This window comes from Ambystoma mexicanum, chromosome 3p (genome assembly GCF_040938575.1).
Source record: "Ambystoma mexicanum isolate Mex_15411 chromosome 3p, UKY_AmexF1_1, whole genome shotgun sequence".
In the NCBI taxonomy this organism is placed as follows: Eukaryota; Metazoa; Chordata; class Amphibia; order Caudata; family Ambystomatidae; genus Ambystoma; species Ambystoma mexicanum.
This window is the reverse complement of record NC_090925.1, coordinates 233,224,013-233,296,101: the sequence shown is the minus strand read 5'-3', so window position 1 is coordinate 233,296,101 and position 72,089 is coordinate 233,224,013.

The window sequence follows — 72,089 nt, the reverse complement described above, 5'->3', positions numbered from 1 at the left end:
GGACACCCAATGTACGGACATTGTTTTGCGCATGCGTGTTGATGTTCTACGGACAGTGTTCAGGTCCTGAACTAATTAAAAGTGCGTCACATGTAAAACGAACAGTAACGGACAGCCGTTTGTTCTTAGCACAGTTTAATTTATTTGCTAACAATACGGACAAACATAATGTTTCAAGCACACCTTCATTTTTGTTTATTTACGAACAATTCAGGACACCACGAGTGTTCTTAGAACAGTTTCTGCTTGCTAGCGAACACTATGAACAGGCATAGTCTTCTTAAGGACACCTCCATTTTCGTTTATTTACTAACATTTTCGGACACTACGAGTGTTCTTAGAACATTTTCAACTTGCATGAGAACATTACGGACAGATGTAGTGTCCTCAGGACAGTTACATTTTCGTTTCTTTACGAACATTTCCGAACAACCACGCTGTCTGTGGACACCTAAATTGGTTTCATCACAAAGAACTGAAAGTAATTACAACAGAATATAAGAAAAGTAACTTTATTTCATATATATATACAATCATGACAGGTGGGGCAGAAACGGAAACAAAAACAGGAGAATTAGGGATTTCTAGATAACTGGGATCAGGTGAAGAAGGGAAGGAAAGCTCATCGAAACGCTTTGGTCCATAGACAGGGTTTGGGGTTAACTGAGTGGGATAGGGTGAGGGGGGACAAGCGCAGGTTGGACAATGGTGTGCTGTTGGTGGTTTCACATGATTTTCCACAAAGTTTTTCAAATCCATAAAGTTTTGCATAAGGTCGTCCATTTTTTGATGAATCTGTTGTAGAGTGATATCCTCTGATTGTTGTTGTGAGATGCTTGGAATTTTTGTATGGTCTGTAATAAAGAAAATGTATATGTTAAATGTATACAAAATAATATTTATTAATTGGTTTATATAGTAAAGTGTGTACCATTAGGTGGACTATCTTCTAACATTTCCTCTTGTGGGAAATGCTCCTCTAGCCAGTCGAGAGTACTACACATTTCTGTGAGAAAACAAAAAAGTAATATGTTTTTTTTTTCTAATATAGAAAGTTTATAAATATATGAGTAAAAAGAAGTGCACTTACTATGTCTGTGAGATATGTAATCAGTAATCTATACGTCTGGTCTTGCTGTTGATTGTGGAGCGTCTGTGAGGTAATTATGGTGGAAGCCACTTTATCTTCTTTAGGTATATTCCATTTTAAAACATATTGTATTTAAATGAATGGTTAGTGTGTTACATATATGGGTTACATTTTTTAAGTATTACTACATATACTTTGTATGTGTGCTGTTTTGTGAATGTGTTAAATGTTCCTATGTTATGATATAACTTTTACACATACCCCCCCAGAGTTTTTAGGTGGTGGTACTGTTGTCCGAACATGTCTGCGGACCGTCAAATTCAGTAGAAAGGGTTCAGTATGTTCCATATTATATGTACATAAAGTCAAAGTTATTATTCTTAAGTTGTGCTACTAAAAAACTATGAAATTCAGTAAAAAAACGTTGTTAAAGGGACGTTATGGTTCAAAGTAAAACCGAAAACCCCCTGAAATTCGGCAGTTATGGTAAGATAAGGAACAATTACTTGCACCAACTTGCACTGCTAACACTAAAACCCAGGACATCAAAGATGACATCACACATGTCATTGATGACATCACTGACTAATGTTCTATCTGCTGGCTTGTTGCAAATTTTTGGAGCAGTTAGATACCTGTTGGCGTATTCTAACTGTCTATTTTTTGTTATAATTTAGTGGTATTGATTTATCTGTTTGGTTGTTGCAAAATCTTGGGGCAGTTAGATACCTGTTGGCGTATTCTAACTGTTTATTTCTTGTTATAATGTAGTGGTATTCATTTATCTGTTTGGTTGTTATAGAATCTTGGGGCAGTTAGATACCTGTTGGCGTATTCTAACAGTTTATAGTTTTTTAATTGAAATTTTGTTAATGTTTAAGTACAGATAAGTTATAAAATTTTGGTTTTAAGAAGATTAAATAAGCGTTTGTAATATTTGCTGGTAATCTCTGCTTTAGAGTAATGGTACTATCATTACATTCGAACCATCCACATTTCTTTTTAATATATGCAGTGTAGTGACCTGCATTGGTTGTGGCTCCTGCGTGGTAGATTATACCTATTGTTGGGAAGGTTTTCTTACCAAGTGATACTTGACCATGTGTGAATCCAGTCAGCTTGCAGTTGTTTTTGGTACCATCTGCACTGTAACATAGAAGCATTAGTATTACATATTTACTATGTGTTTGTATTAGTAAGGTGGAGTGATTATCTGAATTGCAGATAGTACATAATCTACCATGGTTTGCATTTTGTACAAGTTGCTGAAATGGAACAGATTCACAATTAGGTATGGATACATACACAAAGCGCTCATTAGGGATTTGTTCCTGTGTCACATTGTTGCAGAGAGTGCATGTATGTTTCACATGTATGAAATCTGGAAGATTTAATTTGTAGGTAAGTTTTTGTTTTCCAGCACTTGTAGTAAGTGCATTAGAAATTCTTGTGGAACTTCTTGTGAGTTTATAGTGAATTTACCATTCCAGCACAGTAGTTGTCTTATTCCATGAACACTATACGTGTTGTCAGGATTGTTTGTTGCGTTTCTATGAAGTACTAACATTTGCAAACACAAATGGTCTGTACTGTGTAAGTAAATGTTGTCAACAATTGGTGGTAATTGAAATAGAATATTCATTGCTAGCAGGCCCCCACCCATGTGCAACTCATGTTCCCCACCACCCCCACCCCCCAGCAGTGCAGGGTCACCCTCCACCAGGCCCCCACCCATGTCTCCCACCACCCCCACCCCCCAGCCACCAGGGGCAGCCTCCACCAGGCCCCCACCCATGTCTCCCACCACCCCCACCCACCAGCAGTGCAGGGGCACCCTCTACCAGGCCCCCACCCATGTCTCCCACCACCCCCACCCCCCAGAAGTGCAGGGGCACCCTCCACCAGGCCCCCACCCATGTCTCACACCACCCCCATCCCCCAGCACTGTGTGGCACCTGCCAGCAGGCCCCCACCCATGTGAAACTCATGTTCCCCACCACCCCCACCCCCCAGCACTGTGGGGCACCTGCCAGCAGGCCCCCACCCATGTCCAACTCATGTCTCCCACCACCCCCACCCCCCAGCCACCAGGGGCAGCCTCCACCAGGCCCCCACCCATGTCTCCCACCAACCCCACCCCCCAGCAGTGCAGGGTCACCCTCCACCAGGCCCCCACCCATGTCTACCATCCCCCCACACCCCCCAGCACTGTGGGGCACCTGCCAGCAGGCCCCCACCCATGTGCAACTCATGTTCCCCCCCCACCCCCCAGCACTGTGGGGCACCTGCCAGCAGGGCCCCACCCATGTCCAACTCATGTCATCACCCCCCCACCCCCCCGCACTGTGGGGCACCTGCCAGCAGGCCCCCACCCATGTGCAACTCATGTTCCCCACCCACCCACCCCCCAGCACTGTGGGGCACCTGCCAGCAGGCCCCCACCCATGTCCAACTCATGTCATCACCCCCCCACCCCCCAGCACTGTGGGGCACCTGCCAGCAGGCCCCCACCCATGTCCAACTCATGTTCCCCACCACCCCCACCCCCCAGCACTGTGGGGCACCTGCCAGCAGGCCCCCACCCATGTCCAACTCATGTCTCCCACCACCCCCACCCCCCAGCAGTACGGGTCCCCCTCCACCAGGCCCCCACCCATGTCTCCCACCACCCCCACCCCCCAGCCACCACGGGCAGCCTCCACCAGGCCCCCACCCATGTCTCTCACCACCCCCACCCCACAGCAGTGCAGGGGCACCCTCCACCAGGCCCCCACCCATGTCTCCCACCACCCCCACCCCCCAGCAGTGCAGGGGCACCCTCCACCAGGCCCCCACCCATGTCTCACACCACCCCCACCCCCCAGTACTGTGGGGCACCTGCCAGCAGGCCCCCACCCATGTGCAACTCATGTTCCCCACCACCCCCACCCCCCAGCACTGTGGGGCACCTGCCAGCAGGCCCCCACCCATGTCCAACTCATGTCTCCCACCACCCCCACCCCCCAGCCACCAGGGGCAGCCTCCACCAGGCCCCCACCCATGTCTCCCACCACCCCCACCCCCCAGCAGTGCAGGGTCACCCTCCACCAGGCCCCCACCCATGTCTCCCACCCCCCCACCCCCCAGCACTGTGGGGCACCTGCCAGCAGGCCCCCACCTATGTGCAACTCATGTTCCCCACCCCCCCAACCCCCAGCACTGTGGGGCACCTGCCAGCAGGCCCCCACCCATGTCCAACTCATGTCATCACCCCCCCACCCCCCAGCACTGTGGGGCACCTGCCAGCAGGCCCCCACCCATGTGCAACTCATGTTCCCCACCCCCCCACCCCCAGCACTGTGGGGCACCTGCCAGCAGGCCCCCACCCATGTCCAACTCATGTCTCCCACCCCCCCACCCCCCAGCCACCAGGGGCAGCCTCCACCAGGCCCCCACCCATGTCTCCCACCACCCCCACCCCCCAGCAGTGCAGGGTCACCCTCTACCAGGCCCCCACCCATGTCTCCCACCCCCCCGCCCCCCAGCACTGTGGGGCACCTGCCAGCAGGCCCCCACCCATGTGCAACTCATGTTCCCCACCCCCCCACCCCCCAGCACTGTGGGGCACCTGCCAGCAGGCCCCCACCCATGTCCAACTCATGTCATCACCCCCCCCACCCCCCAGCACTGTGGGGCACCTGCCAGCAGGCCCCCTCCCATGTCCAACTCATGTTCCCCACCCCCCCCCCCACCTCCCAGCACTGTGGGGCACCTGCCAGCAGGCCCCCACCCATGTCCAACTCATGTCTCCCACCACCCCCACCACCCAGCCAACAGGGGCAGCCTCCACCAGGCCCCCACCCATGTCTCCCACAACCCCCACCCCCCAGCAGTGCAGGGTCACCCTCCACCAGGCCCCCACCCATGTCTCCCACCCCCCCACCCCCAAGCACTGTGGGGCACCTGCCAGCAGGCCCCCACCCATGTGCAACTCATGTTCCCCACCCCCCCACCCCCCAGCACTGTGGGGCACCTGCCAGCAGGCCCCCACCCATGTCCAACTCATGTCACCACCCCCCCACCCCCCAGCACTGTGGGGCACCTGCCAGCAGGCCCCCACCCATGTCCAACTCATGTTCCCCAGCCAACATGTCATCACAATCTAGATCCCTGGTCCCTATGGTCAGCCTCCAAATGCGAAACACCCACCCGAGTATTGCATCCACCCACTCATAATTGGCAATTACATGACAGAACACCAATTGCAAGTTCCGAAACAAACACATTTCCCTCACATACACCCAATGGGTGTCAGTGAATCTCAAAACCCATATCATGAAATGCATGAAACCAATGAGATGATACTACACATTGAAGTATGATAAAAAAATATGTATAAAAACAAACATAAATAGAATCAAAAATAAAGAAACATAAATGTGAATGTACAAAAATTAAAAGAAGCATGTCCGTGAATCATATCCCAAAGTAATGGTGTCCAAAGTCACTGCCCACAAAACAAAATCCAATGGGAAATAAAAAAGAAAGCCATTGCTCCATGGTTAAAATGTGAAAGAAAAATACAACCCAACAGTGAACTATGTACATGGGAACAAGCCAGGGTCCATTATCCCAACAAAAGAAAGGAAGCCTATCTAACTACACTAACTAATAAAATAAACTATATACAAAAATGTGGCCAATGTCCGAAAGGTCCAAATTAAATCAAAAATAAAATGAAACCTAACACTACCTACATAACTATGTACAAGGGCAGCGGGCTAGTTTGACGGCTCACTTGTGGATGTCCCGGGCCAGGGCATCATCGAACTCCTGCTCAATGTCCCGGAGGCGGTCCTCCTCCATTGCCCCGAGGGTCCGCAGGGCCGTCGACGTGTCCACCTCCAAACCCCTGCGGATTGCCTCGAGGCACTCTGCCCGCCTCAGGGCCCTCCGCATGGAGTTCTCCGCCCTGACCATTGTGAGCCGTGCCTCTTCCGCCCGCTGCTGCTCCGCATCTATGGCGTGGCCCAACCGCTGCCACACGGAAGACACTCTCTGTCCTGGGTCCTCCTGCCCTCCGGCCGATGCCTGCCCCTCCGATGTTGAAGGCCCCGAGCCTTCATGGCTCCCACCACGTTGCTGCTGCTGCTGTGCCTCTGCCCGTGCACTGCCTCCTGCTGCCTGCACATCCTCCGCCGGCTGGGGTGCAGTCGTTGATGTGGCCACCCCTGCTGGACGTCCGACTCCCGACTGTGGCAGGGATGCCTCCTCCACCAGCCTGGCCGCACCGTCAGAGGCAGCTCCACAGGGCACCCAGGTGACTGATGGGTGGGAAGATGGCACGGAGGACGACTGGCGCATAGGGGGTCCAGTTGAGGAGGGGGTTGTAGCAAGCCCCATCATACGGAGGAATCCGGCCTGGGTGACCTGTCCCAGCAGGCTGACGTGGTCAACGAGCCATTCGAGATGACGTGCAGTCTCCTCATGAAAAGACTGCAGGTCACCTCGCATGGCCCGTTGACGCAACGCCACACCACGCAGAACAGGTTCAACCCGGACCCGGATAGCCACGTCCGCAGGCAGAGGAAGGCCAGTTGACGTGAGCTCATCCCCTGCCTGAAAACGGGTCTGGACGTAGGCATCCCTGCTGGTGCAAGATGATGCAGGGACAGGATCAGGGACAGGATTGCACACAGGCACCTCCGCGGCGGTCTGTGCTGCCTCCTGTCCCTGGTCCTGCACTGCACCACTAGCACCAGTGGGATCCCCACCTCCAGACCCCGTCTCTGTTGCTTGCACAGCCTCCTCCTCCACCAAACCCCCCACCAACCTGGATGACTCCGTGGCATCTTCCCCTGTTGGGCCCTGTGGGGTCCCAGCTGCCCCTTCTGCTGCCGAGCAGTCCAACTCCACCCTCCGCCTCTTGGACCTCCCCCCGGCAGCTGCGGCCTGGGACGCGGCACCGGACTCCTCACTCCCCGACGAGATAACAACATGGGAGGGGAGCCGGGCCTTGCGTCTCCGGCTGGCGGTGGGATCCCCGCCGCTGTGCTCCACAGCACCTTCTCCGCACTCTTCATCAGTTGACGCTGCAGACAGGGAGAAATAAAACACAGGCATCAGGGCACTGTACAATGGACACATACACACATGACAGTTGTAACTGAGTGGCATTGGCAAACCTCAGACATGTCATCACAATCCCCAACACAAATGTCATTTCAACTCGCACACATGAGCCATACCACAAATGCCAGCACCATCCATACACATACAACAGCATGAGCAGGCAAAGGTGAGCCAGACATCACATGCAACACAGGAAGTGCACCACACATGTACACACACCACCACACTTGCATGCATGTGTACACCTCTGCCAAGTGTCGCAGTGTTCAGACGGGCATCCATGTCACATCTGCCGATCAGGCTTCCACATGCCGCTGTCACATGCATCCATGTTGCATCACTGTTGCACCCTTGTCAAATACACACACATGCACATGTACACAGTGCTGATACATGCAGATGAAAACAACATACATGCGTGACATCATGGACATGTCTACTTACATACACATTCATCCAAACATGTGTGCCCACACAACTGCATTTGGCATGCAAGCCTACACACACAAGCACCATCCATGTCTCACACATTCCAGCCCTCGCATGTGTTAGCCCCATGGCCCTGTACACCCCCACTCATACTCGACCCCATACAAACAGATGTGCAACCTGCACACTACTGAAAAATCACCACATGCACTGCTCACAATCAGGATGCATGTACACTTACCGCTCGACTCCAGACGGGTCTGCCTCTCAAGGACCTGGACGTGGAGCGCTGGGAATATGCGTTCCAGGACCCTCATCTGTTCTTGTGACAAGTGGCCCCGGCGCCCCTTGGCATCCGCTGCCTTCAAGAGGCGCCGGGCCTTGTTCAGGGTCCTGGACCTGAAGTCCTCCCAGCGCTTCTTGACATGTTGTAAGTCGCGGACTGCCACCCCCTCCGCGTTGATGGCAGTCACGATGTCAGTCCAGATCCGAGTCCGTCCTTCCTTGTCAGCGCGGGAACTTCCGAAGAGGGCATCATACTGCCACAGGACTTGCTCCACCAGGACATTAACTTCGGTGGCACTGAAGCTGGTGCCCCTCTGCCTCTCTGGCCGGGGGTTGTCAGTGGTCTCAGATGGTGTTTGCCCCGACATGACAACCCCAGAGGCAGGAGTGGGTGGGCAACTGGGTCCTGGGGCTGGGCTGTGGAGCGATGGAATCCCAGTCGGGAGTCTTCGGTTCCAGCAGGGGTGGTCACAGCAACAGCACCCCTGGCTGATGTGCAGGCAGCAAATGGCAGGGCACGTGGGCAGCAGGCAGTCAGGCAGCAGCAGATGGCAGGTGGGAGCGTGCTCGGGGCTCTGGGGGGCAGTAGTTCGGCCTTCTGGGCAGGAGCGTGGTCTTCCGTGTGCTTACGCGTGGCCAGCTTGATACGGAATGATTTGGCACGTGAAAAATCTGCACGTCAGCGTGTAATTCGAGGAAAGGCCCCTCAAGCATACGCATTTTCATTGGACAGAAGGCCCCTCAAGCGCAAGCGCCCCTGTGACGTGACGCGTACAGGCGTGCATGGGCATTTCAGCGCGCGTGAAAAACTGCACGTCCGCGTGTAATACGAGGAAAGGGCCCATGCGCGTAAGTGACATGGCGCGCGCGTGCGTTTCCCTCAGCACGGGTTAAAGGTGAGCGGGCCCAGCAGTTTGCTGAACGTGCCTTTCGTGGAGACCGACATGTGTTGCTGCTTCCTGTTGTTTCGTGCGCCATCACAACTTCACAGCTATCAAGGACGTATCTCTTCTTTTGGCGGGGGTATTGGCTACGCGTGTTTTTCTGCATCGCGCTAGTCAGACGGTGAGTCGCACACGCTCTTTTTCCCACTGCGGGTGCCCCTGTGTATCGCACCCATTTTCGATGTCATAGTAGCCTGCGTGTCCCACGCGTACGCGTTATTCGTGTTACTGGGTGCCATCGCGTACTGCGGGAGGTTGAATCCACGCACGTAGGCTGCAGGGTTGCATGCACGGTTTTACTGCAGTTTTGGGGTGCCTGAGCGTTGCGTGACCCATCACCACATCACCGGGGTCACATACAGCCTTGCAGGTGCAGGGGGGCTGTTAACATCTTGCTTCCCACCCCCTTCACCCCAATTGCCCAGGTCAATTGTGGTGTACACCTCCCATTGGCACCACTCCATCTGTGCCAGCACTACTACATCTGTGCCATGGTTGGGAGGGCACCAAAGGTGAGGGGCGCCTCAGCTGGGCGTCCTCCTCGTGGCGGGCGCAGTCGGGGACGTGGCCGTGGTGACCAGGGAGTAGGGGGACTCCAGGGTGTCCAGGGCAGCCACAGAGGGGAAGAGGCAGGGGTGCGCCACTTGAGCACAATGTTGTGCCATGTGTCGGTGCAGCCATGCCACCACCCCCTGTGGTTCCGGGGGATGCAGCTCCTGCATCTGGCACTGGCACCCGTACGACCCGGCAGTCGTTCCATCGACTGCCACGGGACCAAGGGTAGTGGTAGCTGCAGGTGCAGCTGTGGACACCACCACCCAGGCTCAGGGTCTGCCAGCGCAGGCTGCGTTGGCACTTGAAGAGCCCTTGGTAGATCTCCAACAGGCCAGGGGGGAAACCATAGGGGCACGCTGGGCTGCTCAGACCAAGACACGTGTCCCTGGGGCAGTCATGTCATCTGCTGCCCCGAACAGCCGGGTGTTGGCAAGTGCAGGGGCAGATGCACCCAACAGCACCCCGGTTGTGAGTCTGCCAACCAGGACCGTTGCGGTCAATGACCCTGCCACAGCTGATGTTGCTGCACAGGGTCCATTAGTGGGCACCCAGCTGCCACTGACACAAGTCAGGCCTTTGGTCATCCCTCCACCTGCCACTCCCTTGGCTCAATCCACCGAACCCACTGGCCATACAGGTCAGGGCGGCATTAGCCAGCCAGGGTCTGCGCCACAGTCCAAGAGGAGGAAGGTTGCACATGCAGCACAGGCTGGGACCCCACACACAGCCACAACCTCCTGCACGTCGAGGAAGAAGCCTTTCTGTAAGCAGGAACTGGACTTCCTCGTGGACTACGTGCGGGGCCACAGTCGTGACATGCTAGTGGGTGCCAATAGTCAGACTATGGCTGCCCAGCGTGACACCCACTGGAAGCATGTTGCGGAACATGTCAGTTCATTCGGCCATGAGGTGCGCATGGCGCAGGAGTGCAAAAAGCGTTGGAATGACATCAAGCGCAGCACTAAGGCTAAGCGTGCCTCTAATTACAACTTGACTCTGGTGACTGGCGGTGGGCCTGCACCAGAGGAGGAAGAGCTCACTCCGCATGAGGCTCTCGTTGCAGAGTTCATACCACCTGAATTGGTCGAAGGAGTGGGAGAGATGCTGGACTTTGATGCCCAGTCCAGTGAGTGTTGATGCGTGTTTGTTGAGGACGTGTGTGTTTCACTTGTGGGATGTGTTGTGCATGATTGCTGCTACATGTGACGTGTACATGGTTCTGATGTGTAAGTAATGCAATGCTTCCGTCATGCATGTCTCCTCTGCCTGCATGCGGGACTCCATGTGGGCATGCTCCCTTGCCCCTCCTCAGCCACTCTGCACCCCAGTTCCACCTTTGCACTGGTCTGCTTCAATCTTGCCAATGTGTAGTTTCTTGTTCATGTGTCCTGTGTAGATGCTAACTTCCAGTGTAGAAACTGCCAGACATATGCCGTGTGGTACAGCCTTAGTACTCGATGCAGGGTATCTCACTTGTACTGTGCATGGGTCAGATGTCCCGCAGGGACATGAGTGCCCATTCATGCTCCATGTGCATTGAACGCATGCCCCTATGTTACCTTGACTGGATGATCCCTGTAATATGAGTCCTTGGTTACATACATTGCCTGCCATCTCATCAGCCTTCCTATGTCAACTGTGGCTCAGTCCTGCGTTGCACACATGTTTAGGCTCTGACAATCTGTGTGGCTCACAGGCCTCAGCCTGTTCAATGGCCAATGACTCTGTCCAACTCTTGTTGTGTCTTCTTCACACGTGGGCGGCCTCCGGAGCTTTCATCATGTGTCCTGCCTACTGTCCCAGCATCATTTGCAGTGTTGTAATTTGAATCACATTAAGCTGTTGATGCCAGTCAACACTGCCTGTCAATACACAGGTGTATGGTCAGCCTTTTGATACCATGCTAGGCATCCCTGCTTTGGTACTGGGGTGGAGGGGTGCTTGGCTTCTAGATATGGTACACATTGAATGCACAATGCACGTGATGTGTGAATTTGACATTGCACTGCTTCACATTTCCTGGCACACACCATGGAGTGCTTGTACATGTAGGTAGTGAGTGGCGTACACATTTTCTGCACTGCATAGACCCACTTCCATGGAAACTGCCACCTTTCAACAGGTCTGATCACAGAAGCTTTTCAAAGTAGACCCAGCATGCATGCCAGGTCATATGTTGTGTGTCACATGTCTGCCGGATGCCTTTGCTGTCGGTGTGTGTGTGTGTCGTGTGCTTCTGACATGTGTAGTGACCTTTTTTCTCTCTATTTTTCAGGTGATGACGCAATGGAGGCGGAGGATGGTGTTGTCATGCCAGACACAGGGTTGGTAACACCACATCAACCCGGCACTAGTGGGGGTCGTGGGGTGGTAGGCCACGAAAACCCCCAAGTGCTGCAGTCCATCTTGTCTCTGGCTGCCTATGAGTCCAGCCTTGATGACGACTCTGACGTCCATGTTGAGTTGGATGAGCATCAAGTCCATGTGTCATGGGTGAGTGATTCTGATGTGGACACTCCTCTGTCTGCGACACCTGCACTGAGGGATCAGACAGTCTTGGTTCCTCCGCCCGTGGTGGATCGGGACGCAGGGTCACCCTCCACACCAGTCACTGATGTGCCTGGGACATCACGTCGACGGGGGCATGTAGTCGTGCAGCCGCAGGCGCTGCCAACACAGCGAGGACCCCCGGTCCTTGGGTCCCGCAGGGGTCAAGCCCGGCAACGCGGTCGCCGCGCGCAACCGCTGTATACTGAGTGGGAGCAAGACATGACTGCCAATTACGAACGGCAGGGGGCAGCAATGGAGAACATCGCTGAGAGCATGGAGCGTGTGGCCCGATCTGTGCTCCCCCCTGCTAGGCAGGTGCTTCTCCAGCAGCAGGCGGCACGGTCCACGGCCCGCTCGCTCAGGCTGGGCATGGCGGCCTCAGACAGGGCACGCCAGGCTGAAATGTCGTCTCTGCGTCAAGCAATTGCTGCTCACGCAGAGGCGCACATGGATGCCCTGAGGGAGGAGTATGCTTCCCTCAGATCCACTCTGGGTGTCCTTATGATGTCCCAGAGGCAGCAGGCAGAGGAGAGGTTTGCACAGCTTGAGCGTACCATCTCGGCTGAGCTACAGGCTTGCCGGGAGGTGCAGCGGTTGTCCATCCAGGCCTTGCAGGAGGAACTCCGTGTTACACGTGCTACCTTGCAAGAGGAAGCACGTGTATCACGTGAGGTTCTGCATGCAGGCATATGTCACATCGCCACACAGAACCAGGCTCACCCGTCCGGCAGACTTGCTGCCGACGAGGGGCAAGCTGCGGCTAGACGTGGCCAGGCTACTGTGCCACGTCCTCCTTTACAGGATGAGCCAGACTCGGACGACCATCTATCTCCCACATAGGTCAGGCTGTGCAGGCGTTGAGCCCATGGAGTTTTTTTTTTTGGCTCAGCATCATCGCATGTGGATGTTGAGCAGCACCCTGTACCTCCCCCCTCCTGGGTGCCTCCCCTCCCCCCCGGGTCGTATGTGGCCATTTTTGATTTTTCTTTTAGTTTACTTAGTTAAGTTTCTGTTTGATAGTTAGTTTAAATAGGTAATGTAGGTTTTCCATTGTTAGTGTAATTAGTTAATAGTTGATTTAGTTTAAAATTGCTAGTCTATTGTGCTTTCATGTGACCGTGCGGTGCTTTGTGGCTTTTGAAGGCATCCACTGTCTGTTCCAGCTGGGCCCTTCATGGTTGTCTTGTGTATGTGTTTGCTGCTTGGGGTCCTTGACTCACATATGCCACTCCTGCCTCCCTTATCCATGGGCTCGCAAGGATGGTTCGGTGTTACTGAATATTACACAAGGGCTTTGGACTGTCATATCTGTGGCATGTCTGGTGCTGTGTGACTTGTGTTGACACCCCTAGTGGGGATGATTTTGGTGTTATTGTCCACTGTTAAGCTTTTGCTAAATGGGGTGTGTCATGATTAATGTGTACATTGATTGCTATGCATTGTGTAATATGTTTCATATTTTTCCTGTACACGTGCTTGTTGCAATTCATGCTGTAGATAGTGTTCCACACTTTGGATGTGAAAGACGGACTGATGGTGTGATTTGTGATGTGACTCTCTGACATGGTCAAGTAATGAGATGCCTGATGAGACACACACAGATGACTTTGAAGCATTAATCATGGGTTTCATGCCCTTTCTGCAAGGGGGATGAGCCTCCAGAGCACCTTTGACAGCAGACATGGCCCATTGGACGACGGAATTATGGACCCGTTTGTTGGTGCCCACATGCACATGTGTGCACAAGCAGAGGCACAGTGATTGCAGACCCACATCCTAGAACTGCTGACATGTTCCAAGGAACTCCAGGCAAGGTGAGCATCACAGGGGGGCCACGACACAGCAAAGCTTGCACCAGGCGAGTTGCACATGCAGGCTTAGTCACAGCACTGAGGGTAAGCTTAGACGAATATTGGTGTTGAAGCACACAATGCAGCTCAGATGTGTTTGTGGACTGATGGCTGTTGATAGTAGGGTTGTCTGGGACACATGCAGGGGCAGTGGCACATACCCTCCGGTACACCAAGGTCCATTGAGGCACTTGTATCAACCATGTAGCCTTCCAAGACATGGAAAGGGGCAGCTCACAGGGACATACAGCAAGGGACATACTCGGGTGCAGTGCATGTCTTTTCCATGTACTTTATGATAAATGCACTGCCAACTTTGTTTCGGTCATGTTGGCACGCAACTTGCTCTGTAGTCATGGCTTGCTATATGGGTCTGTCTGCTTACCCAGGGAACATTGCATGTTGTGTGAATTGTGACACATTGGTGTTCCATTTGCCACGCACCCACCAGCGGCTGATTTACTGCATTGACTGTGTATGACCCGTCACAGGGGTGATGTTATATATGGGTACAAAGCATCAACCCCAGATTGTCTGTTTGTAGAGTAGTTTGTTGCTATGGGGCATGTTTGGTGTTGTGTTTTTGTGTAATTGGCACGTACAGGTTGTTGACTGTGGCTCTCTTTGCAGCATTGAAGTGCTCCTGTAACCGGACCTGAGAGTGCGCAGGCAGGAGGCCAGCACTTAAAACCAGAGCTAAGTGTCTTGTTGTTTTACTTTCGAACTGCTCTGCATAGGCTTGCTTGGGAGTGTACTAATGCATGGATGTATGTGTGGTTCAATTTGGTGTGTTTTTTCTCCCTAATCACCCGTGATCCTATGCAATTTTGAAACCTGTACCCTCTACCCGGTGTTCCTGCTTCCCGTACCTATCCAAGCAACGTTCCCTGACCCTCTTTCCCCGCTGGGGTTGCGGATGCCTGTGTAAGCCCCGAACTTGCAGGCGCCAAAACCCTAGAGGGGGTGGTTGGTTCGTACCACTCCTGAGCCTGGACTACAGAAGGCCATGACAATGATGTCCAAGTTTGTTTGGATTGTGTATGTGTTCATGCAGGTTGTACATTTTCGTGCATTACCTAGTTTCATGTGTCATTCCTCCTCCCCTCTCCTGCCACTCATTCCAGTCATCCAGGGTGTCAACACCTGTCCCGACTGCATATCCCTGAACCTCCTTCCCCACCAGGGTCTCAGGGGCCTGTGTGAGTTTGACCTTGCAGGCACCCGGGACATGGTGGGGGTGGTTGTTTCGTGACACTCCCGCGCCTGTACAGGGGACCTGTGACAGTACACATCCGTTCATGGTGCATCATCCTATGTCATGTACCACACATGTCTCACATCCTGTCGTGACATTGTTTTGCTGTGCTACCTTGGTTGTTGCATCATTGTGGTAGTACTTGGCCTTTGTGTGGTACTGCTACGTCAAGTCATCTACTGGAGGGTGTTCTGGTTTGTTTTTATGGCTTGGATTTTGTGATTTTGGACATTGATTATGAGGGTGCAGGCACCTTTTTACACAGAAGGTGGGAGATGGTGACGAAGGGTAAAGGTGATCCTGTGGCCAGGTGGAATTGAGGTTTGAAGGCTCCATGACCCAGGTGCAGTTGTTCAGTGGGTCATGGTCATTTGTGAGGGAGGGGGGGGGTTGTTGTTGATAGTTGCCTTGCCCTGCAGTGTGATGGGAACTCTGAAATTGTAATGGTGGTATCCTATGTACATGTTGTGTTCTGCTGATCAATGCCTGTTCATGTCTTGTGTTTTCCTTTCAGGTGCGAGGGGATAGTTGTGGTTTGACATGCTTGGGTGTACACATGGTGAATGTTCACATGTGATGTGTAGAGAACACTGATGGTCACTTGAGTGCACATGCATATGTGGAGTGCATGTCCTTGCAGATCCACACACTTGCACTCTGATGCACTACATGTACTCCCACCCTTGCATATCCACGTGTACACTGTTTGCCTTCTGGTGCCCACTGTGTCCCTGCAGCACATGTTCTGTGACCGATTATGGATCCTGTACATGCCTAATTTGCTGTTTGATGTGGTCTGTCACTTAGATGTGATGCTCAGGGTGTGCATCACACACAATGGCTGTTCACTGTGCTGTGCGCTGAGCAATGTGTTGCAGGAGTAGGACACTGCACACATGAGCTGCAGTGTTGATTTTGCAATGCATAATGTGCATGTAGACAGGCATTCATTGTTATGTTACGTCTACGACTCTTGTAATGCATTTGGAAATGACTTATTTTGGGTGGGAGATTTTGTTGGTCTGTCATTTCATCTGATTCCGGGTCAGGCATCATTGTCTGATGCCACTGTACATTTAGGACATGGCAATGTGTACCTTATCGTTACTGTGTTGGTGTATGGGTATTGCTTGCCATGTCATGTTGTGGTTTGGGAGGGTTTGAGTGACATGACAGTGATGGCCATGGCCTGTTTTGCAGGTGTGTGTGATGCACACCTTGCATGTCAGGGTCATCCGCTTCTCAGAGCAACTAGCTGGGGGTAGATTTCTCTCCGCGGCAGGGCCCGCCCCCTGGAACAGACTTCCTGCCTGACTAGAACTTGAGGGGAACCATCTCCAGTTCTGGAAGCACCTAAAGACCTTCCTCTTTGCTTCTGCTTACTCTCTGCCTCTCCCTTGCAGAATTCTTCACTGGAACTGCACTGGAGCTGCAACTGGGCCACTCTCACCGACCTCGGTCCCTGGCCCAGCCACTCTCCACTTGCACTGCCTCCCTGGCAACCCCTGCACTGCAGTACTGTCTCTCTATCCCTACAGCCCTCCCTTCCCAGCACTTGTCTGCACTTACCTTTGTAGTTGCCACCAGGCGACCTATGTATTATTTTTTTGGGTTACTTCCCCTGTACTGGACTCCCCCCCACCCTTCCCCTTGCACTTTTCCCTTCCCCCTACCCCTGCACTTGCACGATCTCAATGACACCTGGCCTAGTAGTACCGTTGTCTGTCTTCCCTTGTTCCCCCCTCCCTGCCTCATCGCGCCCTGAAATACTTGTGTATGGGCCATATCATGTCATATGTCATATGTGTGCCTTTTGGTCACACAGGATAACTTGTGTTTAAGTAGATAGGTGGGGGCCTGCTGGCAGGTGCCCCACAGTGCTGGGGGGTGGGGGGGTGGGGAACATGAATTGCACATGGGTGGGGGCCTGCTGGCAGGTGCCCCACAGTGCTGGGGGGAGGGGTGGTGGGGAACATGAGTTGGACATGGGTGGGGCCCTGCTGGCAGGTGCCCCACAGGGCTGGGGGGTGGGGGGTGGGGAACATGAGTTGCACATGGGTGGGGGCCTGCTGGCAGGTGCCCCACAGTGCTGGGGGGTGGGGGGGTGGGGAACATGAATTGCACATGGGTGGGGGCCTGCTGGCAGGTGCCCCACAGTGCTGGGGGGGTGGGGGGGAGGGAGACATGGGTGGGGGCCTGGTGGAGGGTGCCCCTGCACTGCTGGGGGGTGGGGGTGGTGGGAGACATGGGTGGGGGCCTGGTGGAGGCTACCCCTGGTGGCTGGGGGGTGGGGGTGGTGGGAGACAGGAGTTGCACATGGGTGGGGGCCTGCTGGCAGGTGCCCCACAGTGCTGAGGGGTGGGGAGGTGGGCAACATGAGTTGCACATGGGTGGGGGCCTGCTGGCTGGTGCCCCACAGTGCTGGGGGATGGGGGGGTGGGGAACATGAGTTGCACATGGGTGGGGGCCTGCTGGCAGGTGCCCCACAGTGCTGGGGGGTGGGGGTGGTGGGGAACATGAGTTGCACATGGGTGGGGGCCTGCTGGCAGGTGCCCCACAGTGCCGGGGGGTGGGGTGGTGGGGAACATGAGTTGCACATGGGTGGGGGCCTGCTGGCAGGTGCCCCACAGTGCTGGGGGGGTGGGGGTGGTGGGAGACATGGGTGGGGGCCTGGTGGAGGCTGCCCCTGGTGGCTGGGAGGTGGTAGTGGTGGGAGACATGAGTTGGACATGGGTGGGGGCCTGCTGGCAGGTGCCCCACAGTGCTGGGGGTTGGGGGGTGGGAGACATGGGTGGGGGCCTGGTGGAGGGTGACCCTGCACTGCTGGGGGGTGGGGGTGTTGGGAGACATGGGTGGGGGCCTGGTGGAGGGTGACCCTGCACTGCTGGGGGGTGGGGGTGGGGGTGGTGGGAGACATGGGTGGGGGCCTGGTGGAGGCTGCCTCTGGTGGCTGGGGGGTGGGGGTGCTTGGGGACATGGGTGAGGGCCTGGTGGAGGCTGCCCCTGGTGGCTGGAGGGTGGGGGTGCTGGGAGACATGGGTGGGGGCCTGGTGGTGGGTGCCCCTGCACTGCTGGGGGGTGGGGGTGGCGGGGACATGGGTGGGGGCCTGGTGGAGGCTGCCCCTGATGGATGGGGGGTGGGGGTGGTGGGAGACATGGGTGGGGGCCTGGTGGAGACTGCCCCTGCTGGCTGGGGGGTGGGGGTGCTGGGAGACATGGGTGCGGGCCTGGTGGAGGGTGCCCCTGCACTGCTGGGGGGTGGGGGTGGTGGGAGACATGGGTGGGGGCCTGTTGGAGGCTGCCCCTGGTGGCTGGGGGGTGGGGGTGGTGGGAGACATGAGTTGGACATGGGTGGGGGGGTTGGGGGGGTGGGAGACATGGGTGGGGGCCTGGTGGAGGGTGACCCTGCACTGCTGGGGGGTGGGGGTGGTGGGAAACATGGGTGGGGGCCTGTTGGAGACTGCCCCTGGTGGCTGGGGGTGGGGGGGGTGATGACATGAGTTGCACATGGGTGGGGGCCTGCTGGCAGGTGCCCCACAGTGCTGGGGGGTGGGGGTGGTGGGAGACATGGGTGGGGGCCTGGTGGAGGCTGCCCCTGGTGGCTGGGGGGTGGGGGTGGTGGGAGACATGAGTAGGACATGGGTGGGGGCCTGCTGGCAGGTGCCCCACAGTGCTGGGGGGTGGGGGGTGGGAGACATGGGTGGGGGCCTGGTGGAGGCTGCCCCTTTTGGCTGGGGGGTGGGGGTGCTGGGAGACATGGGTGGGGACCTGGTGGTGGGTGCCCCTGCACTGCTGGGGGGTGGGGGTGGTGGGAGACATGGGTGGGGGCCTGGTGGAGGCTGCCCCTGGTGGCTGGGGGTGGGGGTGGTGGGAGACATGGGTGGGGGCCTGGTGGAGGGTGACCCTGCACTGCTGGGGGGTGGGGGTGGTGGGAGACATGGGTGGGGGCCTTGTGCGGGCTGCCCCTGGTGGCTGTGGGGTGGGGGTGGTGGGAGACATGAGTTGCACATGGGTGGGGGCCTTCTGGCAGGTGCCCCACAGTGCTGGGGGGTGGGGGTGGTGGGAGACATGGGTGGAGGCCTGGTGGAGGGTGCCCCTGCACTGCTGGGGGGTGGGGGTGGTGTGAGACATGGGTGGGGGCCTGGTGGAGGATGCTCCTGCACTGCTGGGGGGTGGGGGTGGTAGGAGACATGGGTGGGGGCCTGGTGGAGGGTGCCCCTGCACTGCTGGGGAGTGGGGGTGGTGGGAGACATGGGTGGGGGCCTGGTGGAGGGTGCCCCTGCACTGCTGGGGGGTGGGGGTGGTGGGAGACATGGGTGGGGGCCTGGTGGAGGCTGCCCCTGGTGGCTGGGGGTGGAGGTGGTGGGAGACATGAGTTGGACATGGGTGGGGGCCTGCTGGCAGGTGCCCCACAGTGCTGGGGGGTGGGGGGGGTGGGAGACATGGGTGGGGGCCTGGTGGAGGGTGCCCCTGCACTGCTGGGGGGTGGGGGTGGTGGGAGACATGGGCGGGGGCCAGGTGGAGGCTGCCCCTGGTGGCTGGGGGGTGGGGGTGGTGGGAGACATGAGTTGGACATGGGTGGGGGCCTGCTGGCAGGTGCCCCACAGTGCTGGGGGGTGGGGGGGTGGGAGACATGGGTGTGGGCCTGGTGGACGGTGCCCCTGCACTGCTGGGGGGTGGGGGTGGTGGGAGACATGGGTGGGGGCCTGGTGGAGGGTGACCCGCACTGCTGGGGGGTGGGGGTGGTGGGAGACATGAGTTGGACTTGGGTGGGGGCCTGCTGGCAGGTGCCCCACAGTGCTGGGGGGTGGGGGGGTGGGAGACATGAGTGGGGGCCTGGTGGAGGGTGACCCTGCACTGCTGGGGGGTGGGGGTGGTGGGAGACATGGGTGGGGGCCTTGTGTAGGGTGACCCGCACTGCTGGGGGGTGGGGGTGGTGGGGAACATGAGTTGGACATGGGTGGGGGCCTGGTGGAGGGTGACCCTGCACTGCTGGGGGGTGGGGGTGGTGGGAGACATGGGTGGGGGCCTGGTGGAGGGTGACCCTGCACTGCTGGGGGGTGGGGGTTGTGGGAGACATGGGTGGGGCCCTGGTGGAGGCTGCCCCTGGTGGCTGGGGGGTGGGGGTGCTGGGAGACATGGGTGGGGGCCTGGTGGTGGGTGCCCCTGCACTGCTGGGGGGTGGGGGTGGTGGGAGACATGGGTGGGGGCCTGGTGGAGAGTGCCCCTGCACTGCTGGGGGGTGGGGGTGGTGGGAGACATGAGTTGGACATGGGTGGGGGCCTGCTGGCAGGTGCCCCACAGTGCTGGGGGATGGGGGGGTGGGAGACATGGGTGGGGGCCTGGTGGAGGGTGCTCCTTGTGGCTGGGGGTGCAGGGGGACATGCGTTGGTGGGAAGTAGTGCAAGTTGACATGTGGGTTGGCTGGGGGGCATGGCCATGGTGCATGGGGTACCAGCAGGACATGTGCAGGGTAGGCCCCTGTGGTGTGAGCCACCTGCAGGGGCCGTGGAGGGTGTAGAGGGAACACCTGGGAGGACCCACACGTGCAATTCACGTGTGGTGCTCCCCGCGCACCCCTGTAATACACGTACCCTGATGAGATCGCGTGTGGAACTTCCCGCGCACCCCTGTAATACACGTACCCTGATGGAATTTCGTGTGTAACTTCCCGCGCACCCCCGAAATACACGTACCCCGCTCAATCGCGTGTGTAACTTCCCACGCACCCCCGAAATACACGTACCCCGCTCAATCGCGTGTGTAACTTCCCGCGCACCCCCGAAATACACGTACCCCGCTCAATCGCGTGTGTAACTTCCCGCGCACCCCCGAAATACACGTACCCCGCTCTATCGCGTGTGTAACTTCCCGCACACCCCCGAAATACACGTACCCCGCTCAATCGCGTGTGTAACTTCCCGCACACCCCCGAAATACACGTGCCCCGCTCAATCGCGTGTGTAACTTCCCGCGCACCCCCGAAATACACGTGCCCCGCTCGCACAGGCCCAATTGCTGTATGTTGCCACTTTTGTAATGCACAGGGACTCTACCGCCTGCCTTCGTGTGGCTGACGTGTTTCGGCTTGTGCGTGTCTTTGGCTATGCGTGGCTTTGCCCTATTCGATTCCATGAATACGTGTGGTTCGAGTGCGTGTGGGCGTTCCGTCTGCTTCCCTGCAGTACATCCCCAGTTACGCCCTTATTTTCGCGCGTTGTTCCCCATTCCGCGCTTTACGCCCCGTGTCCCGCCCACTTTCTGGTGCATGCCCCGAGGTTGTGCGCTTTCACTGTGCGCGTCGCGCACGCCTTTCGGGATGTTGCAGTGACTTGTGCGCCATGCACGAGTTTGGCGCACATCCCGAGGTAAACACGCGCAGGGACTTCCATGAATCGCACGCGCCTGCTTGCGCCTGCTTGCGCCAAGATTTTCGGCGCATGTTTGTTCCATGAATCGGCCCCTATTTGCCGGTGCCGGACTGCACGCCTGGTCTGACCAGGCGTGCATACTGGCACCTGTGAGCAGAACTCATGATTGCACCAGCACCGTTATAAACGGTGCCGGTGCAACCATGCTCCCGACCCCCATTCTGCTCTATGGGGCAGAATGGGGATCGGGAAGCCGGCCATAATGGCACCCGCAAATGGGTAATTTCTGGGTCCGCCAAACTCTGCATGACCTTGTTATTGCCCATTCGGGGGTGCCAAAAAAAACAACTCCGTCGGCAGACACTGCCAGAGTTATAGTGAGGGCCAATATGTGCATTTTATAGGCTATACAGGTTAAGTGGCAGTTACCCTGTTTATATGCATTGATAAGAGTTGTAAATGTAATGTGCAGAAAATATGCATACCTGTAGTTTGTATTCATGCATGTGGATATACATGCAGCTGCAAGTAGAAGAACAGTTAGCTATGGCTGTGTGTTTCAGAAACAGATTGTCTGGATTTTGGGAGACTCATGGATACATTGGTAGGAGGTGCATGTAGAACGCTGTGTAATAGCTGCAGATCTTGGATTCTCTCATGTGGAAGTGCACTGGCATGGAGTGCGTGGAATGAAGTGGCTGAACTTGGTACCTCTCTGTGCTAGTTTAGAGACAGAGCTTCATCCAGACATAATTATAATAATTCATTGTGGAGGGAACAGTTTAGGACATGTGTCAGGAATTTCTTTGCAATTTGCGATTTAAGAAGGACTTGGGAAGGTCATGGACATGTTTCCAAATTCCCAAGTAATATTTTCTCGTATTGCGCAGAGACAAATGAGGCTGCGTTCTTCTTCATTTGGTCCACAAATGGAGAAAGCAAGGCAGAATGTTAATAAGGCTGTTTGTGCCTTTATAAGAGATGTTGGCATGTCCTCTTTCCACAATGAAAATATTACGTTTCGAAGCACATATATTTTTTGCAGAGATGGAGTTCATCTTACTTATGCTGGTAATCAGATTTCTCTGAGAAATGTACAAAATGCATTGCGACCTTTTGGGGAATTACAGCCATCCATTTTGCAGTAGGTGCTGACTATTTCAAGTTTTTGAAATACAAAAAAACACCACCAAAAGGCTTTTTTCAGAGCCACCACTTCCTCCCAGAGAAAAGTGCAATGGTTTTGATAGGGCAGCACCCCAAAACTTTAGATGTCCATGGAATGTCTGCGGACTTCTAAAAAAAAAATGCACTGGGCCTTGCTACATTCATTTACCACTTCTATTTTTAGACTGTGAAAGGCGGCTCTGAAAGGAGCCTTTTTTTTGGATTTTTGTTGTTTTTTTTACACACAACACTCTAGGAGAGGAGGGGAAAGGAGGGTAAGGGGGGGCACCAACCATGGGGATAAGAAAGGGTAGGTCGAGAGAGGAAGATGTAGGGTGGGCCTTATTTAGGTAGTGGGCAGGTCTTTTTGTGCTCCGATACCGTAGTATCGAAAGCATTTCGAAGTATCTCCCCCCTGCAGAGTACTGCGTCACAGTACATACACAAAACTGTGACCCTCGAAAGGTAAGGGTCATCAGCATTGTGAATGACCTGTGAGGGAGCTGGGGGGATGTGCTCTCCCACAGGAGTGTCTCATGTGGTGAGAGGAGCGGAAACAGAGGATGTAGTAGAGGAACTCAACCTACTACATTCCTCACAAGGTAAAACCTTGCGAACGGCCCCACCGTGGAACGACCTTAGGTGTTGCTTCATAGTTGTCGTACTAAAGCTGTACGAACCAGGACTCCCGCGACTCAGCACCATATTGCACCGGTTGCAGGTGACCTTGTTCGCACCCACCTTGGGTACGTTACCATGAATGGTAAATAACCGCCACACCCAAGACTCATGGCGAGTGCTGATAGTAGGGACCTCCACTTCCTCATCCTCGTCATCCTCTTCATCCTCTTCTTCTACATCCTCACGCCTGTTCCCCTCTTCAGGCCCTTGGGGAAGTGGTGGCGGAGGGGGTTGGGTTGGTGCTGAGAGAGATATAGAACCAGCTGGAGCAGCAAGCATTGATGCCATCAGGTCTGTTGGAAAGCAGCAGCAAGAGCAGCAAAATACCAGCCAAAGTAGGCAATGCTTTGTCAAATAGCCAAAAGCACAATGAGGATGAGCTCTGGGATGTGGCCTTTTATAGGGGTGCATGTGCGCACTCCGCGGACACCCGCACTGTCCGCGGACAGATCGAACCCCCAAGAAAGGCTCAAATAGTGCCAAAAAGTATGTAGAAAGTCAGGGTCATTGTCTGGGACATGTACTATGATGAATATTTACTATAAAATACTGTGGATTGCCTGAAAAGGTACTTTTAAAATGTTTGGGGACTCGGACAGTGTCAGCAATTCAGGACACACGCTCAGCGTGGGTGCGGTCACATGTTGGCGTCGAAGGGAACGGGTGTCCGCAGGACACCAAATGCACAGGAACGGTCGTGCGTATGCGCGCGGGTATTCTACGGACAGTGTTTGGGTCCAGAAACTAATTAAAGTGTGACACAAGTGAGACAAACAGTTACAGACAGGCACAATGTTCGTAGAACTTATGAGTGCAGTGCGCATTGCGTAGATGTTCTTCAGGCAGTACGGACAGGCATAGTGTCCTTAGGACACCCCCATTTTGTTTATTTACGGACATCCCGGACACCGTGTGTGTTCTTACAACAGTTTCAACTTGACTGCGGACATTACGGACAGGCATAGTGTCCTTAGGAAATTCCCATTTTCTTTATTTACGGACATCCCGGACACCGCGTGTGTTCTTAGAACAGTTTCAACTTGACTGCAGACATTACTAACAGGCATAGTGTTCTTAGGACACCCCCATTTTGTTTATTTACGGACATCCCGGACACCACGTGTGTTCTTAGAACAATTTCAACTTGACTGCGGACATTATAGACAGGCATAGGGTACTTAGGACATGTTTATTTACGGACATCCCAGACACCCGCGGACAGCCCAAGTGCCTTTAAAAAAAAAAAAGGACTGAATTCAAACACACATAATATTTTTTTTATTATATATAGATGTACAATTTATGAAAGAGAAGGGGAAGCAGAAACTGACACAAACACAGGGGAATTGGGGGTTTCAAGAGGATGGATTGGAGGAGATGAAGGGATGGAAGTCTCATCAAAAAGTTTTTCTTTGTGGAGAGGGTTTGGGGATAATTGACTGGGATATGGAGAGGGTGGACAGGTACATGTGGGGCAATGGTATTTAGTTTTTTCTTTTATGTGTTCCTCCATTACATTTTTCAAATGGTTGAAATTTGCCATGAGCATGTCCATTTTTTCTTTCATGCGCTGGAGAGTCTTTTCCAATGTATCTTTTGGTGTACTATTTTCAATGTTTGTTTGGTCTGTTAAATATATATATATATATATATATATATATATATATATATATATATATATATATATATATATATATATATACATATATATATATATATATATATATATATATGTTAAGTGCACATAAAGTAATGCTTATTAATTTGGTTATATAGAGACGTGTCTACCATTAGTATCACTATCTTCAGACATTTACTCACGTGGGAAATTCTCCTCAAGCCACTCTAAAGTACTGGACATTTCTCACTTTTATTGTATCTAATACAGACATTTTAGAAACATATAAGAAAAATGAAGTTTACTTACTAGCTTCTGGTAAATTGTGTTCTTACTGGTCTGTAGATCTGCTGTTGCTCCTAGTTGTGCAGTTTATGTGAGGTAATTATGTCGGAAGCATATCTTTGTTGTTTTGGTATATTCCATTTTAGTACATATGGTAGTTAAATGGATGGTTGATGTGTTAGATATATAGGAACCTCTTCTTATTTATTACTACATGTAATTTGTTTGTGTGCTGGTTTTTGAACTTGTGCAATGTTCATATGGCATGATATAACAATTTAAGATACCCCCTGAGTTTTTGGGTACTGTTGCAGTTGTCCGCGTCCGTCCGCGGACATACGCACAGTCCGCAGACATCACAATCGCTAGCTGGGGGTTCAATATGTTCTATGTTACATGTATATAAAGTCAGGGACATTATGGTTAAGTTGCACTACTAAAAACCTTTGAAATTCAGCACAAAAACTTTGTTAAAGGGACGTTATGGTTCCAAGTAAAACCGAAAACCCCCTGAGAAATTCACTAGTTATGGTAAGCTAAGCAACCATAACTCGCGCCACCACCGTGCACTGCTAAGACTAACACCCAGGACATCAAAGATGACATCACAAATATCATTGATGACATCACTGATGACATCACATGTACATTTACTGTTCATGAAAAGTGTGTACAAGGGATTGTTATAATGTTGACAAAAAAAAGTGTCAAGGGTCATTTGAATAAATATCATGAGCTACTTAGTGCATTAAGCAATGCATTGATATAAATAGCATTTTATTTTGAAGTTCTATCCATTATACTAAGCTACTAATGTAGAAACATAGGCATTGTGTGCAGAATGCATGATGGAGGTGCAATATTCATAATCTTGCTATGTTGAACAGTGATATGATAACTGCTTTCTTATTAGAGTTTTGCGTACTGTGAAACATGTAATAAGTAGCTAATGAAACCCACTTACTATATAATTGCATTATTACAGACACAACACAAAGAGACAACAACACAACACATACAAATATGAGTATATACAGGGAAAGTGAAGTAAGCAAAAAAGCAGCAGTAGTAGCAGAAAGTGTTCATAACCTAACTGATTGTCTTAATGCAGAGAAATGATTGCTCGGTTTCAAAGCTGCTACTTCCCCTATGTATATGTATCACATGATGTGATACCACCCTAAGGAAAGTAGTGTGAGTACAATGTATACAAATATGAACATATACAGGGAAAGTATGATATGATATGATATGATATTTTATTTCTATTGTGCTTGTACACAAGTGTTTCAGAGTGCGACAAGGCAAGGGAGGGGAACAGGGGAGAACAAAACATCGATCTTACTAGGCCCAGTGACATTGAGAACACGCAAGTGCATGGGAGAGGGGGAGGGGAAAAGTGCATGGAAGGGGAGAAGTGGAAAGTGCAAAGCAGAGGAGATACAGATAAATAGCAGTGTGGGAGGGTGGCAGGGTGAGCAGGTACCTGGGCCCGGAGGACAGAGGGTGGCCAGGTGCACGGTGCCAAGAGAGAACAGATCAGCAGGGGGGAAGGGGAGCGAAGGCAGAAGAAAAGAGGAAGGTCTTCAGGTGCTTCTGGAACCGGAGATGGTTCTCCTCAAGTTTTAGAGTGGCAGGGAGGCTGTTCCAGAGGGAGGCCCCAGCCGAAGACAGAGATCTACCCCCAGCTTGTTTCTTTGAAAAACGACTGACCCTGAGGTAGTTGGAGGTAGAGGAGCAAAGAGCTCGAGAGGGGAGGTATTTGCGGAGGGATAGCTGAAGGTATTTTGGACCCAGGCCCCAGAAAGCCTTGTGGACAATGCAGAAGGTTTTGAATTTAATCCTTGCATCCACTGGGAGACAATGGAGAGATGTCAGGGCTGGAGAGATAAGATCCCAGGGCTTGAGGCCAAGGACAAGTCTCGCAGTCCTGTTCTGGATAAGTTGCAGAGGGCGGAGAGTAGAGGCAGGTAGATTTAGAAAGAGGCTGTTACAATAGTCCAAGCTTGTGAGAACCAGAGCTTGGGGTACCATGAGCTTCTGGGGGAAGGAGAGGAAAGGCAGAGTACCACTGAGGAGGTGCAGTCCGAAATTTGAATTTTTAGAGACCTCAGAGATGTGGATGGAGAAGGAAAGGGTGGAGTCAAAGATGACCCTGAGGTTCTTAGCCTCCCAGGTGGGGGTAGGAGGAGGGCCAAGGGTGGCCGGCCAGAGAGTGAGGGGAAGGGATGGTGAAGGTGTGCCGATGAGGAGGATCTCAGTCTTGCTGGCGTTCAGACAAAGATCATTGGCGGCACACCAATCTTGAATGGCAGTTAGGCAATCAGAGATGAGAGAGAGAGAGGAGGTGGCAGAGGGCAGCTTGAAAATGAGTGTGGTGTCATCAGCGTAGCATTGGAAAATTGAGCAGAAAGTGGCAATGCAGTGGGCGAGAGTTACCAGGTATTGGTTGAAAAGCTAGCGTGAGAGGTTAGACCCCTGGGGAACACCACAGGTAGAGAGGAAGAAAGAGGATAGGAAGGACCCAAGTTGGACCTAGGAGGGTCGATCTGAGAGGAAAGAGGTCAGCCAGGCCAGAGCCTGATCAGTGATACCCAGGTTTTCACAGAGATGGTTGAGCAGGATGGTATGGTTGACCGTGTCGAAGGCAGAAGAGAGATCGAGGAGGATGAGGACAGAGGGAATGTTAGAGTCAAGGTTGGAGAGCAGATCTTCACGGATGTTCAGGAGAGCAGTTTCCATGCTTCTGGCAGCTCTGAAGCCAGACTGGTGGTCATGGAGACAGTCAACAGAATTAGAATGAAGGTTAAGCTGAGAGATGGCCAACTTTTCCAGGAGTTTGCCAAGAAAGGGAGTAATGGAAATTGGGCGATAGTTAGCTGGACAAGAAGGATCAGCTGTGGGTTTCTTGAGAAGAGGATGCACAAAGGAGTGCTTTAAAGGGGAGGGGAAGAATCCCAAGGCAAAGGAGTGGTTGCAGAAATCAGCAAGGGCCGGAGCGAGGGTGTCAATGTGGTCCTTGATGGTTTTAGAGGATCAGGGATGAACCTGTTTTGACGAGGCTTTCATAGATCAGACTTGTCTAGCGACCTCATCAGGGGAGAAAAGAGGAAAGGACGAGAAGGATGGTGGGGGGTGGCCAAAGGAGTGTCAGCAAGCACAGATGGGGAGGGGAGAGGAAGGGTGTGGGTGAAGAGGGTGGACAGGATGTCCTGGGTTTTTGAAATGAAGTGAGAGGCAAGGGCATTGAAAAGAGCCTGGGAGGCAACAGGCGGGGTAGAGACTGCAGCAGGGTTGGCCAGCTCCTTGCATATTTTAAAGAGTTCAGCCGAGTTGTTAGATGCCGCAGAGACACAAGCTTGAATGTGGACTCTCTTCTTGGTGAGGACAGAGAGTCAGTATTGCCTTTGTAGCAGGCGACAGGCCAGTTTGTCAGAGGATGAACAGGAAGTCCTCCATTTCCTCTCAGCCACCCTACACTTACTTTTAAGTGTAGCTAGGTCAGAGTCATACCAGGAATTGCACTTGGCTTTGGACTTCAAACGGATCCTCATGACAGGGGCAAGAGCATAAAGCATATCAGAAATTGAAGAGTAGATCAGAGACAGGGCTGTGTCAGGATGTGAAACAGCCAGAGGTGGAGGGGGGAGAAAGTGGCAGCAAAAGCCTCAACTGACACACGCTTCATGGGCCGGATGTCCGAGAAGGTAGGTGGCAGTGTTGGGGTAGGGTTGGCTTGGGGGGAAGAGAGGGAAAGATGAGAAGAGAGGAGTGAGTGATCGCTCCAGGAGAGAGGAGTGGTCAGAGGGATGGAGAGGGGGAGGTCAGAGGAGATCAAGACATCAAGTGTGTGCCCTGCAGAGTGAGTCAGGCCAGAGGGGAGGATGGACAGGGAGAGGGAGTCGCAGAGGTTATGGAAGAGTACAGAGGAGGAGCAAGGAGAGTCTGAATGTATATTGAGGTCACCGAGGAGGAGGAGTTGAGTGGTAGAGGCCAGGAGGGAGGAGGAGAGGTCTGCTCACTCAGAGAGAAATGGGGTGATTTGACCAGGAGGCCGGTAGATGGTAAGCACAGTAAGAGAATGGGTAGGTGAGAGAGGAAGCCTACAGACAAGGCATTCAAAAGAGGAGTAGGTCTGAGTGGGAATGATAGAGGCAGGAATCCACTCAGGAAAGATCAGGGCTACCCCCTCACCAGACCGGGAGGATCTGGGTGCTGAGAGTAATAAAGTACAGTACAGTAATAAAAAAAACAACAGAACTATCAGAAAGTGCTGATAACCCTACTGATTATCTTCATGCACAGAAAGCATTGCTGTCTTTCAGGCTTGTTATAACAAGGGGGTTTGTCCTGCCCTCTATGGATCTCAGGGGTGCGCAGGGTGAATTCAGTGCACACTGGTTTTTAGACCCTTACGGGTGCCCGTGCAGTTTGGGCAACCGTTGTAAGAAACAGCATGCTTGCTGCTGTCAAACAGGTATCTCTAATTCATATACACCATTCATATACAAAATTGCAACGTTTTTATACAAAATTGCAGCTTTTTATTAATTAGCTGATGCTTATTTTCTTTATGCGAAACATTTTAGTAGATTTTTATATATGACAATCTATAATGTCCATTGTGGAACACAAAAGCATAGTTATACATTCACTATGACATAAATGCAAAAGGCATGGAAAATAGATAATTCACTTGTACATTTAACTGGCAGTTTGTTTGTAAGCAAAATGTTCCATGCCAATGAATGTAGAAAGCACAGGATGAAAGTGCAAATGGAGGAGACGTTGGTAGTCGGTCTCCTATGCCCGGCTAAAGTCTGACCTCATATTTGGTCTTTCAGGCTTGTGTCTTCCCCTATGTATATTTTTCATATGATGTGACTGAACCCTAAGGGAATTACTGTAAGAACATACTTGAAGGATAAGTCTACAAATATAGTACCTTTTCAATTTTTAGTTCCTGACTGTTACTGAAGACCATGTGGCCTTGATATGTCAGTAAAGGAAAAAAAGGGGAGCCAGAAATGTGATGTCATCAGTGATGTCATCAATGACATTTGTGATGTCATCTTTGATGTCCTGGGTGTGAGTCTTAGCAGTGCACTGTGGTGGCGCGAGTTATGGTTGCTTAGCTTACCATAACTAGCGAATTTCAGGGGTTTTTCAGTTTTACTTGGAACCATAACATCCCTTTAACAAAGTTTTTTACTGAATTTCACTGGTTTTTAGTAGCGCCACTTAACCATATATATATACAAACAGAAATAACTGTAGAATTAAAATGTACAATATTATTTTAATGACATTAGAAAATAAACAGTTTCTCAGTAATAGTAAGAGAAAGGAAATATTAACATTTAATCAGTATCACAAACCTCCAACACAAATTGATTGGAAGCAGTTAAAATGCTTAAAGCAGTTAAAATGCTTAAAGCAGTTTTAAAACAGTTTAAAAACAAACAAGTCATAACATGTCCATGAAATAGGCTTTCAAAATTCAAAAGTGGACCTCCAACTTTCAGAAAATAAAAAATAAAAAAACAACATGGAGCGAGGCACGCCGGTTAGCTCAGGGGGGGCTGCCTTAGTACGACTCCAACTCCCCCCTCGCTCTCATGCTGTGGTTCAGTTAAGAGTGCCCATTGCAGACTCTGATAAGCACATCACAGATCCACTCTGTGACTGATAGTAATGCTTGTCAATAGGACTGTTCCACAGCTGTGCTCAATCCAAACAGTGTTCAATGATATTATCAAGGGTTGGCAATTCTAAGTGAAGCTCTGTCTCAGAGGTTATATAATTCAAGAACCACTCGTCAGGAGCAATAATCGAAGCACAGACACTCACCCAAATGGGAGGATTGCTTAACCCCAGCTGCCAGTCAAATCCTCTACTGTGCACTACTAGGGGAGTGCTAAAGCTAAAAGACAGACCAATACCCAAAATTCACTACGCCGCTCAGCACTCGATGCTGCCGGAAGTGGCAACAGCTCCAGGCAGAATGGGTCCGGGCGTGGTGAAAGTTGTCATGGACCGAGAATCCGGGTGCAACACTACCTGATGGTACCCGGCCCAAAGATCGAGCTTCAAGGAGAAACGCACCCCCTGCAGTTCTGCAATGATATCATCAATCGGGTGGGGGGTGGTGATATGTCATTCACGTGTAATCGCCTTGTTTGGGAGACTCATGTCCATACAGATCCGTACATAGTCAGGTTGTATTGGTTTTCTGGCCATGAAAATTGTAGACACCCAGTGGGTTAGGCAATCCACTTTCTTGATTATGTCCAACTCCACCAGACTGTACAGCTCCTTATCCACAAGATCCCGCAGATGAAATGGGACTCGGCGGTGTTTTAGGACAATGGGTTGTATCGACCTGTTGATGTTGAGCCTCACCGGGTCGCCCGCCATGCAGCCAATTCCTTTGAATAACTGGCCTTATTTTGCCAGCAGCCCCTGCACGTCCTCCACATACACCGAGTACGCAAAGCTCATGATGGCGAGTGTCTCCACTGCCGCACAACTCAGGAGGGTGTTGCTGCTGATGTCTGTTACGTAGAACCAGGCCTTGATGGAGGACCCTCCATGCTCTACGTTGGCTACAAACACCCCAACCAGCAGGATCATTTTTTCCCTGCCAAATGTAAAGATATGAGCCCTTGGCTTCTGTAGTTTGGGTTGCACCACCATGGCGTCGTAGTGCACCCTCGCCATTACATTGTCAGACACCCCTGTGTCCACCAGCACCAGCACCTTTGATTCATTCACTCTCACCAGACACCTTGGCTGTCTTCTGTTGGTGATCACAGCACACTGATGTCCACAAGCCTTCCCTTGCACCGGGCATTCAGCTGGGTGTGGGAAGTCGTACCCACACTTTGTACATGAATCAAAGGCCCTTGCACCCCTGTCCCGCTCGCCTCTGCTTGGACGCCTGGATCCTCTACCACTTTGACCGCGGCCCACAGCACACACATCGTCCACTTTCCCTGGGTGCACAGCCGCATCCATCCTTGATGCACGCACCTCTGACATCTCTTGGCAGCGTTGGAGTTCCAGTATGCGAGCAGAGTGATTCTTGGCTCTAGCAGCTCTTGCCTATGCAGTTTGCCAGACAAACATCCCTGTATGAGCTGGTTCCTAATAATGATATCAGGATTATCCCAGGCACACGACAGGGACATGCGGCCAAGCCACCCATAGAAGTTGTCCAGGGACTTATCATTTGCTTGGCACTGCACATCACAAATTGCTTGTAGTCTGCGTTGGCACATGGCATGAAATGCTCTCACAGTACATCTTTAGCTGCAGCATATGTCGCATTTGCAGGTTTCAGGGAATGAAAAACCTCATGTACCGCTGGTCTTGCTAAGTATAGGAGCATATCCACCTTGCTGTCTTTATCTGTCTCCCCAGTGGCCCGGAAGTAGATGTCAAGTCTATCAATCCACATTCTTCATCTCGGTCCTAGGCTGGTGGGGACCCCCGACATATCAAACTCAGGCATTGGTATGAGTCCCCCCTGCTGTTCTGGCACATATGCAGCGACTGGGCCAGCTGTCCCTGTTACTTGGGTGGCAGTGGTCGCTGCTGCAGCATGGCCATCCATGGTAGCGAGCGCACAGGCAGCCCACAAGAGTACTTTGGCCGCAACTGACTGACGTGATGCTCCAGGCAGAACTGCGCACAAATGTTGAGTGTGATGATGTTGGCAAGAAACACCCCCTGCAGATACTTCTGATGATCTTCCTCCATCACCACACAGCCAGCCAATGCCCTAACAGGCACCTTCTTCAACTGTCCAGAATTGTGGGTGTAGAGGCACTTGGCACTTGGCACTCTAATGCCCTAGGGTACTAAACACATTAGACCCCCCTTCATGTCCAAACAGCCATAACAGCCAAAACAGGAATAACAAAGAAGGAACTTCTACTCCATAGCTAATGGCTTCAAGAATTGAGTGGGGTGGGCCCAGGGGACAAAGAACAAAAGATGGTATGCCTCCCCCAGCTCATCACCTCACACTTAACGTGTTAGAAATGTCCAAAGCACTTCAAAATGAAGAATACACAGCACAATGCTGTCCCCTATGCAGGGAATCCGAACATTTCACGTGGGGGGTGCACAAGTACTCCTGGAAGGAGCTGCAACCTTCTCCACTACATGCGCAGATGGCGGCCAAAACCTTGTTGGCTCCACCGCTGGCTCCACGGCATGAGAAGAAAGAGAAACATTGTTTAAAAATGCTCTGCTTTCCTCACCGCTTATGCCTGGGTCAGTTCCCTGCCTCGTCACCCCTGTTGCATTGTCACGGGCTCCTCCATGACCCCCGTGAACCTCCCACTGTACAGAACACAAACGGGATGCATGCTCTTAGTTCAGGCTCCACGGTCACTCTGATGCAGCCCTGGAATGCCCTCTTTAAGGCACATGCGATGGAGTTGCTCCACTCCACCGCGTGTGCACGCCCTTAAAGGGGCAGCACCAGACCTCCCACTTAACAGTATCATATAATCATTTGAGGCTGTCAGTCAAACAATCAGTCCATTTGAGTAGACGGGCTGTTCACACTAAAATGGTGGGCAAAAATTCAGGACAAACTGAACAGAACCAGTGTAAGGGCTTTGGGCCTGACAAGAGAGAATCATGGAGGTTGTAGAAAAAGGGGTAGGAGCAGTCCTGCCATGCAAGCCACACCAGAATTCAAGACTGTCCTTCACCACGGCTTCACCGTAGGTGAGTGTTTCAAGGGCAGGTCTTCCCAACAATTAGGCAGCCCCTGCTTTCTTCTTCTTCCAGCAACCAGGGCTGACAGCAGTCATAAACTACCTGCCAAGAGTTATCCAAAAAGCGCATGATGCTATGCCAGTGCATGATAGTACTGGATTAACACCAAGAAGAAGTGTCTTAGGTTAACTACTGAAAAATGATGGTAAGTGACTGTACAGCAGTGACTCCATGACATCATTGTGTTTCGCATGGAAGCAAACGTCTGAAAGAGATGTGATTTGCATGGCCCTGTATTCCAGGGTATGTGGATTAGGTAAGTCAAAAAGAGAATGAGAAAATAACACTGCCAATAAAACTGGGGAGAGGGATCATGCCCGCAAAATACTAAGGCCCTGATCAGAGAAAGAGGGAGAGATAAACAGAAAAGGGAAAAAGGGAAACATAGGAACAAATAGGAAAAATGAAAAAGGAATGAAGAGTCAACAATTAAAAAGTAAATATATAAAAATAACAAAAGTAAAAATAATGGTAATACTGAATGAAAAAATAATATTTTAAGAAAAAACAAGAAAAAAGCGACATGTGATAAATGGTAAATATATATACCTCTATAGCAACATTGAAATTAGGACAAACTCTGTGCATGAAAATCAATGGTAATGAAGGACCATACAAAAAGTTAGATGTACTGAAAATGTCAATTGATATATATTAAACCAAAAAGACTTACAGTAAACAAATGCGAACGTTGTATTTCTTTACTTTTTAATGTATTTATTAGTTTCTAGTGTGCCTTAGCCCATAGGCATCAGGGTACAGTGTACATATAAAAGTTTACAAGACAAAACATGTAAAAAATCACAAATGATACAAAAAAAGATGAAACCATCTCATAAACGCATACAGATAAACAAAAGTAGCAAAAAACAAATTACACAAGAGAAACATGAAAACCAAAGTCATTCAAATCAAAACTAAATAAGCTCTCAACTTAACGTCCCTGCAACTAAAGTGTTTTCCTTGAATTTCAAAGGTTTTGTTACAATGTATTGCTCACCTTAATGTCCCACAACTAAAGCTTGTTTTTTAATTTAAAGGTTTTGTTATTAGATACATTTTTAGAATGCTTCCAGACCACTAGCAGGGTGTTGGGCCAAGGTCAGTGGGAAAGGCCTTTGGCCCACTGTCCATATTAAGACACTACACTGTCCATTTTAAATGCTACCTTCGGCATGGTTGGTGGACACGGCCTAACACTACCAAACCAGTAGCCATGGCCATTGGTCAAGGACAGTGGGCATGGCCACTCTATATTTCATCGATAAAACACTGATTTTGTCCTGTTTTGACAGTGGCATTGTTATGTATAAAATAGTGCAGGCTTTGAGAACTCACAATGTTTTTAGGCAAAGCGCAGTGAGATTACATTATTTGCTATGGACCACACACTTTGGTTAAGCAGCGTATTCCAAGCCCTTTGTTGTATGGCCAGTTTCTTGGTGACTGTTGTGATACATCGCACAACCCCAACTAACCACATGTAAGCAGCACAGAACATATGCCCAGGTACTTTCTGTACCCATAGTGAAAATCAAAAGCTGGCACCCATGTATATGCACAGTAAGTGAACATATATCTTAATGTGAAATATACAAATGTAGTTCGTTTGACCTTCCCCTTAGAAGAAGGTGTGCAAGTCCAAACAGCATTGGACTTTAATAGAAAATAATGAACACCAGAAGAATAACCGCAGAGAGGAAATGTTCCAATAAATATGCTGGCAAAGTATAAAAAGGTGCTCACCATTTATACCCAGCAATCTGTCATGAAATATTCCCTGAGCAACAAAATCCCAATACAAAACACATGCGTGTGGTCTTGTGGGTAAGAGTCTGTACTGGGAACATGACAACCTGAGCAAAATCCTGGTAGCCAAATACTTCAGCAAGCTTGTCAAACTCAAAAAAGCCTGAGGGGTTGTGTCTGCCCTCTGAAAAAAAGTTATGCTGTCCACCTACTTGTGTCTTTTAATGGTGCCCTGAAAAGCAGCCACAACCATGGGAAAATAACTGCACCAGTGTCCAGGATTGCAAACTCTTTAGCCCCATCGTGGGCAAATACTCATGACTGGCCTCTTATCATTTCCCCTCCTCAGCCCCATGTGTGACTTTCAACAATACTCTGCTTTATAAATCTAACTTGAAAAGTACACATACCATAGTGTCACTCAAATATATCAATTCTTATAGAACTATTTTAGGCAAAAAGTGTGCAATTGTGGCATTATTCTCCCCATCTTCACTGTGAGACTACACATTCCAGAATGCAATTCAGCAAAAGGGAAAGGGAATCATTGGTCTCTGAGTGCAAAAAAACTTCCAAGGACTGGCACAAGCACGGTTTCAAAAAAAATAATATGGATGTCATGTGTTATGAGATATTTAAAACTGAGAAAACACACAGCATTCGGGACTGTGGACTGTCACTCATCCATATAGTAACCAGGACAGACCCTGCTAGTTTCAAATTGAGGAAAGATCCAGTCCCCTTAGGCAATGTTTCTCTAAGTGGTCTTGTAAGGTGGGTTCATTTATTAGGCAACATAGACTTAGGGGGCGATCCCTTTCTCGCTTTGAGGTTAAGCAGGGTTGGCCCCTGTTACTGCGATTTGTGTTGTTTTATCGCAGTTTAAATGTCTGCGACGGAAATTACTGCATGAGAAATGTACATAATTCAAAATTGTTCTGACATTTCCATTTCAGACAGCCACTCTAAAACAACCCCAAATCTATAGAAACATGAACACCCCACCCACACCCCCAACACACCCTCTCTACTTACCTTTCATTCCGATGCGCTGGGTCTCTGCGATGCTGGTTCCCTTTCACTTTCGTGATCGGGATACGGCCCCGCAGGGTCCTTTCCTTTTTTTCCCTGTGATTGCAGGACAGCTTCGGGGGACACCCTCGCAACTCCTACTCACAGTATAGTAAGCAGGGGTTGGGAGGACACGCCTGCAGCCCCCGCAGCCCTAGACCGAATCCAAATGACCTACCCAACCAAAATTCAAACTTTTGTTAGGAAGTGGTACCTATTTTCAAACTTTTAGATGGGTAAGTCATTTGGATTTGGTCTTTTGACTGAAATATGACTACAGGGGTGGGAAACCTACAGTTGCTATAAACATATCTGTTTTTTTTTTATTATTGACTGGGAGACTACAACTACGAGAATTCAATTCAGCAAAAGGCAAAACTGTGTGCAAAACTTTGAAGGACTAACCAAAAATATATATATTTTGTATTCCCATTCGGTCATCCATCCATGCAGTAACCAGGACTGACTCTGCTTAGCTTTAAAGCAACATAATGCTGGCCCCTATCTCTAAATGGTCTTGTAATATTAGCTCATTTATCGGGCAACATGGCCTGACAATGCTGCCCCCTTCTTCACTTTGAAGCTAAGCAGGGTTTGTCATGGGTGCTGCATGGATGGGATCCCTGAATGGCAATTGTGTCACATGGCCAGTGATTTTTCAACCCCTACGTCAGTATAGCTGTCAAAATATCTTTTTTAAAAAACTGTAACTGTGTGCACAGAACTACTATCCATAGTCCATTGTAAAATATGCTTTCTTGCCCCCCACACACCTCACCAAGTGCCCTACTTATCTGTGTCAGCTCCCCTACTCCCCAGATGGCCTCCTCACCTGTCCTGCCCTCTCCCTTTCCCCACAACACACGCTGCTTCTGTGACACAGTTTGCTATGAAATTATGGCTATTTGCAGATATAGCTGAGGCCACAGAAAGCTTTGTGTTGCAAACTCGGTCCCTGTACCCCCTTTAACTCCCAGATTTCACTCAGTGCCCTCTAGCCACCCCCAACCTCTACCCTGATGGCATGTGTATCTTTCCTTACCTGCAAATAGCTTTTTACTGTGTTTTATTTTCCCATAACCTCCGCTATAGACACAGATATCTCTCGCAGTGAGTGAAAAACAAGATGCCAGTCATTTCATTTCCGAAAACCATTATCCTGCAATGCACCATGGGAGCTACAACTATAATTTTTGGTGAAGGGGTCACCCTCTTCTCTGTCAAATTTTAAAATAATTCATGAATGGAATAACCCCAAACCACACATGAATGTTTCATGCTCAAGTTGTTTTGGACAGGGTCCAAATCCGTCAAGCGGTTTGGGCTGTGCGCTCTGCCAAATCTGAATTTTTTTGTCTATGGGAAAATTAATGGGAAGTAGGCCACAATTTTGGAGAAAAAAAACATTTTGGGACGAAATTCACTTAGCATTTCAGTTCATGCTCACACAGCAAACACATTCAAGTAACCCTAGAAAGAATGAGATGACAATGAGGATTGCTTTCTACTGCCCAAGGCTGATGTGTCTGTAACACTATCTAGATTAAACTATGTTTCCTTCTAGATTTGCATATTGCAAAATCATTAATTATGTTGAAAGGTGAATTTTATTGTTTTCAAGAAGGGCACAATAAAGGCACAACCAACAGAAACACCATTGCATGACATAGTAGCATAAAAGAACAGACACACAATAAAATCGCCTACCCTGCAGCAGAGAGTCTTATGAAAACACTATTGATAGCAATGTTTAACATCAGCACTTGTCCAATAAAAGCACCTCCTACCCTCTGCTGCCCCTTCCCACTTGTCACAAACTTTCGTAAACTTCACAGAACACCCAGTGCAGTACACTCCCGTCTCTCAAGGTCAGAGACACATATCCACTTCGGCTGACCATCTGGCATTCTGGGGCTGTTCCCGGGTACCCCCAGAATGAAGTGGTAACTTTTTTTTATTTTTCAAAAGGCAACAGACAGGAACAGCTTCTCATATTCAGTGAATCCGACCACCCCCCAAATACAAAGTAGCACACATTTTGAGTGTCTGGGGACCTCAGAAACCAGTACAGCCGACAGCCTGCCAATATATTTCCCCCCAGAGAAGTTGAACTTGAGAATACTCCCATAATATGTGTCACAAACAACAATCATTGTCAACCCTCCCCCACCTGTACAGCTTTGTTCAGGAGTAGTAAACCCGATGTAAGATCTTACATTGTATGAGGCAAAACCTGGCAGGCACATCAGTCCCCTTGTGGAGCATCAACGCCTCCACACAATTTTCAGGATCCAGAGGGCCCACATCCCCTTCCCATCTGTCCTTGAGGTGTGACAGTTCCTGTGCCCCGAAATCAGATAATACTTGGTAAAGATTGGAAGTGACCTTGGTCTCAGTGCGTGCCAGGGGTAGGTTACCCTCCAGCGGCGAGCACTGTGCAATTTCATTCAAAACTGGGAACGGTGACCTCATCATGTGAGTCAGCTGCATATACCTAAAGCCCTCACTGACCCGGAGATCAAACGTCTTCTGTAGTGACTCAAAGGGAAGGAGGCCACCCCACCTGCACAATGCCTGCCAGGGTCAGGATCCTATGATTCTCCTAATTTCTCAAGTGACCCATCTTGGGCTTCCCACCCCATCCAATGTGCCTGTGCGTCTCCACCCATATCTACTGCACATGCTTTGTCATAAGCGGGAGTGTGGGCCAACCCCCCCTCCTCCCTTGCAGCACTTGTGCCAGAGACCTCCCCACCAGCCCCATTCAGATGCCATAAGAGGTAACCCGAGATCCCTATGCAGTCAGTCGTTCACCACTCCCAACTCTGCCGCCAAGTAATATTGTTGCAAACAGGGCAGGATAATACCACCCTCCAACATAGAATGCTGCAGAGTTCTTAGTACAATGTATGCCTGAGTTTCCCTCAATCCTCTCAAAGACCCATTCGGAAACTGGGGAGGGCCATTATGCAACACATACCGAAACTTGGGCAGAGATAGCATCTTAAAGAGGGCCGGTTTGCCCATCAGGTTCAATGGAAGGGACTGCCAGGGTGTGACTTCGAGCTTGAATTTGTCAATTTTCGGGTGTACATTTAACCTGAGAAACTCTGAGAGATGTCCCCCAACTGGATACCCAGATATTTGAAGCCTGTTTTAGATAACTGGTAGGGGCAATAATGGAAACTGCTGCATTTCAGCTCTGTATGAGGAAGAGCACCAATTTCTGCCAGTTGACCTTAAGGCTGCTGACACCCTGGTAGTCATTTAGGATCTGCGTCACCGCGGAGACAGATGGATTACCCATATAGATCAGCATGTCATCTGCATACAGAGAGACCAGCTCCTCACTGCCACCTGAATCCCTCCCAGTCTGGGGTCGACCTAGGTTGTAATGCTAATGGCTCCACTGCCAGAGTAGAGAGTAACAGAGAGAGGGGACAGCCCTGCTTTGTCCCATGCCCCAGGGGAAAGGTCCTAGAAGAGATCCCATTGACCCTAACTTTGGCCACTGGCGAGTTGTATAGTAGGCTAATCCAACCCAGAAATTTCTCCCCGAACCCCATATCTTCCATAGTTCCCCAAAGAGAGTCCCAGTACACAGAATCAAATGCGTTCTTGAAATCCACAGAGAGTAAAGCTAGAGCACCCAAGAGTGTGGACGCTTGACACATGGCCATATGTACCCTGCATAGATTCATGCAAGTGGATTTAAATGGCATGAACCCACACTGATCTGGATGAATTAAGTGCCCTATAACCTCAAGCAAACGATTAGCCAGATACCTCGCCAGGACCTAGCCTCCCCATTTATACACAAAATTGGCCCATAACAGGTGGAATATTCCAGTGGTTTGCCCATTTTGGGGGAGGGGGGGACTACTATACAGACTTTTCTCAAGTCTTAGGGCAGTATCCCGTCCTGCCTTCACTGCAAAAATAACTGATGGAGTGGTTCAACCACTGCATCCCCCAGTCTCTTCCAGACCGCCACTGGAAGTCTTTCAGGAACTTGAATGTCCCTGACTGTAGTTGAGAAATAACGTTTGCTATTTCTTCTTCCTGTATCTCTGTTTCCATATCTGAGCAATGCAGCGCTGTCAATTGTGGGAGAACTGCTTGGTCAATCACCATCGGCCTACCATCCCGGGGTTGAATCGGCGGTGCACAGTATAAGAACTCACAGTACACCACAAACGTATGAGCATTGTCTGCGTCACCCATCAGAGCATTCTCGGTAACATTCAGCAGGATCCTCACATGACCATTGCCCCTATCCCTCCTTTTCAGAAATGCAAACATCCTACCCACCTTATATCTGGCCTAGGGCCTATTGAATCTGGCTTTGCTTGAGCCAGTGTGCGTGCTTTGCATTATCTAGTGCTACATTCTGGAGGGTTTCCTGGGCTTTCTGCAATGACAACTGAGCCCCGAGCGACACTGACGGGATGAAATCCCTCTCTGCCACCTCTAGAACTGCCTCCCTCTAATGCTGAAATACATTGCTTTTAGTGTGCTGCTACCTGTGTGATTGCCTCCCCCCTGAGAACGGTTTTGAATCCCTCCCACACGGTAACCAGGCTGTCTACATATCCCATGTTGATGGAAATGTATTCCTGGGTATTGTGAAATAATGCCTCAGAGAAATCAGGGAAACACAAATAGTACAAGTTCAGCCTGTACATGGGTAAAGGCATCATGCACCCCCTCTTGAGTGCAATGATCAGCAGCGAGTGGTCCAAAATCCCCATGGATAGCAATTTCCCCAAGAGGAGCCTGTTACTGTTGCCCTGCAGGATAAATCAAATAGTCCAGCTTGGACATGGACGAGGGCGCCCCAGAAAGAACGAAAACCCAATTTCCCCATTGTTGTGTAAGCACCTCGAAGTGTCCAACCAGCCTATTGCCTTAATGAAGGAGCACAGTTTAGTCGGAAACTCTGGATTCTTGCCACCAAAGCCAGAACTGTCAAACCGGTGTCTATTATGTCATTAAAGGCCCCTCCTAGGACCCACATGTCAGTTTCACTCTGCACAATGAGCTTCTGAAGGTCGCTGAGTAATTCCAGTGTGAGAGTGGGATGTGCGTAAATCGCCACAATACCCCATGTGGCTCCATAACTCCCCCCGAATCAGCACAAATATCCCCCTGGGGTCCACACACATTGCAATGATCGAGAATGGCACCCTCTTGTGTATAAGCATCAACGTGCTGCCAGCCCCCCTGGTGAAGCCAGCAAGAAAGGCTGTTCTATAGTTGGTTCTTATGAAGAACTCACAATGAAACCCTGCTAAATTAGTTTCAGTGAGGAGGGCAAAGTCTGGTGAATATCTATTGAAATACTGCAAAATGAGCCTATGTTTAATGCCAGAGCACAAGCCATTCACATTCTACGTTTATAACGTTAGCCCCTTATCATGTGCCATCCTCCCCGAAATGACATCTACAGGCCCCATTCCATGGGAGCCCTCAAACCCACAAACTCCAGGGGTAAAGCAAATACCATCCACACTGAGGTCCCCTGTGCCCCAGCCAAGCAATGTAAACCAAAAGCATTAAAAAAACTTCCCAACTCCCCGTGACCTGCACTTCACCCACAACTGAAACACCTGTCGCCCACGGTCTGTGCGAAAGATGCATGGACAAACTATATCAACCATGAGCGGAGTGTCAGCTGAGACAGTTAAAACCCCAATAGGGTCTATCCCTGAGAAGTCTGCAGTTCAGAGGCCCAGTTTGTTGAAGTTGCAATTAGCATGAGAATCAGTAATTTCCAAATTCCTAATATCCAGCACCACACCACTCTGACAAGTCATCCATAATCCCTCCGTTACAGGGTATCACCAATGTCCTATGGAGTTGCGGGATCCTGTGAATACAGTGGGACCGAGGATGCCACCTGTTCCAGCATCTGTCGTTTATCCTCCTTTTATGACTTAGGGACAAGCTCAGGATTAACATTGGTTTTGTACCATTCCCATAACTCCTGTGGTGTGCTGAAGTGGAGCGCCTTCGCCCCATAATGTACATTCAGTTGTGAGGGGAAGAAGAGGGCATACTTGATGCCAGTGGAAAGCGACTCTCTCTTGATTGAATCAAAGGGCTGTCATGCCCACTGCACTTCTCTTGTATAACCTGGGAATAATCCAATACGAGCGCCATTAAATGGCATCATACCAGTCATCCTCGCCATTTGCAGGAGAGCATCCCTGACTCTATAGTTCAAGAGCTTTGTGATGACAGTGCTTCGGTGGGACACCAGTATGGGCCTGCCTGTGTTCACCCTGTGGTCTCTCTCTATTGAGAAGAAGTTAGAGAGCTTCTTCAGCACCATGAGATCTGTGAGTCATTGCTCCAGGGAAAGTTCCATGTAGGACCCCTCCACTTTCTCTAGCAGCCCCAGAATGCAAAGTTTATTTTGCGTCGACTTCCCTTCACTATCCTCCGCCCAGTTCTCGAGTGACTTGAGCTTCTGGGATACCAATGCTAGTTGCTTCTCCATCTTCTTCACTGCATCTTCTGTGTCTGATACCTACTGCTCAGCATCCCCCACTCTCGTCTATAGTTTGTGAAAGTCTTGCCGCACAAAGGAGACCCCTGAGGATAGCCTGTCCATCTTTTCCTTCACAGAGGACTGAGTTTCAACCATGGCCCCATGATGTCCCTGAGTGAGATAGCAGAGTCCTGGGCCAGATCCTCTATATTGGGGATGCTCCATGTGGGAGGCTGTTAGACTATGTACAGCAAACTGGTCTATTTTATTTTGCTGCAAGGCTTTCTTGCTATTTTCTTTGACATACTGCAATGGGGAACCTTCTTCGGCAGGGTGCCTCCAGTCCGCTGTAGTGCCCTCTAGAAGAAGTCCACCTGAGCTCCAGCAGACCCAGCACTCCTCTCAGTGCTGCCCGGGCTGGCCACACTGAAATGCACCACACTCATGTGTTTTCTCCTCCACTTGCAATATCGCTATCCACTGTGCTCAGTACCACTCTCCCCCCCTGCCAGTCAGTGGGTTCCAGACCTCATTCCCCTGCCACAAGTCTGACATTGTTTTTACTCCCCATATGCTCCCCTGACTTCCCACATAGAGGCCTCAAGCATCCCATTCAGTCGCTGTTCCAAACTCCTGCATGCTGACCCGCTGCCCCGCTCCTCCCCACAGCTGTTCCGAGGCCTCCTTGTCGGGAGCAACAGTCTTGGGAGGCACATCCCTCTTCTGGAGTCTGATGTCACCGCCGTCAAGCCTCCTGCCCAGGGGAGCCTGGCCTGCCATGGAGAGGGAAGACTCAACTGGGATTGATGATCACGATTTGCTGGTATGTTTCCCTATGTGCTTGGTACCACTGGAGCTGCAGCTGCTCTGTTAACTCCAGACACTGCAGGTATAGGCACTCCCACCTCCCCTCAGTGTCCCTCCAACAGTCTTTCCTTCCTTTTCAGGTGCCTTTTCAGGCTGCTTCTCTGGTGCTCCCTTCTCTGGGTAGCCTCCCAGGGGGTCAATGTGTCCTCTGGTGGGTCCTTGATTCCCCTCGGGACTCAGTCAATACGGCAGCCACACCTCCATGACTTTGGCAGGTCGCCACACCAAGCCTCCTTGTTCTTGCGCTTCCTGCCCCCGTTTCACACCGGGAGAGCAGCAGTTGGCTACCTACCCCATCCGCAACGCAGATATGGTATTGTGGGCTCATTTCATGAAACTCCAACCAGGATTTATTTGTAGGATAATGGCGGCCTTGCAGTGCACTGGAAGCTTACATCCTTATCCTGGCAGTGATCAGCAGCACCCCCCATTTATTACATTGATTGACAGCACCCAGACTCAGAGGTGTCACAGCGCTGCTACAGATTAGCAAACACATGCAAAAGTAAATGGGACAGTCAAGTTGTAAACAGGAAATGGTAAAGAGGAGGCCTAGACAACACATGTTTGCAGTCTTTATCGCATTTGTTAAACAGGTTTTAGTCTTTTTTCTGATGGCTAAGTAAGAAACTTCTTCTTGGATGCAAAAAGGAAGGGCATTTCACAGGGTGGGTACTGTGACAGGAAAGCTGCCTCCTGTATCTTGTTGTGGCTAATACCAGGGTGGCAGAGGTATGCAGGCAGCATGGTTTAGGTCATTTGGAAATGCGTTGGTTAAGGAAGGCTGGTACACAATCGTGGATGTAATGGTGAGTTATTGATAAGATCTTGAACACAATGCAGGCTTTGACAGGTAGCCAGTGGGCCTCCTGTCTGGCATGTGAGATTTAGTCTGTTTGCTTGATGCCTGAGGCAGCCAGAAGAAGCCGCTAGGAGAAGGCCGGAGGACAAGGCCTGCACTCCTCTTTGCAGCTCTGCTGCGAGTGCCTCAGGCCGATCAGCTTCAACAGCTGATTTGCAAACATTCCATTTCTTTCGGAGCCCCAGCCGTATTGTGCTCCATACACACGGCAGAGCCCCTCATCATGGAGGGCCCAGCTGATACGAGGAACGCCTGCATCAAGCCTGCATCTTTCAAGCTTCCCGCCGAAATCACCAGCCTTCCCGCGCCCGACAGCACTGCTGGCTCCTCCCCCCCCCGCTTTAAAGGGAGAGGGAGTGAGCCGCAAGGCGAAGCCGCTAGGAGAAGGCCAGAGGACAAGGCCTGCACTCCTCTTTGCAGCTCCGCTGCGAGTGCCTCAGGCCGATCAGCTTCAACAGCTGATTTGCAAACATTCCATTTCTTTCGGAGCCCCAACCGTATTGTGCTCCATACACACGGCAGAGCCCCTCATCATGGAGGGCCCAGCTGATACGAGGAACGCCTGCATCAAGCCTGCATCTTTCAAGCTTCCCGCCGAAATCATCAGTCTTCCCGCGCCCGACAGCACTGCCGGCTCCCCCCCCCGCTTTAAAGGGAGAGGGAGTGAGCCGCAAGGCGAAGCCGCTAGGAGAAGGCCAGAGGACAAGGCCTGCACTCCTCTTTGCAGCTCCGCTGCGAGTGCCTCAGGCCGATCAGCTTCAACAGCTGATTTGCAAACATTCCATTTCTTTCGGAGCCCCAACCGTATTGTGCTCCATACACACGGCAGAGCCCCTCATCATGGAGGGCCCAGCTGATACGAGGAACGCCTGCATCAACCCTGCATCTTTCAAGCTTCCCGCCGAAATCACCAGCCTTCCCGCGCCCGACAGCACTGCCGGCTCCTCCCCCCCACTTTAAAGGGAGAGGGAGTGAGCCGCAAGGCGAAGCCGCTAGGAGAAGGCCGGAGGACAAGGCCTGCACTCCTCTTTGCAGCTCTTCGCTGCTCGCAGCCTGCCGTTCGCCGCGGAGACTTGCTGGAATCACAAGATAAGGAGTCCCGCACTCCGGAACTACCCTACTCACTCGCAAAAGGTGAGACCGTCTACCCACACGTACTCTACCTAGCGTATTGGTCACTCTGCCCATCCCCACAAGTGCACGCAATGCACGCCTACAGTCGAGAACCATAGCTACAACTAACCGAAAGGCCACTTCCCCAGTACTGCATCTATACCATAGACTAAGCCACACAGCGAAGCTGAACTCACTTATCAAGCACCGCCGTGACCCATTTGCATTGGATACAATGTCTAAGACTCTTGTTAATGTGTCACTCACACGTATGAATGAAATTACCGCTATCTGCAATTCTTCTACCACTGTCTTGCTACCTAATGATGCAAATGCCACTTTATCTGTGTCTATGACCCCAGAAAACATGCCTCCCACTGGTTGGAATGAAATTACCGCTATCTGCAATTCTTCTACCACTGCCTTGCTACCTAATGATGCAAATGCCACTTTATCTGTGTCTATGACCCCAGAAAATGCCCACCCCACTGGTTCGGATGTGCCACCCTCGACCATCAATGTCACCCCTGAACTGCACCTCAAATGTGCCCTCATCAACGCCCGATCCATCAATGCGCATGCACTAGACATCCACGACCTTATTACCACCCTAGATCTAGATCTTCTAATGGTCACCGAAACTTGGCTACATGAAGCCTCAGGCCCCGCCCTATCCCTCGCTCTCCCACCTGGCTATGCCATCACGAGACAAGATCGCATGACCACTGGAGGCGGTGTCGCACTCATAGCCAAAGACTCGATCACCATCATAAAGGCTGACAAAACTATCAACAATAACAGCGACTACCTTCAATTGAAACTCACCATCTCGCACCAATGCACCATCACCCTACACCTCATCTATCGACCACCAGGCCCCCTAGGAGACTTCCAGGCCTCCATTACCCACCTCCTGGCGGACAACCTCAAAAAGTCATCCAAAGCCATTTTCCTTGGAGACATCAACCTTGGCCTGAATGACGCCAAAGACCCTACGGCCAAAGCCCTTGACACAGCTCTAGCCACCCTAGGATTCGTCAACACCATCACTAACCCCACACACGCCCTAGGCAGATCACTAGACTGGATCGCCCACCACAATTGCCCCATCACAGTCACGGGCAACACCCCCACCCCATGGTCCGACCACCACACCATCACCTTTAACATCCCCACCACTACAACCACATCCCACCCCCCTCTACCCTTGCCTCCTGCCCTTACAAGGAGTGCCCGTCAACTGACCAAAGAAAGACTCCTACCCTTCTTACAGGGACCTGCCTTCACAGCCCCATTCTCCAACGACCCAGAAACTCAGGCAAAAAATTATGATACTGCCATCACAGCAGCAATCAATACCATCGCCCCACTTAAACCTCAGAAAACCAAACCCACTAGACACGCTAATGTGTGGTTCACCCAAGACCTTCCTAAACTATGCACCGACAAACGGGCAGCATTAGCTCTTTGGCAAAAATCCCGGGATGAGAAAGACAAACTCAACTTCAAATCCCTTGCAAATAATTACAAGAAACCCATCATTAAAGCCAAAGCTAAATCCTTTGAAGAGAGAATTACTGAGGCCAAGTCGAACACCAAGGAAATGTTCGCCATATTCAGGGAACTTGAGACCCCCACACCCACCCCCCAAAACTTCACTAAGGACAAAGAATGGTGTGACAACATCCAAACAGCCATGCGCAATAAGATCAGCTCCCTCCAAGCCAAAATATTGAACACCAAACTAACACTCTCCACCCACACTACACCCTCCCCACCACCACTGCCCCCATCACCCACTGAGGCCCCACCCACCTTCTTGTTTAAAACCATCCAAGAAAACGACATGATCAACATTATGAAAAACATAAAACCCTCCAATTGCAAAGGCGACCCCTGTCCTGCCTCCATCATCAAAGACTGCGCAGACACCCTGGCGCCTTTCCTAACAGCCTTCGTCAACGCCTCTTTCACCACAGGGAGAGTCCCCGCCTGCCTCAAGGAAGCATGGGTCCGACCCCTCATAAAGAAACCCACACTTGAACCCACTTCCCCTAATAACTACCGCCCCATCACCACTGTCCCTTTCCTCCTCAAGATTCTAGACAAAGCAGCCTACCTGCAGGTCCAGCACTTCCTTGAAGAACAGAACCTCCTTGGACTGAGACAATCCGGCTTTCGCCCTAGGCATGGGACAGAGACCGCCCTACTCGACCTCAAAAACCAAATGGACGTTGCAAGGGACCAAGGCAAACCTGTCCTGCTCCTTCTCCTGGATCTGTCGGCAGCTTTTGATCTTGTAGACCACAACATCCTCTGCCACCACCTCTCCTCCACAGCCAACTTCTCTCAAGAAGCCACTACATGGATCACCTCCTTCCTCCAAGGCAGGACCATGCAGGTCTTCTCTGACCTAGCCACTGCATCACCCTCTATCATGCTATGTGGGGTGCCCCAAGGCTCCTGCCTCCCCCCCACCCTCTACAACATCTTCACCCGCCCCCTCTTCCTCATCCTTGACGCCATGGGCATCTCTTACACCAACTACGCCGACGACACACAGATCCTTCTCACTCTGACAGGCGACTATGACACGGACTCTGCTACCCTCAACAACATTTACAACACAATTCAAATGTGGATGGCTATCAACGGCCTCTGCCTTAACTCTGACAAAACTGAGCTCCTACTCGTAGGCTCCCCTGACACCATCAAGAAACATGACGCACAGTTCAGTCATTTCACCATTGACTCAATCACGATCCCAGTACTTGACACGGTAAAAACAGTAGGCGTCTACTTAGACTCCAACCTATCCATAACCAGACAAGTAAACGCCATTGCCTCCTCGGCCGCTTACCATGCAAAACTCCTTAACGCAATCAGACCTTATCTGTCAAAAGACACTTGCACTAACATAGCCAGGGCCATAACCAGCTCGCGACTTGATTACTGCAATATTCTTTTCCTTGGGACCTCCAACAAAAATCTTGAGAAGCTCCAAGTAATACAGAACAGTGCCTTACGTGCTGCACAAGGCATTGCCAAGAGAAAGCACATCACCGCTGCCAGAAAAGCGTCCCACTGGCTCCCCATAAAGGAAAGGATCTTATTCAAGGCTCTAAGCATCACCCACAAATGTGTCCATCTTGCCGCCCCAATATACCTTTCCCAGAGGATCCACCCAGTCTCCTCCACAAGACCCACTAGGTCACCCTATGCCAGCATGCTCTCAGTACCAAGGGTAAAAAGGACCAGAGCAGGGGGCTCCAGCTTCCCGTACCTCGCTGCCGTACACTGGAACACCCTCCCTAGCTCCCTGCGCTCTGAACCCTCACTGACCGCCTTTCGGAAAGCCCTGAAAACGACCCTGTTCATCTAACAAACACATGGCCTAGCCCTCATGATTATATTGTATGATGTATTATGTGGTATATCTGATCACAGGTCACTGCCTCACTGTAACCCAAGGCACAACCTGCACACATTGCAACTAAGTCTTCCTTGCAAGTAACAGTGCCACAATGCCCCTGGGCTGTCTGCGCGCTATATAAATGTAATAAATAAATAATAAATAAAGGACATTGATTTGGATTAGATGGAGTTTGGATATGTTTTTAATGGAAGGGCCCGAGAGAATGGCATTGCAATAATCCAATTTTCTGCGAATGATGGCCCTGTCAAGAGCGAGGCAGTTGTCAGAGGACAGAAATGTTCTATTATATTCACATTTAAAATAAAAAAGGGGATACTCAGTATCTCCTCAGCCCTCCACATAAGGTGTGGGGTGCTGGTCTCACCTAATAAAATGTACAAGAGATCCACAAATCCTTTCTAGCCTTGAGAACTGTAGTTCTCACAAGGTTAGCCAGAGAATATTAAAAGGGGAACCCCTAGGGCGACCCAGAAACAATAGGCACTTATTGCCACAAAGGACACTATGGAGAGTCTTAAAACGACACCCATAAAGAATAACATACTCTGTGCTGAGATATGGGTTAAAATAATCTTCCAGTCCAATGAAAGGTTCTGGAGTTGACACAGGTCAGGAAGATAAGCAAATCGTACCTAACAGTCAGTGTCTTACTGTATCTTGAATTGTTCTAACCAGGTGCAAAGCTCATCAACCTCAAACAATTTGGAGTGTGGCCAAGTGAGGTGAGCTAGTGACTTCTTCTCAGAACAGATTTGTCTCTGCAATTGAGTGTCACTTCCTCGGAAGAATGGTATACATTTGGTACATTCTTTGCATCATCAAAAAAAATAGTTTTATTCAGAAAGTGTGCGCAAGCATGTCTAATTTTCTGTGTTTTTCTTTGGCTTAAGGTTGAGTAGGTGAATAACCTCATACGAAAACATCTGTGATATTGGAGAAATACCTTTTGCTATAAACTCAACAGCTCTCTAAAAGACACTGTGCAGATGGGATGTTAAAGTCCCCAAGTCCATGCATTTCAATATAACTATATTGCTATGAATGGGAATGCAAATTGGGTACTACAATCACCCCACCCCCTCTGGTGCCCATGATCCCCCACCCCCTCTGGTATCCTGTAATGTCCGTATGCTCCCCCCGCCCCCTCTAGTCCCCTGTGATGTCCGTATGCTCCCCCCGCCCCACTCTGGTCCCCAATGGTGTCCATATACTCTCCCCCTCAAGTCCCCCATGATGGCCTCATGTACCCCCCTCCCTCCTCTGGTCCCCCTTTAAATCCTCTTGCCTCCTCAAGTCCCCCCTGTTCACTGTGATGTCCTCATGCACCCTCCCTTTTCCATTGCAGGAGTTGTCTTCATTCACAAAGGTTTCACCATCAATGACTTTTGCCAATGCTTGATTTGACTTTTGGACACATTGGGCCTCATTCCGAGTATGGAGGTTGTCATGGCGCTATTTGCGCCATGACTACCTCCCATACCAGGTCCGACCTGGTTCTATGCGGACTTACTGGTCCATTCCGACCCTGGAGGGACCAGTAAATCCCCATTGAAAAATCCAATTTGCGGTACCGTTATTAGCTCTCTGGTCGCTTAGCGGTTCCCGCTAAGGGCGCCTGGTAAAACCAGGCACCCATTGCGGGACCCGCTAAGGGACCTTGGAATAGGGCACAAAGGGATTAGCGGCACCGATGTCCTTAACGGTGCCCGGTATCCCTTTGCGCCTATCTCGGAATGAGGCCCATTGACTCTTGGGGCTTCTCCCCCTCAACTCTCATGCTTGACCTTCCCTGGATCTCGCACTCAGGTGTGGCCCTGAATCATGCTGTGCCTGTCGTCACTGTGAATCCTTGCCTAGTTTTCTGTCTCCCCTGAAACATTTTGTTTCACTGACCTCTGCAACTGTTTTTCGCTCTCCCCTCTGCTTCTCTGCCTTTTCACTGTTTTTATTCTCTTCTACGCACTTCCTCTATCTGAATTGTCCACAGACTTAGAATGATAGTAACATTGTTTGTGCCCCCTCCTTACTTGTTAATCCTCCCTCCCCCTCCAGCTCTATCTGAAATGTCGTCAGGGCTAGTACGATAGTCGCTTGTTTTGCTCCTCTCCCTCCCCCGCCCCTCACCTTATGTAATTCTCCGGCTCTACCAGAAATGTCGTCAGGCCTAGTATGGTAGTCGCCTGTCTATTTCCCATTTCCTTCCCACCTGTGTCTTAGCACTTGCACTATCTGAAACATCGCTAGGCTGAGTACAATAGTTAATTTCACATTCTTGTTGTTCATGGCCTGTAAGAATGTTTTGTTTTTTCCCTTGTTCCCTCCCTTGTCAAGAAGCGCTTTGAAACACATTGTGTATAGGCGCTATATAAGTAAACCATCATATCATATCATACTGAGGTTGATGAGCTTAGTGGAGTAAGCTGCTGATGAGGCAATGGCTTAACATGTTTGTGGATAGATAGTTCTGCATCTAAGTGAATACCAGGGTTTTCACGTGACTGGATACAACGTTGATGTTGCTTTTGATGGCAAAGGATGTGAAAGCCAGGTCCAAGAGTTTAAGCCGATGAGGGATACCACAATGAGGAGCTCCGTTGAATCATCATTCAGGCAGAGATGGTGTTCAGCAATCCAGGCCTGGCTAATGCTATAGACAGGATTGATATTAGCAGAGTCTAGGGTGTGGTATTTGTTTGGCATCTTTGTTTGGCATCTTGCTTCCAGGTCAGTGGACATTTTGAAAGTCGCAAGGCAACATCAGTTCCTTCCTCTCTTAACGGCTTAAAGCAGGAAATCCTAAGCTAAATGTACGAAAATACCAAGAATCATTGTTGTGAATAATGCATTGAGACGATCAGATTCCCCGTGATTCTCATATAATCTCACAACCTTCTACCAATCAGTTCCCTCTCCCACGCCCCACAAACATGGTTCTTAGCACTTCCTTCATTGGACGATGTTGACGGATATATTCTGGTTATGCTGTAATAACTCTGCCAATTATTTGATGATGTTGAATGTGCTTTACCAGCTCCTTACTTGTTTAAACTCCTTCAGACACACCTGCTAAATCTGCTGATTGCCATCTCCATTAAGAATCTCAGCAGTCAGGCAGCATGCTACTTTGCTTGCATTAATGTCCTCATTATGTGACCCCATCCCAGTTGGCATTCTATCCTGATATGCCAGAAGACTTTTTTATTAACTCAATATCCAGCTAGATGTCAAGGTCCAGCACTAAAATCGCACTATGCATGCGAAATCCAAAATCAATCCATTCAACAGTGTTAAGAGGGGTCTTCCTTTAATTGGTAGCTAGATGACGATGTCACGTGACTGCAACATGTGTACACCAGCACGAGGGTTCATTGTTGAGTTGGATCCACCCAGGGTGCGAATATACGTGACTTGGACTCTGTGCGTATTGCACAAGCCCATTCACCCGTAAAAAAATATAACAACAACGGGATGGCACACTACATATGTGATAGTTCTTGTTTTGTAATGCAGGCATATATTGCATTTTTGAGTGTAGTGCAAGTGTTTTATTCGATGTAGGTTGTGTTAGGGAATTGTTAGAGCTCAGGGCACCAGTGAATTGTTTCATAGAGGGTAGGTCATTTGTATATGGCAGCAAGCAGTAATATGCAGACTTGTTGGCGTTTACCTGTCTTATCTATTCGTCATGACAGTGGTAACCCGGTGTTTCCATTTAGAGCCCATAACTGCTGAATTTCCTGAACATATTTGCAATCTCTCCGCCTTGGTGAAGGTCTCTGGATGGCTTATGACCTATCAAAGCTGTAATGATGGCCCAATGACTTCATTAGGCTGGATCACATATTTAGAGGGTGTGGTGGAGTAATGTACGCCTTAAATCACAAAGTATATCTGAAGTCATGCACGGTCTTCCAGAATGTAGCTGGTTAATGATTCCTATATTGGCAGCTTGTTGAGACTTATCCTGGGGTTGGTTTTCATAGGCTTAGGATGAACTGATTTAAATCTGTGAGGATGTGGGCATAGCAATGCTGGAGAAAAGTTAAAACTACCATTCATAGGCACAACTCATTAATTGGATTTTAATTGCCTCATTATCTGTAGGCAGTGGTCGAAGTGTATTGCGTGCAGGAGGAGCGCTGATGAAACTATCTTGCGGTTATTCGTTCCAAATAACTCAAAGTTCACTGTGGCCTGACTTGAACCCTGTAATGATGTAGACGTAACAAGGGGTGGCATTAGGAAATGCAGCAGAGCCAAAGGATTGCCTGACCATCACAATGGCCATGTCGGTGGCACCCTTCGTGTCCCCTCCTCCAACCAACCTTTTTTGGATGTCTGTCCATTTGCTCAATCTTTCTTGTCCACCACCAGCCTGACATCTGTGTCTTTCAAATTAGTGATTTGTTCTCCACAGCAAAGCATACATATTCTCCCTCTGTTTTTTCTACAGCTCATCCCGAGTATTTGCCATGCTTGTCTCAAAGCCATATTTCTGTATGTGTAGCCAGACAGCAGCTGTGTGAAGGAGTCAGACTGTCTTCTGCTTTCTCTGCAGATCGTCCGAGAGTGTAGAAAATACTGTCCTTTGCGTGTCTGATGCAATGGCGTCATTTCATAATGAGTTGCATGCTAGACATTCCTGTACATTGTTGTGTGACCTTAGGCACTGTGAATTTCTCATTGAATGAGCTGCTATTCCTTATTGACTGTTGGCCTTGTTTATCTTGCTCATCTTGTTTCTATAGAAGGACTGACAATGGCCAGGCAACTGCTCTTTAAAGCGTATTGTGCCCATTGTTTTGAAAAGGTAAGTATGCGGCTGCACACTGGCTTTAAATATCGAAGAACGAATTATGCAAATACTGCATAACCTTGAAAAATCAATTTCAGCTTCCTTCCCGCATGTAGTCATTTAAAATCGGATTTTAAATAGTCACCTGTAATGGCAATACACTTCCTGTGTTCCTCCTGTAAAGCTAGGATGCAATGTTCTGTCACTCATTTTATTGAAATATATATATATATATATATATATATATATATATATATATATATATATATATATCAGTGAAAAAAACTTTGTTAAAGGGACGTTATGGTTAAGTTGCGCTACTAAAAAGCTATGAAATTCAGTGAAAAAAACTTTGTTAAAGGGACGTTATGGTTAAGTTGTGCTACTAAAAACCTATGAAATTCAGTGAAAAAAATGTTGTTAAAGGGACGTTATGGTTCCAAGTAAAACCGAAAAACCCTTGAAATTCGCCAGTTATGGTAAGCTAAGCAACCATAACTCGCGCCACCACCGTGCACTGCTAAGACTAACACCCAGGACATCAAAGATGACATCACAAATGTCATTGATGACATCACTGATGACATCACATGTCAGGCTCACTCTTTTTTCTTTTGCTGACATATCTAGGCCACATGGTTTTCTTCAGTAACAGTCAGAAACTAAACATTTTATTTTATTTGTAGATGTATCCTTCAAGTAGGTTCTTACAGTAATTCTGTTAGAGTCCAGTCACATCATATGAAACATATACATACGGGAAGACACAAGCTTGAAAGACAGCAATCCTTTTTGTGCATAAAGATAATCAATAGACTTATGAGCACTTTCTGATAGTTCTGTTTTTTTTTTTTTATGGCTGTACTTTCCCTGTGGGTCCAATCACATCAAGTGATACATATACATAGGGTGAATAGCATCTTTGAAACAGAGCAATCATTTATTTGCATGAAAATAATCAGTTAAGTTATGAATTGTTTCTGCTACTACTTGTGCTTTTTTGCTAACTTCACTTTCCCTGTATATACCCATATTGGTATGTGTTCTTGTGTCTTTGTGTTTTGTCTATAGTAATGTTTTATTAGCTACGTATTACATATTTCACAATACACAAAAATCTATTAAGAAAACAATTATCATTTCATTATTCAACATATTAACATTATGAATATTATACCTTCATCTTGTACACTGCACACCATGTTATGTTTCTGTATCAGTAGCTTAGTATACTAGATAGAACTCCATATTAGAATGCTATTTATATCAATGCATCGTTAAATGCACTAATTAGGGTATGATATTTATTGCAATGATCCTTGACACTTGTTTCGCAACATTATAATAAGAATCCCTTGTACACATATTTCATGAAAATTACATACACATGTGAAGCTATCAGTGAAGTCATCAATGACATTTGTGATGTCATCTTTGATGTCCTGGGTGTTAGTCTTAGCAGTGCACGGTGGTGGCGCGAGTTATGGTTGCTTAGCTTACCATAACTGGCGAATTTCAAGGGTTTTTCGGTTTTACTTGGAACCATAACGTCCCTTTAACAAAGTTTTTTTCACTGAATTTCATAGGTTTTTAGTAGCACAACTTAACCATAACGTCCCTTTAACAAAGTTTTTTTCACTGAATTTCATAGGTTTTTAGTAGCGCAACTTAACCATAACGTCCCTTTAACAAAGTTTTTTTCACTGAATTTCATAGGTTTTTAGTAGCGCAACTTAACCATAACGTCCCTTTAACAAAGTTTTTTCACGGAATTTCATAGGTTTTTAGTAGCAAAACTTAACAATAATGACTTTCACTTTATATACATGTCATATGGAACTGACTAGATCTCTTCTTATGAACTTGATGTCCGCGAAATTATTTAATGTTCGCGGACATGTTCGGAGAACAGTACCACTACCTAAAAACTTTGGGGGGGGTATGTTTGATTGTTATATCATAATATAAGAACATTTAACAAATTCAAAAAGCAGCACACAAACACATTATATATAGTAATACATAAGAAATGTAACCCATATATGTAACACACTAACCATTCATTTAAATACAATATGTTCTGAAATGGAATATACCACAAGAACATAAATTGGCTTCCAACATAATTACCTCACAGACACAACAGAACTGAGAACAAGACCAGACCCACTGAATACATAGGACTTATCTTACCAGAAATAGTAAGTGTACTTCATGTTACTCATATATTTATAAACTTTCTGTATTAGATTAAAAAAATATATTATCTTTTCTTTTTTTTCCCCACAGAAATGTCTAGTACTCTGGAATGGCTAGAGGACAATTTCCCACATGAAGAAATGTCACAAGATAGTGAAACTAATGGTAAACACTTTATAATATAAACCATTTAAATATTATTATTTTGTATACATTTAACATATATATATTTTTTTATACAGTGCATAACAAAATAGAAACTACCTCTGAAGAAGCTGTTATGGAAAACACGCTTGACAACATAAAAGAAAAAATTGATTTACTGTTGACCAATTTTAATAATTTAAAAACTTTTGTTGAAGATCATTTTAAAACAAAAACGTCATACCATTGCCCCACATGTACTTGTCCCTCCTCACCATATCCCAGTCAATTATCCCCAAACCCTCTCCATAATCCAAAACGTTTTGATGAGATTTCCATCCCTTCCTAACCTAATACCAATCATGTTGAAACCCCAAATTCTCCTGTTTTTGTTTCTGTTTCTGCCTCACCTTCTCTGTCATAAATTATTAATATATGTTAAATAAAGTTTAATTTTTATATTGTATTGTGAACAGTTTCCGTTTTTTTTTAAAAACAATAAAAGTGTCCGCGGACAGTGCGAGTGTTCTGAAATGTTCGTACATAAACGAAAATGGAGGTGTCCTAAAGAACACCACACCTGTTCATACTGTTCGCTAGCAAGTTGAAACTGTTCTAAGAACACACGTGGTGCCCTGAAATGTTCGTAAAGAAACAAAAATTAAAGTGTTCTAAAGAACACTATATCTGTCCTTAATGTTCGCTATCAACTTAAAACTGTCCTAAGAACAAAATTGCTGTCCTGAAATGTTCCTAAATACACGAAAATGATGTGTCATGAACAACAGTACAACTGTTCGTAGTGTTCGCTACCCAATTGAAAGTGTTCTAAGAACACAATTGGTGTCCTAAATGTTCCTACATAAACTAAATTACACGTGTCCTGAAGAAAACTATATCTGTCCTTACTGTTCGCTACCAAGTTTAAACTGTTCTAAGAACACACGCGGTGTCCTGAAATATTCGTTTCACGTGTGATGCACTTTTAAATACTTCAGAACCCGAACAGTGTCCGTAGGACATCAATGCGCATGCGCTAACCAATCTCCGTGCACTTGGTGTCCTGCGGACAGGCGCTTCCTTCGCAGACTAGTTCGCAAACAGATCATATGACCGCGCCCACACTCATCCTATGTCCTGAAATGCGGACACTGTTCGTGTCCCCGAACAATTTAAAAGTACATTTTCAGTTAATCCATAATATTTTTCAATAAAATCTCACCATGCCACAAGTCCCACATAGCAATCTTGACTTTCTATATACGGTTTGAAACTTTCGGATCCTTTTTTTGTGTTCGATCTGTCCGCGCACAGTGCGCATGTCCGCGGACCGCGCACAAGCACCCCTATAAAAGACCACGCCCAAGAGCTTATTCCCATTGTGTTTCTGGCTATTCTTCAGAACACAGTGATTTTTGCTGCCACCTGCAGACTACACCATCATCAACATGGCATCCTTGGCTGCTGAACTGCCACTTGGTGCAGCACCTGCTTCAGCACCACCACCACCCCCTCCACCACCACCACCTCCCCAAGGGCCTGAAGAGGGGAACAGGAGTGAGGATGCGGAGGAGGAAGAAGAGGATGATGAGAATGAGGTAGAGGAAATCCCTACTACCCGCACTAGGCGTGAGTCTTGGGTGTGGCGGTTATTTACCATTCATGGGAATGGTCCTAAGGCTCGTGCGAACCATGTTACCTGCAATGAGTGCAAAATGATACTCAGTCGCGGGAAGCACGGTAACTACAGCTTTGGGACCACTACTATGAAGCGACACCTGAGGTCATTTCACTCTGGGGCTATTCGCAGGGTTGTACCTTGCGAAGAACGTAGCAGGTTGATTTCCTCTACTTCATCCTCTGTTTCTGATCTTGTCACCACAAGGACCACCTCTGTGGGACAGCGTCTTTCTGAAGCTGCCTCACAGGCCATACAGAATGCTGATGACCCTTACCTTTCGAGGGTCACAGTTGTATGTATGTACTGTGACACAGTACTCTGCAGGGGGTAGCGACTTCGGAGTGCTTTTGAGACTATCGTCTCAGAGCACGAGAAGACCTGCTCACTACCCAAATAAAACCCACTCTACATCTTCCTCTCTCAGCTCGCCCTTTCTTATCCCTGTGGTTGGTGTCCCCCCCTTTACCCACCTTTACCCTCCTCTCCTACTGTGTCGTGTCTGAAAAACCAAAAAAAATACAAAATTACAAAAATCAAAAAAAAATAAGGTTCTTTTCAGAGCCGCCTTTCCCAGTTAAAAAATAGAAGTGAAAATAAATGAAGCAGGGCTCTTTGTATTTTTTAGAAGTCCGCGAACAGTTCGCGAACATTAAAAAAATTGGGTTACTACTCCATCACAAACATTGTAATTTTCTCCGGAAAGAAGTGGTGGCTGTGAAAAGAGCCTTTGGGTGGTGTTTGTAAGTCAAAAATTGTAAAAGCTTAACATCTACTTCAAAATCGTTGTTGTAATTCCAAAAAAGGTCGCAATGCATTTTGTACATTTCTCAGAAAAATCTGATTGCCAGCATAAGTAAGATGGACTCCATCTCTGCGAAAAATGTATGTACTACAAAACATATTATTTTCATTGTGAAAAGAAGACATGCCAAAATCTCTTAGAAAGCCACAAACAGCCTTATTAACATTGCGCCTTGCTTTTTCCATTTGTGGACCAAATGAAGAACGAAGCCACATTTGTCTCTGCGCAATCCGTGAAAATATCACTTGCGAATTAGGAAACATGTCCATAACCTTCCTCAGTCCTTCTTTCATAGCAAATTGCAAAACAATTCCAGTCACATGCCCTAAACTGTTCCCTCCACAATGAATTACAATTATGTCTGGATGTTGCTCTGTCTCCAAAGTAGCACAGAGAGGAAGCAAATCCAACCACTTCATTCCACGTACTCCATGCCAGTGTACTTCCACATGTGGGAATCCAAGATCTACAGCTACTCCACAGCTTTCTGCATGCACCTTCAACCAATGTATCCACGAATCTCCTAAAATCCAAACAATCTGTTTTCTGAAACACACAGCCATAGCTATCTTTTGTTCTCTCAGCAAAAAGAGTATCTCAAAAAATCTCTCCTGGCACAACACACCCACCAAACTTTCCTGACCAATCCCTTTCAGTGCTTATTCTCATTTGCATGACTTCTGAACCCAAAAATCCCCGGATGTAACTCCCGATGTCCTGGAACTACCGCCAGGTCCGCGGACATATCGTAACATGAACAGCCCTTCTACCATTTCCACTACACTCTCTCTGCCATTCCCTCATTGGATGTACCTCAAAAATCACATGACCATGCACCAATCACATTCAAGACCTCTACATCTAACTGCATCATCATAGATCAGCACTGCAAATGTACTCTGAATCTCTCTGAGTACAAGTGTCATATCATTGGCAAGCAGCATCTACCAGAAATACTGTACAAGTCTTCAAGATTTCTACTTGCAGCTCCACGCATATCCATATGCATGAACACAAACTTCAGGTATGCATATTTTCTGTATAGTACATGACATAGCTCTCAACCATTTTTGTTTTACAGGCGGGTGAAATCACCCGATTTTGTTTTTAGCGGGTGAGACGCCCATTGGAATGAATGGGCGTCCAGGAGGCTTGGCGGGTGAGTCTGCCCTTTACAAGGCGTGTGACACCCGCCAAAAGCGTGTGACTTGAGAGCTATGGTAGATGAACACATTTTCAAACAGACTTTTACCTTGTAAAATCTGTTAAATGAATTTACTGTACTTTTTTCAATTTCCTAAAATCAACTACCACTTATACACCTTTATACTTTTTACTTTCTTTAAACACACACACTCAAATCATGTTAAACTAACATTTTTTAAATGAAATATATAGACGACATATATTCAAACAAAATTGCATGCAAACACAATCTATGTTTAAACCTTTATAAAAATACTTATACAATTTCATATTTTTTGTTTTTATTTATTTATTGACTTAATTACTTTAAATTAGACATGACATTGAGGCGCTATTACCTAGAAGAGTTTACTTGAAGAAATAGTGGTATTCACTAATATATTATAAATTTCACAAGACATAGTAAAGATATTTTATTTTTGCTACAGTTAGTCATTCAATACAATTTGTTCATTAAGAACATATCATATACACTGAACTGATGCAATGTATCTTATGTAAATAAATTAGTTTAATAGTTTTACAGAAGGCACTGAGGATTTCAATTAAAAAAATCAATATCTAAATTAAAAACAGTGCTATATATAAACAAAGTTACTAATTTGAAGCTTTTACAGTTGCAGTGAAGACCAGTTTCCTGAAAAGAAGCAGCCAAATTCGAAGAAGAAAGAAAAACTAAGAAGTTACCTGTTAATTTAAAAAAAAAAGTAAGTAAAATATCACCATAATATTTATATTTTTAATCAAATATACTATAACATTAATACCAGCTATTTTGGTTTCTTAAAATAGACATTTTGTACCATTTTGTCCAAAAATGTCCATGTCGTAAACAGCGATTTACAACCAGAATGGCCCATACATTTCTATTTTTGGACACACAAATTAGCCAACTGAACCACTACAATTTTCATATTATAGAACAAACAACTGTTTTAATTGTATACATTAGATTTACTATTTGTACTTTTCCACACCACTAGCTTACTTTTTTTTTGTCATCTGAACCCCAGTTTAGTGACACATAAATTCAAGAATACCTATCCCTACTAGTTTTAGTTCCCAATGCACAATCACACACCATTACATACATCTTTATCATCTTACTCAAACACTCATGCACACAGCACACATACATTCCAGAACACCCCAACCCATATCTTCTTTATTTTTTTCAACAGACCCTAAAGAATGCCTACCAAAAGACAACTCTGTAGAAAGCAACGCAAAATTAGAGCAAATGAAAATAAAGGAGTCCAACATAAGCATCTATCTCTAGCAGAATTTGTAAAAAAAGTTGAAACAAAACAGCTAATACAATCATTTAGTGAAACACAAGAAGTTTCAAGTACAACAACTTCGCTTCCTCTATCAAAATGTAAAACTAACCAAAAAACAATTAACAGAAAATCAGCTATCAGTACAGATAAAACTACTTCTTCAAATTTTAATATCGTGCAAAGTAAGCATACCAAGAAAAGTATTTTAGCCAAAATATACCGTCACAAAGTCCTTCAAAATCTTATAAAAACAGGAGAGAAATCAGGTTCAAAGCTTAAAACCTATCGTAGGAAATTAATCTTAGAAGCATTGATGGACAGTGCAATTCTTCTCAAAAGAAATTTATTTATTTTACTGTTAAACAAAATGAAACCACTAACAAAACTAATAACTAAATTACAAAAAAGACTTCTCAATAAGCGAAATGTCAACAGAAAGAACTTCTTAAGTATCTGCGGAGGTGAATGGAATCACACTACGAGCACAGAACCATATTTTAATGAAGAAGCGTACAAACAAAAGCAAACAAATACAATTGCCATAAATAGCAGTGGTCGAGGTTATGAAAAAGTGAATAATACCATAATGGAACAAGAAGTACTCCTTACAAAAATATGCCCTGAAAACTTAGAATTACCCCTCCATTCAACTGAATCAGAACGTCTAGTGTACAAATGGCCATGCACGTCAATGTGTAACATTCCCAAACAATGTTTCAAATCTTTACACCAATTCCTCAATAAATATGTAAAAAGCAAAGACAAAATCAAAATTAAATTACTGCAAAATATAGATACCTGTCCAGTGCGCAAGTACACAGGACTACAAGGACATTCATTGGCCTGCATTACAGGACCTACTTGTAAAACCACTTTCCATGATATCAAAAGGATATCAACACATCATTCAACTATAAGAAAGCTAGTCTATAAACTGTACTATGCTAAAAGTCCTGCTTTAGCAATAGCAAAGTTAAATAACATCCTTCTACATGGTACAGCAAAAGACCTACTTGAAGAAATTCACTATATCCAGAAAAAATATTTTGGAAGTGAAAGCCATTTACAGAATGAAATAGCTTTAAACCAATTAAGCAACAATTCTACACATGGCAACCTTTTGCTAAACACATACAAAAAAGAAATACTAAAATTTAAAAGTACATCAGCTGAAGTACCAAACCATGTATGTGTATGTTGCCGTAGAATTTTTTATAAAAGTAACACAAAAACTGTGGACCTATCATACAAAATAGAAGACAATGAATATTCTAAATGGTTTGAATTAGCTCTCTACCTTCTAGCAGAAAACAAATATGAAATAACTGAGCCCTTAATACTTTGCAGTTATTGCACCACAAAACTTGACAACAACCAAACTCCTTCACGTTCTATCACAAATAATTTGGAATTATACCCAGTACCAAAACCTCTACAACAACTTAATTTATATGAGAGCATCATAATTCAAACAGTACACCCATTTCAAGCAATAATACGCCTTCAACCAAAAACAGCAAAATTACCTCCCTCTGAATTGGTAAAAGGCATTCGTGGAACAGTAGTTTATTTACCATTAAATCTAAAAGAAAATGTGCATACTCTAGGAGTGCAACGTCCAATGCACCAATCTTTAATTATATTAGTAAATGGAGTACCTACAAAAGACAAAAAAATATGGCAACAGCTGGTAGATTTATATAAAGTTAGACAAGCCTTCCAATATCTTAAAGAGAATAATGAATATTACAAAGAAATTAATATTGAAGAAAACTTGAAAGATACAACTGAAATAATTCAAGAAACACAAGAAGCTGGTCAATTTGAGCTACTAGATCCTGCTACAATATCAAATACTTTAGACCAGTATACAATTCATCCTTTGCACTGTAATGACACCGTACAAGATGTACTGGAAACTTACCAAATGCGTCAAACAAAAGGATCGCCAATCAGTATATGGTAAAAAAGTATAGAAGCACGTGCTTTTCCTCTACTCTTTCCTACTGGCAAAGGAGGAAGGTATGATGATAGACCTATTCAAATATCAGCTTCAGAATACCGCTCATTACGGATGTATTCTGAAGATCCCAGATTTAGACAAAATGTGGAATACATATTCCACCTACTCTTTGAAAGTGAACTAGCAACTTTATGTTACGGAGTTGCACACATATTAAAATCAGGATCACACTTTCAAAATATGACAGCTACACAATTATTAGAGAAAGTGCAACAAAAGGATGAGGTTTTACAATCAAATATTACAAATCTATTAGCAAATATGCGTGGTACTAAAGAGTACTGGTTTCGACGTCAAGGAGATGTACGTTGTATGATCAGAAACCTTGGCCCACCCACTTGGTTTGTTACAGTAAGTTGTGCAGAATATGCATGGGAAGATTTACATGATTTCCTACGCATATCAAATAAAAACAAAACAAACATAGATATTCTAACACCTGTAGAACTTTGTTCTTTGGATCCTGTTAATGTTTCAAGATATTTTCACCATCGCTTCATTGCTATGCTACATTTTATTTGTAATAAAACTGTTCCTCCCCTTGGAGAAGTGCAACACTTCTTTTGGAGAAAAGAATACCAAGCCAGAGGAGCACCACATATCCACATGCTTTTATGGATTAAAGATGCTCCTAAATTTGGTCAAGACAGTGATGCCACTGTTTTACAGTTTATTGAAAAATATGTCACTTGTGAAATTCCATCAGAAGCCACAAATAGTGATCTTTGTGCACAAATTTTACAATTTCAAAGACACAAATGTGGAAAATATTGTCGTCGCAAATACAAAAACAAAGGCAAATACTACACCAAATGCCGTTTTGGTTTCCCTAGACCAGTTACAAATACAGGTCAAGTAAACAACCTCATGTCTTCAGTTAGACATACTGTTAAAGGAAAGTCACCTAAAAATACATATTACATAAAAAGAAAAGAAGAAGAAAAATATATCAATGATTATAATGCAATCATTGCCCACTTATGGAATGCAAACATAGATGTGCAGTACATTGCAGACAATTCTACTGCAGTTGCACGATATGTCACAGCATACTTAACTAAAGCAGAAAAGACAGAGCTCCAAGACCTCTGGAATGACCTGTCATCAGATAAAACAGTATCTCAGAAATTATACAGCTTGGGCATAAAAATGCTCACCCATAGAGAATGTGGATCTTATGAAGCAGCTGATCGTTTAACTGGTACTTCATTGTATGGTAAATCTGAAAATATAGTATGGCTAAGTCTTGGTCCAGCTAAATCTAGAAAAAGAGTTCTAAAATCATATGAAGATATAGAAACAATAGCCAAACATGATCCCAACAGCCAAGACATTTTAAAAAACAATTTATTGGACACATACTACCCAAACAGAAGTAATACTTTGGAAAACATGTGTCTATACCAAATAGCCCAAAACTACACATACAAAAATAATATGAAACCCGATGAAAAAAAAGGTAAATATAGCGTGACAGACTGTGAAGGCAGCTTAGTTAAACTCACTAAACCAAATTTAATTAATCATATCAAATTGTCATTGAAGACTCCTCAACATAAAGAAGTATATTACATGTCCCTGCTACAACTCTTCAAACCATGGAGAAAAGAAGAACAATTACTAGATAACTATGACTCATATGAGGATGCTTTCAAAGCAAATGAAAGCAATATAACTGATGTAAACTTTACACAGGACAAAACAATGTTGCACAATGAACAGCAACATGAACTCCAAGTTCAACTAGATAAGGATACTCCTGACAGTAGTCAACCTTCTGTAACAGGAAGCCGAGAACCACTAATAACAAATGAGGCAGAATTAGCTATGATAGAAGTAGAAAACACCATGTGTCAGTATGAAGATAAGGAAGACTTAACTATACTACAATCAAAACTAAACAATGAGCAAAGTAGCATTTTTCAAGAAGTAACAAAACAAATTGCACATGGTGTAAAACATGAAAATAAAGAATGTTCCTACCATAATTATAAACCTATACTACTGTACGTCAGTGGTGAAGCTGGTTCTGGCAAAACATTCCTAATCAAAATCATTAGTAAGGTCCTTCAACAATTGACAAACAACAAACTGTCAGCTGTTGTCACTGCCCCCACAGGTTTAGCTGCCTACAACATAGGTGGTGTTACATTACACCAATTACTACTATTACCAGTAGAACACCAGAACAAATTAGACTATTACAAACTTTCTGCAGAAGCTGCAATGGAATTACGCAGAGTATTGAAACAAATGAAAATGCTACTAATAGATGAAGTGAGCATGGTCTCCAACCTGATGTTAGCTTTGATTCACCTCAGATTACAAGAAGTACTCAAAACAGACTATGAAGAGCTCTTTGCAGGAAAACACATTATTGTTTTTGGAGATCTGCTTCAATTAACACCAGTAAAAGGTGAACCTATTTTTAAAACATTAGGGCACAAACTCTGCCGTAAAACTGTTGGCAGCATTGGAAATGTCAACCTTTGGCAACATTTCCAATACAGAGAATTAACAGAAAACATGCGCCAATCTGCAGATCTCACTTATGCCAACATTTTAAAAAGTTTGAGAGTTGGTATACTTTCTAAAGAAGCAGAAGCAACATTGAAAACCCGGCACATTAATGCACTTTATGGCGATAATGCATGTGCTACAGATGTTATGGAACAATTAGCCCACAAAAATGTCAATTGTATGGCCTTAATGCCAACTCTTGCAAGCTGTTTCAAATTCAATGAAATCATGCTAAGTAAAGAAATGCAACCAATAATGGAAATTAGCGCCACAGACAAACTAGATGTACATGGTATGACACTACCCATGTGTGACCAAGCCACAACAAGACTAAATAATTTAGAAAAATCAATCTCAAACACAGCAGGCTTAGAAAAGATGTTAAAATTATCGCAGAGTAATGCTTAAACGTAACCTTGACGTGGACCAAGGACTAGTTAATGGAGCACTGGGTACAGTTGTTGGCTTTCAAACATACCCACCTGACAACAAAATTCAGTTTGTCAATATACTCTTTGACAAACTTTCAGAAGTAAAACGGATAGGACGCTCAACAGCTAGATTCCTTCTCTTCAAAGATATGTATGTACGCAGAGAACAATTTTCTCTAACTCTTGCATACACAGTCACAATTCATAAATCACAAGGTCTTACCCTAGACAAAGCAAAGATAGATATTGGTAACACAGTCTTTAAAGAAGGCATGAGCTACATAGCACTATCACGCTTACGTACACTTGACGGTCTATTTCTAATCAACTTTGATGCAAGTAAAGTAAACGCTGATATTCCTTGCATTTTAGAATATAATAGACTTCGCTCACTGTACACTCCCCATCTAAACACATATTCTGTTCCACAAAAACTAAAACGTTGTAAAAGAAAACTAAATCAAACTGAAATGCAACAGGACGTCACTGGAAATCCTGTAAAGAGAGTAAAAGAAACGAATACTCCATCAAGTACCACAAACAAAAAAGAATCAATTAGAGAAAGTAAACCAGGTACTTCTTTAAAGAAGGAAGCCAAACTCCAAAAAAAGCAGTTAGATACAGAACTACCCGGACCATTTAAATTCTCAAATATAGTTGGTGTAAGTTGCTATGCAAATGTAGCAATGAATATTCTATTTCAATTACCACCAATTGTTGACAACATTTACTCACACAGTACAAATCCATTGTGTTTGCAAATGTTAGTACTTCACAGAAATGCAGCAAACAATCCTGACAACACATATAGTGTTTTTGGAATAAGATGACAATTGGACTACTGTGCTGGAATGGTGAAATTCACTATAAACTCACAGGAAGATCCACAAGAATTTCTAATGTACTTACTACAAGTACTGGAAAACAAAAACATACCTATAAATGAAATCTTTCAGATTTCATACATGTGGAAACATACATGCACTCTCTGCAACAATGTGACACAAGAAGAAATCCCCAATGAACGCTTCATATATATATCAATACCAAATTGTGAATCCATTCCATTTCAGCAACTTGTACAAAATGCAAACCATGGTAGAATATGCTCTACCTGCAATTCAGATAATCGCTCCACGTTAGTAATACAAACACATAGTAAATACGTAATACTAATGCTTCTACTTTACAATGCAGATGGTACCAAAAACAGCTGCAAGCTGACTGGATTCACACATGGTCAAATATCACTTGGTAAGAAAACCTTCACAACAATAGGTATAATCTACCACGCAGGAGCCACAACCAATTCAGGGCACTACACTGCATACATAAAAAAGAAATGTGGATGGTTTGAATGTAATGATAGTACCATTACTCTAAAGCAGAAATTACCAGCAAATCTTACAAACGCTTATTTGATGTTCTTAAAACCAAAATTTGATAAATAAACTGTATTTAAACCTTTAAGTAAATTTGTGTTACAAAAATATAAACTGTTAGAATACTCCAAAACCTATCTAACTGCTCAAAGATTCTACAACAACTAATCAGATAAATGAATACCACTAAATTAGACCAAAAAATACACAGTTAGAATACGCCAATTGGTATCTAACTGTCCCAAAATTATAAATGTGTGTTAAAGTAATATAAACTGTTAGAATACTCCAAAAGCTATCTAACACTCAAAGATTCTACAACAACTAATCAGATAAATGAATACCACTAAATTAGGCCAAAAAATACACAGTTAGAATACGCCAATTGGTATCTAACTGTCCCAAAATTTAACAATATCCAAATAGATAAATGAAAACCACTACAATATATTAAAAAAATAGACAGTTAGAATACGCCAATTGGTATCTAACTGCTCCAAAATTTTATAATATCAAAACAAATGAAGAATCTGTTACTGTTCCAAAAGAAATACAACAAAGCAAAGTATAAAGCATTAGCCAGAAACAACAAGTGAACACTGAAAACAAACAAACAAATAAACTGTAGCATAACAGAAAAAGGTTTTTTTTTTAAATCCAACATGGATTTTTTTTTCTCCCACAGACCCAATGATTTTAGCAACAAATACAGAAACTGAGCAAATTGCACAGTACTCTGATTTGTACTCTACTAAATATGAGGGTCGAAAAAAAAAAAAAGTATATTGCTTATACAATGTAATAAGTAATTACAAAATACTAATACTAACATGCTATTTTCTTTTATCACAGAAATGAAGAAAAAAAACATGGACTCCCATTACTAGACCAAACAGTAAGTATACAATAATAAGGACAACCATAGCAGCACATCACATCCATAGTATCTAATACCTTTGTTACTTATACATTTGTTTTTCACCCAAAGTTATAAACAAATATGAATGTGATATGCTGCGGTGGTTGTTGCCAGGGCATAGAGTCTTGGGTGCATGGCCAAATGGCCATGCACCCAAGACTCTATGCCCTGGCAACAACCACCGCAGCATATCACATCCATAGAGTCAAACATTTCAACTATGATCTATGGGAAACTTTTAATGTCCGCGAACAATGTGAGTGTTCTTAGAACACTTTGAGCTTGCCAGCGAACAATACGGACACCGTTTTCAGGACACCCCCTACGAACATTTCAGAACAACGCGATAGTTCTTAGAACACTTTCAACTTAACAACGAACAATACGGACACCGTCCTAAGGACACCCCCTACGAACATTCCAGGACACCGGGAGTGTTCTCAAAAACGTCTTCAGAACACCCCCATCTTGTTTATTTGCGAACAATTCAGGACACCGCGAGTGTTCTTAGGACACATTCAACTTGACAGAGAATACGGACAGCGTCCTCAGGACACCCCCTACGAACATTCCAGGACACCGGGAGTGTTCTCAAAAACGTCTTCAGAACACCCCCATCTTGTTTATTTGCGAACATTTCAGGACACCGCGAGTGTTCTTAGGACACATTCAACTTGACAAAGAACAATACGGACAGCGTCCTCAGGACACCCCCTACGAACACTCCCCGGACACCGGGAGTGTTCTTAGAAGCGTTTTCAGAACACCACCATCTTGTTTATTTGTGAACATTACAGGACACCGCGAGTGTTCTTAGGACACATTCAACTTGACAAAGAACAATACGGACAGCGTCCTCAGGACACCCCCTACGAACACTCCCTGGACACCGCGAGTGTTCTTAGAAGTGTCTTCAGAACACCCCCATTTTGTTTATTTGCAAACATTTCAGGACACCGCGAGTGTTCTTAGGACAGACTCAACTTGACAGAGAACAATACGGACAGCCTCCTCAGGACACCCCCTACGAACACTCCCCGGACACCGCAAGTGTTCTTAGAAGCGTCTTCATAACACCCCCATTTTGTTTATTTGTAAACATTTCAGGACACCGCGCGTGTTCTTAGAACACATTCAACTTGACAGAGAACAATACGGACAGCGTCCTCAGTACACCACCTACGAACACTCCCCGGACACCGCAAGTGTTCTTAGAACAGTTTCACTTTGCTTGCGAACAAAACGGACACATTTTGACTCCTTAGAACACCCCCTAGTCAGTTTATTTAGAACATTTCAGAACACCCGTGATGTCCGCAAACAAATCGAACACAAAAATAACATCTAACACATAAAAAACACAACTTTCATCCTATCTCACACACTACCACCCTCCCCAAACACTCCTACACACCAACACACTCTACAAAATACACATTTTGAACAAAGTTTCACCGCGCTGTCCGGGACGTCCGCGAATACAATATGGCGGGCGCTACCGAAAAATCTGACGCGCTTCACGCTCCACGCCGTCCAATCAGCGAACACTTTGCATGTCCGCGAACATCACGCAAGACGATTGGCCAATCAGGACACTTTCCACGGAGCGAACAGGGAAGTGTATCCGCAAACCAAACACAGATATCACTAATTTTTTTTTACCTACTTTTTGGTCATTTTAAAAAAAAACTACTGGACGAATTTTCACCAAATTTGCAAAAGCATGCTTTCGGGACCAAGCCGCTGCTCCTGGTCCAAATTTGGTGGAAATCCGTCCAGCGGTTTGGGCTGTAGACGCGAGCAAAAATGTTTTCCCATTCACTCTATGGAGAGTGACTATAATGTATACAAATATGAGCATATAGAGGGAAGGTAGAGTGATAAAAACTAAAACTATGACAAAGTGCTGATACCATAATGATTATCTTCATTCACAGAAAGGATCCCTCTCTTTCAAGCCTGTATCTTCCGCTACGTACATGTTTCATATATGATGTGACAGGAACCCAAGTCTACAAATATAGTACCTTTTCAATTTTTACTTCCTGACTGTTACTTTAGAAAACTATGTGGCTTCGATATGTCAGTAAAGGATAAAAAGGGAGAGCCAGCCATGTGATGTCATCAGTTATGTCATCAATGACATTTGTGATGTCATCTTTGATGTCCTGGGTGTTAGTGTTAGCAGTGCACGGTGGCGTGAGTTATGGTTGCTTATGTTACCATAACTGGCGAATTTCAAGGGTTTTTCGGTTTTACTTGGAACCATAACGTCCCTTTAACAAAGTTTTTTCACTGAATTTCATAGGTTTTTAGTAACACAACTTAACCATAATATCCCTGACATGTAACATAGAACATAATAACCTCCTCGTAGTGATTTTCCTGTCCGCGGACTACCGCCATGTCCGTGGACACATCGAAAATCTGAGCGTGGTGAATGTAAATTTAAATAGTGTGCCCCATTTCCCCTTTGAAGTTGGCTCTGAAAAGAGACATTTTTTTTTTTTTTTTACAGATGCTTGACAGACACCTGTTATTTTATTTTTTTTTTCTTGTTTTTTTTCCTTACTTTACTCCTAAAATCTTCACATAACCTTCTCCGAAGCAACCCTTACATTCCAAAATAAAAAGGCGTTTCCGGTAAAAGATAAAGAAATGCCATCTTCTTTAAAATTAACAGCATTACTGGCATCAATATTCTCATTGTTACAGAAGAACATACCAGCTCTAAGCATGAAGGCACACATGCCTCAGTTGATGACACACCTAGCAATGTTTTGCTGAGGACAAAAAACTGAACTATTGTCCCATATTGCCCTAGGTAGTAATCCAGAAAAAATTACTTTCGCATTTGGAAGGATCTTCACTATGGCTTGAACCAAGCATTCCAAATCAGCCAACAAAGTAGGGGCACTGACGTTGCAATTCCCTGTACATTGCAATCAGGCACAGTGCTCCACACCACCTCCACTCCTTTGACATCAAAGTTCTTTGCAACATGCCTGCATTCAGCGTACTGTAAACCATACACAAACATATCTCCGAGCACCAACACCCTGACTTTCTCCACTTCTGCCATCTTCACCACACACAGTCTCTTTCAACACAAATCCACAACCTCGACATCTG